The sequence below is a fragment of the Pinus tabuliformis genome, chromosome 8 (assembly GCF_031772625.1).
Source record: "Pinus tabuliformis cultivar Carrire ecotype Pingquan chromosome 8, CPIR1, whole genome shotgun sequence".
Taxonomy (NCBI): Eukaryota; Viridiplantae; Streptophyta; class Pinopsida; order Pinales; family Pinaceae; genus Pinus; species Pinus tabuliformis.
This window is the reverse complement of record NC_142294.1, coordinates 1309763184-1309835272: the sequence shown is the minus strand read 5'-3', so window position 1 is coordinate 1309835272 and position 72089 is coordinate 1309763184. Positions and strand designations below refer to the sequence as shown.

At 37.0% G+C, this 72089-nt stretch overlaps 1 protein-coding gene across 2 annotated transcripts; it reads right to left on the bottom strand.

Annotated features, from left to right (window-relative positions):
* Window positions 1-44531: 44531 nt before the first annotated feature.
* LOC149240293 (uncharacterized) lies at window positions 44532-47726 on the bottom strand. Of its 2 annotated transcripts, XM_089373674.1 has the most exons (2): window positions 47266-47723; window positions 47000-47128 (listed from the first exon to the last, which is right to left on the bottom strand). In XM_089373674.1, exons 1-2 carry the CDS (start codon window positions 47602-47604, stop codon window positions 47120-47122), a joined length of 348 nt encoding a protein of 115 aa, XP_089229800.1. In that variant the 5' UTR covers window positions 47605-47723; the 3' UTR covers window positions 47000-47119. The 2 variants fall into 2 exon arrangements, with proteins under 2 accessions (XP_089229799.1, XP_089229800.1); XM_089373673.1 differs by having other exon boundaries at window positions 44532-47726.
* Window positions 47727-72089: the final 24363 nt, after the last annotated feature.

Genomic DNA, 72089 nt, shown 5'->3' with positions numbered 1-72089 from the left:
CTGCCTGTCAAGTCCTGCAACACAAAAGTCGACGGGCCTATGACCTCTACAATTTGAAAAGGACCAAGCCATAGCTTCTGGAATTTCGTATGTTTGCCCTTTTCTTCGTGAGCCTTATCCCACTTCAAAACTAAATCTCCCATCTGAAAGTTTTTTCTGGTTATTATGTTCGAATCAAAAGAGGATTTTATCAGCGCTTGGTGGTGATCATGGGTTTTCTTGGCCTGTTCTCGTTGTTCCTCTAGCTTGATTATTTCCATTTGCCTTAGTTGTAAGGGAGAAGTAGATACTTCATCAATGTATTGTACTAAGGACAAGGAGGGAATGACTAAGTGAGTAGGAAGAACTGCTTCTCTCCCGTAAACTAAATTAAAGGGAGAAGTGTCGATAGAGGCTTTCTTTGTAATTCTGTCTGCCCATAAGGCGTTTACCAGCGCTTTGTGCCAATTCTTTTGGTTTTGGTCGACTGTCTTTTTGATAATCCTGATTAGGTTCTTGTTCGTTGATTCAGCCAACCCATTACCTTGCGGATAGTAGTTGGCAGAATACTTCAGTTTGAACCCTCTTTTGAGCGCGAACTCAGTCATGGTATTTCCAGAAAAATATGAAGCATTGTCAAATATTAAGGCCGTTGGCAATCCAAACCTAGTAATGATAAACTGATCTATGAATTCAACAATGTTTTCAAAATTAGCTATCTTGAGAGGAACTGCCTCTACCCATTTAGTAAAATAGTCAATTGCCGTGAGGATATACCTATGCTGTTTAGAGGAGTGAGGAACGATCTCACCTATTATGTCCAGGCCCCATTGGCTGAACGGCTGCTCGATGTTAACCGGCTGCAGTGGCATGGATGACTTCTTTTGTTTTCCTGCAGCAGTTTGGAAGACTTGGCATTTTCTTACATGATTGTACGAGTCTTTGAACAGCGTGGGCCAGTAGTAACCTGCACGTAAGATTTTGTGCGCGGTGGCTTCTCCAGCATAGTGTCCACCTGCTGGTCCATCGTGGAGTTCCTGCAAAACCTTTTCGGCTTCAGTTTTCTCAAGACATCTAAGAAGCACAGAATCATAATTTCTTTTAAATAGGACATCATCTACGAGCTGGTATTGTTTAGCTTTCAATCTCAGGGCTCTCTTCTTGATGTGATCCAGGTGAAATGGAGCATACCCGTTCTTCAGGAAATAAATGATGTCAGCATAAAATGATTCTGCATCGTTTAGGCTTACCTCATACGTGTGTACCTCTTCAGACGATTTTTCGGGGATTTACGATGCTCCAGCTAACATCTTGCAGAAGCCTTGGCCTCTTACGATGTGTGCCGGCTTGATCTCCAGGTCGTATTCTTGCAAGGCGGTGATCCAGTTCGCTCTCTTTTCGCCCACATATTTCTGAATCAGGAGGTTTCTTACCGCTGGGAATGGTACTATGACCTTGGTATGGGCCTTTAGCAAGAAGGGTCTGAAATATTTGATTGCTTTGAAAACGGCATATGCCTGTTTCTCTACGTCCGAATATTTCAGCTCAGCACCTTGTAAGTTTGAGCTAAAGAACGCGATTGGAGCTTCTACCTTTTCTTGATTTGCCTGAGTCAAGATTGCAGCATAAGAATTTTCTGAGGCAAATGTGTATAAGACGAAAGGCTCTGAAAAATTTGGGGTTGCTAGAGATGGAGCGTTGATGATGGCTTGTTTGATTAAGTTAAACACTTCGTGCTCGTCTAGACCCCATTTAAAGTTTGAATTCTTTTTTATCATTTTTTGTAAAGGAGAAATAATACGTGAAAAATCTGGGACAAATCTTTTCACAAAATTGATCTGTCCTAGGAAAGATTGCATGGTCTTTTTGTTATGGGGCATGGATATCTCGGAAATTTCTTTGATTCTGTCAGGTTCAATGTGAATGCCAGATTTGGACACTATGAACCCTAGCAATTTTCCTTCACTTAACGCGAAAAAAGATTTCTTTGGGTTAAGCGAGATCCCATACCTTAAACATCTTTGAAAGATTTGCTTCAAATCTTTGAGATGGTCGCTTCGGTTCTTGGAGTACACAGTTATATCATCCAGGTAAATCACTACTGATTTATTGACTAAACCTTTGAACGCAATGTCCATGGCTCTCTGAAAAGTAGCACCGGCGTTGATCAGGCCGAATGGCATCTTCCGATACGCGTAGGTACCCCATTTAGTTCGGAAGGTGGTTTTTAACTGGTCATCTGGGTGTACCAGCACTTGGTTATATCCTAAAAATCTGTCCAGGAAAGACATTAACTCTGAGCCTGCTACTGCCTGTAATATTTGCTCCATAGGTGGGAGGGGAAAATTGTCTTTCTGACAGGATTTGTTGAGATTCCGGAAGTCGATGCAGATTCTAATATCTCAGTTTTTCTTCCTAACAGGTACCATATTGGATACCCATTTGGAATGTCTGACCGGGAAGATTATTCTGGCTCTCAACAACTTATTCAGCTCAGTTTTTATCTGATTTTCCAAGTTTGGGTGGATTTTCCTGAGCTTCTGTTGGACAGGTTTCTCGTTGTCAATCATAGGGATAGTGTGCTGAATGATATAAGTGTTATAAGTTTTCAGCTCATCGTAATTCCAGGCAAAGACGTTTTTGTACTGTCGTAGAAGACGGATATATGTTGATTTTTCTTCAGGAGCTAGGCCTTGACCTAGATTAACGTTTTGCGGCTTCTCATCGGTTCCTAAGTTCACTGATTCATAGTTCAGAGTTGAACTGTAAAGTTTGGCATTAGCTGACCTTTTGAACCGACTTTTCAAGTCATATAAATCTTCTAGTTTGACCACCGATTTGGGTATAGCATTATCAGTGCTATTTTGTTGTATCTGGTGATCATGGCAGTCTTCGTCGATTATCTGGTTTGAGTAGGATCCTTCGGAGGTGAGGAAACTTACGATGTCTGGGTCGTCGTTGAATACTCTCCAGTTGGTGATGTTGTCAGGGATAGACGGTTTAAAAATTAATTCTATCGAAAACCTATCTGGACTAAAGTCTTCGGAGGGAATGAGTCTGGAGGCTACGTTAGCTAACAGGTCTGCGCTTGCATTGTGAAGTCTCGGGATTGACGAAATATTGAATGCTGTAAAATGTGCAGTGAGATCTTGTACTAAAGATTGATAGTGCTTTAAATGACTAGACAGGCAGTGTATGGTGTTACGTACCTGTTTGATGACGATCTCGGAATCTCCAAAGACTTGAAGATATTTGACGTTGCAGCCGATTGCTTTGTATAGGCCTTGCACCAAGGCTTCGTATTCCGCTGTGTTGTTCGTGCAATCGAACTCCAGTCTGCATGTGAGCATGGTCTTATTTCCGTCTGGGCTAATCAAAACGCATCCTGCTCCCGCTCCCTCGTTGGATTTAGAGCCATCAAAATACAATTTCCAAAATAAAGAAGTATTTACAGGGTTATCTAAGAAACTAACACATTTTGAATCATCAGTCTGGGAAAAGTTTTCTACTTGGGACAAAACTGAATTTTCTAAATATGGTGATATGTGAGCATTGAAATTTCCAAGGAAAGAGTCTACCGAGTAGTTGCCTATGATGCTGTTGTTGTATGCTATGGCTTCATTCTCTCCTTCCAAATCCGTCACTATGTATTTTTGGTGCAATTCTCGTTCAACCTTTATTTGATTTGGCTTCCCGTTGAAGGGTAACCACATGTGCGACCAGTCGGTTGAAAAGTATCCGTGGAGTTTCTCGGACCAGTCCCTGCTAAGAATCAGACCATAAAATTCAGGGATGTCAGCCACTAGAATGTCGATAACCTGGCATACCTTGGGGTTAGACGACAGTCTTATGTTCACTTGATTAAGTTCGCCTATCACTTCGACTTGTGATCGATCAAGTTGAACTATGCGCACTGCGGATTTTTGCGGTTGAACATTAAGTTTGGCACATATTGACTTGGGTAGAATATTGGTTGAAGCACCAGAATCAACCAAGCAGTTGTGCACATTTCTGTTAAAGATTTCATAAGTGAGGAGGAAAGGAGGAGTATGAGATCTAGATCTTCCTCCAATCAAAGCGATGTCATTTGGATCGATTTTATTGATCGTTTTGATTAGAGGTCTTCCTATATTATGGGAAGCTACAGCTGTAGGTAAAGGTGTAGTAGGTACGGCGTGTAACTCTTTCATTATGATTTTCTGCTGGTGTTTCAATTTGCTCAACTCGTACAGAGTGATATTAGCCCTAGTCTTTTTCATGTCATCGATGATGTTATACTCCACTTCATCCGACACTATTAGTGTCTTTGATGGAGGTGATTGCTCTGATTGGACTGGGCTAAATGAGGTCGTTTTAGGAGTTGTTTTCTTTGTTGCGACCTTTTCTTTTGCTGCAGGGCTTGCGCCCTTCTGTTTTGGGGTAGTCTGGGGAGGATCAAGTTGATTTCTGCTTCGTGTGCTAACTGGAAGTGCGTCTTGATCTTCCTCTCGTGGGAGGATGAAATCCCACATTCCTTGCAGTTCCACCACTTCTTCATCGTCGGTTTGCGTTTCGATGGTGCTCTCTTCTTCTTCTTCTTCAGATTCCACATTTGAGACCACGTTGGGTGGCTTCGTCTCCATAGGAGGATTTCTTTTGAAATTCCTAAAAGGCTTTCTTGGGGACGATTCTGCTACTTGCTTTCTTATGTCAATCATCTCATTAGACATGGCCTTTAATACCTTTTGTAATCCTTCCATGTCGAAAGGATCTTTCGTTTGTTTCTTCTTGGTTTCTTCTTTGAAAGAGATTTTCTTAGATTTACGCTCTTCGATTGTAGATCTCTTTTCTAGGGCTACTACGCGTCTTTCAACTGCTAATGCCTCAGCCAAATTTTCAACTAAGGTTGTCTTGCTTGCCCTATCTATGAAGATGGCCAAGTTTGAAGGTAAGGCCGTGATGTACCATTCGCATCTTACTTCCTCGCTGGGTTGGGAAGCAGTGGGGATTTTGTTGAGGATCTTGTTGAACCGTAAGTTAAAATCTTTAATGGGTTCCCTAGCCTCAGCTTTAAGATTGGATAAATCGTTGATCAGTGTCGCTGTCGATCTATCATCGCCGAATTTGGTGAGAAATTGATTTTGAAAAATGTCCCAGCTGGTGATAGATCCGGAGGGCAGCGAAAAGTACCATGAACCGACTGTCCCTTGCATTGTATAGGGAAAAAGTCGGACCACGGCATCTTCGTTGGTAACTCCGTTGAGATTAACAGAAAGCATGAAATTATTGATATGTTCTTCAGCTAGCATTCATGTTTCTGGATTGAACTTCGGTAGCCATTTCTCAGGATGGGCAGGTGATGAGCCCCAAAAATGTACAATTATTTGGGCTCATTCAACCTCCTAAGTTGGCTTAGTCCACCATTCTCATTTGTTTATTGCATGTTTTTGATTATTTTTATGTTAATAGAGTGAATTTGGTTAGTCATTATGCCAACAAGTCTAATGGGTGCTTTGTGTAGCCTATTTGGTCAACTTGGAGACAAAATTGAAGGTCTTAATGAGCACTTGGCAGCCAAATTCGTGGGAGAACAAGCTAGAGGATTTGTAGGGAGGTGTCCCCCTCATTTATGGGCCCTTACCTCGAATTCTCCACCATCAGCTCGGAGTTCAAAGGCCACCAAATCAATGAGCACAAGGGCAGCCAAGCAAGTCAAGTTGGACTGCTGTTAACTCCAAGTCTTGGGCAGCCAAGTCCCTAACTTTTAGGAGGACTGTTGGGTCCTCAAATTGTATAAATAAGAAGGCTTGGGGCCTCATTTTGGTTAGCTAGTTGGTAGTCAATTCGTTTAGCTAGTTAGTCATTTTGTTTTAGCCATTAGTTAGCCATTTTGTAATTCGATTTTTATGCAATAGGCTAGCTTTGCTTTCAGCTCATGTTCAAGCTCTCCTTGTGGACAGTTTTGATGTACTTTTCATTTCTTGATTAATAAAGATGGATCCAGCTTTGCACCAGCTCTAAATCATTCTTGGGAGGCTGTAGTTCTTGGGGTTGGGCCCATCTCAAGCGCCCAGTACCTCCCTTGTTTATCTTTATGTGTTTGCTGCGTTCTTGAAATAAAATCTGCTCTTTAGATTTAATTCGTGCTTTGTTACTTAGGTTTCTTTTGATGGTTCAAGTAGCTTCTCATGTTTATAATAGATTGGTAGGAGTTTGTATGCATTTAGATCTTTTGGCATGTTCTTTCTCATGTGATGTATATGGTTCTCTTTTCAAACAAGGCTGCTGTTTACTCATTCATTAACAGTTGGATTGAGTTAGCTAGGACTTGGTTTGTTTGCAAGAATTCATTGATCTGTTTGAATAAGCATTGTGCAGGGCATCTCTATTACCTTCATCATCTCCTCGTTCAATTGAGCCTCGTTCAAATCAGCTCCTCCATCACCAAGTCTGTTCCCTCATCTCCCATCTTCTCTTTTGCCAAGTAACCTTACCTTCTTCTCCATTGTTGCATCAACTACCTCAAAGCCAAATCAGCCTTCCACATATCATCTCATCACTCCATCCATCAGTTCCTAGGTCACTTCAGACCCCCATCCTACCTCCATAACCATCCATGCATCTTCCATCAACCATCCATCCTCAAAAATCCAATTCGTAAACATCCTGTAGAAGAATTACAGAACATCCTGTAGAAGACCTACAGGACTTTCCTGTAGAAACCCCTGCAGACTTCCTGTAGAAGTTCATAAACACGGTTGCATGTCATCCAAACTTTGTGAAACTCTCAGAGAGAATGTCAGGTATCCCTTAGACCCTCTCTGTACCATCCCAACCTTTCCCAAAGCAATTCGTCCCTTGATCCATCCCTGCACAGTGGAAAACTAGTTAGAAGCACATGCATGATAATTTCAATAACTTAAACAAAAATACAAAAAGATGTTTTCTTCAGATAGTGATAACTTAGACACATGCATTTTACCTTCCTAGAAGTAATAGCATCTCTTCTCATAGTTTGCATTCTCATTTTTGCATCAGTAGGACTAGTTGGTAGAATTAGGGTTTCCTAGGTTTACATGCTTTGATTTGCTTTCAGTTCATTTTTGTCAAGTAAAGTAGCTTCCCTTTGAGAATAGCTTTCGTCCATCAATTAGCAAGCTTCTTCTTAGAGCCTATAGAAGTTGGCTTGAGCCCTAGCGGACTTGTGCCAGCTGACCAAGTGACAGCTGCGACAAGAGCTAGTACTTGTGCATACAGCACCGTCGCTTCCAAGTTTGTACGAACTACCGGGTTGATAAAATGAGAGACAGGAAGCTCCAGGAGTTGTAGCATTATTGCTACAATACTGGAGCTCACCATCTTTTTGGCGCTGTTGCCGGGGAAGCGGCAGAGTATTGGTGATTGTTGCTATTCTTCTATTTTCTACTACAACCTTCTTCTAAGTAGTTTATTTCATTTCCATTATGCAATTTCATTTATGCAAAAGTAGATTAGCCTTTCTTGCTTTCCTAGATTAGCATTTCCTGCTTTCATAGATTAGCATTTCCTGCTTTCATAGATTAGCATTTCCTGCTTTTCTAGAATAGCCTTTCAATTCCGCATTTCAATTCTGCAAGATAAGATTAGTGTTTCAATTTCGCAAGCGTAGCCTAGCATTTCATTCTTGCAATTTGATTTGAGCAAAATAGATTAATCCTTTCCTGCTTTCATTTCAATTTCGCGAGATAGTTAGTTGCAGTTCAATCTATTTCATGCCTTGTAGGAGTAGAGATAAGTTAGAAAAATGATTGCACAACACCCCCACTGCTTCACACAGCCAACGTTCTTCTTCGATGGCTGTGGTGAAAGAACCCCTGGGTGGACATCAAGACATATCTGAAGAACCTATAGGGGAGAAGAAGAAGAAAACATTCCTCTGAAGCAAATGGCTACAAGTAGAGATGTTGGGAGCAACATCTTGTCCAAAGATGAATTTGAAAATCAGATCGAAGACTTCAAGAGTGATATGAGGCAATTTCTTGTCATGCAACTGGATACCTTGCGGATCCAAAAGAAGCAAGAGGAAGCCAAGAGGGTTTTGGTCATTTTTTGTCCTAGGTGCCTTAAAAAGCATCTTAGGAACGAATGTCCAATGCACTCCCTAGAAGTCTGTTTTGTATGTGAAGAATACCATCCTACAGATCAGTGCCCTTCCTTGCCCAGAATCAAAGCTGCATATCAAAGAGCCAAGGGAGCCACTGAATCACTCTATTATATGAACCAAAGGAAGCCCCATGGACCTAGATCTTACCAGCAGGAGCTGCAAGGGATACCCGAGACCTATTATGACCCTTATCAAGCCACTTTCATGCCTTGTTGGGATCCCCCTGCTCATCCTTTCTGGTCTACACCTCCTCCTTGGTCATATCCTCCTTGTTCCTTCACAGATCCATATTATGCCCAACCAGCTGCTCATTCATTTCACTCTTATGCTCAGCCACAGCCTCAGTGGAATGCACCTTATCAGGAGTGGAGGCCCCAGTACAACTCTCATCCCACTCATGTTCCTCCACCACCTGCTCATCCACAACCATCGCCTCCTCCTCCACCAAGGCAACCCCAAATGCCTACCCAATCACAATGCCATCCATCTCCATCTCAATTTCACACCTCCACTCATCTACCCGTACCATTTCCAAAGCCATGCAATGGAGTAGCTCAACCCCATTGCAAATCTGAGGCACAACATATCCAAACAACTCCTCTTGAGCCCAATGATCTTCACCAAAGCTCAGGAAGAGTGTTGCAAAAAAGAGATCATCTTGAAAGCATTGAAGGATCACATCCAGCAAAAGAAGATTCAAAAGAGGAGATCAAAGAACCATTGATTGCACTTGATGAAGAGAAGAGATCAGAATCAGAGACTGAGAGAGTTCCCTCATGGTTACCATCAAGTCTTCCATGTATTCAAGAGAAAGATCAGCAAAAGGAGGAAGATGAGAAAGTCATGATAGAAAGTGACATGAAGAATGATCTAGATCAGCAAAGGGACCAAGGATATCAAAGCTATATTGAGACATGGTTCCAGACAGTCACTAAGTTGCAGCAGTACTCTCTTCCTCAGCTATGTTTGATCCCTTCAAAGTCAGATCATTTGGTCTCTGAGATCTGGATACTTGTCCAAGCATGCATTTCGAGCCTTCACATCATTTTTTATCTAATCTCGATGTGCACATGGCTCCATTGGAAGTATTCTTATACTTGAGAATGATTTTGTTTTTCAAGTAGGGTAGGGTAGAAAAAAAAAAAAAAAGAGACAAAATGAAAAAAAAGAAAAATAAAAATCTAAGGTGAAAACCCCCTCGGAGGCGCCTTAGATTGGCTCATTGATTGAAAACCTCCATGAGGCGGTCAATGGGTTGGAAAGAAAAGAAAAAAAGAGAAAAAGATCTTTGGGTGAAAACCTCCCTTGGAGGCGCCCAAGGCAGGCAATTAGGGTGAAAACCTCCATGAGGCGCCCTAGTTGTTTTTCAAAAAAAAAAAAAAAAGAGAAAAAGAAAAAGAAAAATAAAGCTAATCTCCATTTCATGTTGCAGCAATGACATTTCAGGTTAAAGGAGGACGTTGCATGATAGGAGGAGCACTCAAATCAAAGACAAAGGAGTTTTTGTGCCTTCTACAGGAAGTTTCGTATCTTCTATAGGAAGCTTACAAAAAAGCCAAATTGATCTCCAAAGAGGACCTGAAGGCTTGGAATATGTCCATGAGGCCTACACTCATCTATGTTTCCACTCCTCACCCCTTTTCCATCATTATTTTCATGTCATTATGCTTCTTTCCTCAAAACTGTGTTTTCTACAGGATGCTCTGTACTTCTACAGGAAACATCCTGTAGAATCTTTGGACGAGCCAAATTCAATCTCAAAAGTGAATCTAATGGTGGGAATCTGTTGATCAGGCCTACAAGCACTTGTGTGTCCATCCCTTGCCTTTCTCCATCATTCGTCCACCTCCTTGTGCTTCTCATTATGCTTCTACAGGATCTTCCTGTAGAAATTGTGGGAAACTAGGCATGCATTTCAAAAAATGGTTTGGCGAGCATGGTAGCTTCCTCAAAGGTTCAGAAGTCCTCCTGCAATCTTCCAACTCCTCTGCCATCATCTCCATACCTGCATCACAACCAAAATTCATTTTGTCATCCCATGCAAGCACATGCAAAATGCCTTGAAGCCAAAAACACATAGAGCAGAATTTGTTTTTGCCATAACTTGAGAACCATGCATCCATTTGACAAACCTTTCTATGGGGGATTGTACAAGGTCGATGACAACATGCCTGAGCAGTTTCATGCAATTCCGGTGCACGGTTTCCAAGAAATCAACCTCCATCACCATCAGCCATTTTTGCATTTCCTCCATAACCGTGCATCCGTTTCAAAACCTGTTTCATGGGGAGATGCACGTGGGTGATAGTAGCCTACCCAAGCAGTTTCAGCCAATTCTGATGCACGGTTTCCGAGAAATCGACCTCTGAATTCTTCAGCCATTTTCCATTTTTCTCGAAATCCGTGCATCCATTGATCACGAATTTGCTATGGGAGATGCATAATGGTGATAGAAACATGCTCAGCAAGTTTCAGCTCAATCTGGGTTGCCGTTTGGGAGAAATGGCAAAAAGAAGTTCTGGTCCTATGAAAATTCAATGGCAGCAGTTTCAGGTTGTAGGTCTGAACGTGGAAATGAACTTTTGTTGCATGCATCTGGCCAGAGGACACCTGCACAAGGAAACCAGCCATGAATCAGCAACCAAGCCATCATGCAACCATAAAATCAAATTCATGCAGCAACGACAGCCCACAACAGCTCACGGCAGCCATTCGACTTCGAGGTACGTGACTGATCTCATTCTTCTATTGCATAGATTTAATTTGAAAACTGCATGAATTGATGGGATGGTGGAATTAAGCCACGAATTTAGGAAGGTTCACTTGATGTCCAGTTCTCTAGCGCTCAAGGAAAAATCACGTAGCCCACGTGTATGGTCGTTCATGGAAAATTTGAAAAACACAGTTAGTGGTATATTTGTTGAACTTCAGTGCACAGGGCATCAATTAATTAACAAATAGAAGGGTTCATGATAGCACAGCAGTTCATATGCACCAGCACACGTTTTTCCACCTCACCACAAGTCACGCAGTAATTCAAGGGACGCTCGGCTGAAACTCTCACCACTCTTTGTTCAACTGCGGTCAACTGAAGCGCATGTCCTCCATCCAGATCAGTTAAACAATGGTGCTCTACTGATTTCTGCCTTTCATTCTCAAGATCTCTTCAGTTCCTTAAACAAATTCCTGCTTGTCACACTGTTGATCGAATTTCCTTCAAGTCAAGAGGACTGAGTTGAATTTCTCCAATGCCATTCGCTCAGATCCATTTCAGATTTCTTATGCATTAAGAGGAGACTGATTTCATATATACCTGTCATCGTTTGTAGCTGAGTTTCATGCTCAGAAAAAGGATCAAGCTTCACTCATATAGAAGCCTGAAATTTCCTTTCAGAAATCAAATATGTCCTCCAGCACTTAAACCCAAGACCGAAGATTGTTCCCTTGGGTAATTTTAAGAGGTTTAAATGTCCACATTCCACAGAGGCCGGATTGATCTCTGCACTCTCATTCACTCAGCCTAAACTTCCAGGGTTCATCTCAGTTTTTGTGCATCAAAGAACATACTGATTACATGTATTGGTGGCTGTCTTTCTGATTAGAAAAAGGGTTGTTCTGTTCTGCATCTCAGACTTATTTATGTGCCAAGGACATGCTGGTTATTTGGAATGATGGCAAATTATTATTTAAATGGTGGTGACACCCGTGGTGACACCCGTGTCTACAGGAAGACAGAAAAAGCCACTACAGGACTTTCCTGTAGAAGCCAGCGAACAGTTTCTACAGGAAAGTTTGAAAAAAGGGCAGCAAAAGGAGAAATCGGCCGAGATTTTAGCTAAGGAGGCAGCACCTGTGTTGGCCACCCTCAGCACATCCATCCCCTCCATGAACACTCATTTCTTTCAAGGTTCGGGCACAATTTAGTCACGGTTCAACCTTCTACAGGAAGCTACAGGACTTTCCTGTAGAAGCCTTTTGGCAGGCCAGAATCAATTTTGGAGAGGGATTCGAAGCTTGAAGTCTGTTGAGGAGGCATGCAACCACTCTTTTCTTCCATCCTCCACTGGTTTCATCTCCTTTCGCCACCATTGCTACCATCAGATTGAATATGCTTGCACACTCATACCAAGGCTGAGAATTCACTAGGAAAAGGAGCAAGTAGTGGGAAGAAGCAAAGAAGCATGGTTTCATGACAGAGAAGAGGACATCACTTCAGAAGCTTGGCATGGCAAGGAGTCCATCAGGGCCATCAGATGAGGAGAGAGATTGGTTGCTCAGAGGATGAGCAACACTTTCAGTAGGGGGGTGATGATGAGCCCCAAAAATGTACAATTATTGGGGCTCATTCAACCTCCTAAGTTGGCTTAGTCCACCATTCTCATTTGTTTATTGCATGTTTTTGATTATTTTTATGTTAATAGAGTGAATTTGGTTAGTCATTATGCCAACAAGTCTAATGGGTGCTTTGTGTAGCCTTTTTGGTCAACTTGGAGACAAAATTGAAGGTCTTAATGAGCACTTGGCAGCCAAATTCGTGGGAGAACAAGCTAGAGGATTTGTAGGGAGGTGTCCCCCTCATTTATGGGCCCTTACCTCGAATTCTCCACCATCAGCTCGGAGTTCAAAGGCCACCAAATCAATGAGCACAAGGGCAGCCAAGCAAGTCAAGTTGGACTGCTGTTAACTCCAAGTCTTGGGCAGCCAAGTCCCTAACTTTTAGGAGGATTGTTGGGTCCTCAAATTGTATAAATAAGAAGGCTTGGGGCCTCATTTTGGTTAGCTAGTTGGTAGTCAATTCGTTTAGCTAGTTAGTCATTTTGTTTTAGCCATTAGTTAGCCATTTTGTAATTCGATTTTTATGCAATAGACTAGCTTTGCTTTCAGCTCATGTTCAAGCTCTCCTTGTGGACAGTTTTGATGTACTTTTCATTTCTTGATTAATAAAGATGGATCCAGCTTTGCACCAGCTCTAAATCGTTCTTGGGAGGCTGTAGTTCTTGGGGTTGGGCCCATCTCAAGCGCCCAGTACCTCCCTTGTTTATCTTTATGTGTTTGCTGCGTTCTTGAAATAAAATCTGCTCTTTAGATTTAATTCGTGCTTTGTTACTTAGGTTTCTTTTGATGGTTCAAGTAGCTTCTCATGTTTATAATAGATTGGTAGGAGTTTGTATGCATTTAGATCTTTTGGCATGTTCTTTCTCATGTGATGTATATGGTTCTCTTTTCAAACAAGGCTGTTGTTTACTCATTCATTAACAGTTGGATTGAGTTAGCTAGGACTTGGTTTGTTTGCAAGAATTCATTGATCTGTTTGAATAAGCATTGTGCAGGGCATCTCTATTACCTTCATCATCTCCTCGTTCAATTGAGCCTCGTTCAGATCAGCTCCTCCATCACCAAGTCTGTTCCCTCATCTCCCATCTTCTCTTTTGCCAAGTAACCTTACCTTCTTCTCCATTGTTGCCTCAACTACCTTAAAGCCAAATCAGCCTTCCACATATCATCTCATCACTCCATCCATCAGTTCCTAGGTCACTTCAGACCCCCATCCTACCTCCATAACCATCCATGCATCTTCCATCAACCATCCATCCTCAAAAATCCAATTCGTAAACATCCTGTAGAAGAATTACAGAACATCCTGTAGAAGACCTACAGGACTTTCCTGTAGAAACCCCTGCAGACTTCCTGTAGAAGTTCATAAACACGGTTGCATGTCATCCAAACTTTGTGAAACTCTCAGAGAGAATGTCAGGTATCCCTTAGACCCTCTCTGTACCATCCCAACCTTTCCCAAAGCAATTCGTCCCTTGATCCATCCCTGCACAGTGGAAAACTAGTTAGAAGCACATGCATGATAATTTCAATAACTTAAACAAAAATACAAAAAGATGTTTTCTTCAGATAGTGATAACTTAGACACATGCATTTTACCTTCCTAGAAGTAATAGCATCTCTTCTCATAGTTTGCATTCTCATTTTTGCATCAGTAGGACTAGTTGGTAGAATTAGGGTTTCCTAGGTTTACATGCTTTGATTTGCTTTCAGTTCATTTTTGTCAAGTAAAGTAGCTTCCCTTTGAGAATAGATTTCATCCATCAATTAGCAAGCTTCTTCTGAGAGCCTATAGAAGTTGGCTTGAGCCCTAGCGGACTTGTGCCAGCTGACCAAGTGACAGCTGCGACAAGAGCTAGTACTTGTGCATACAGCACCGCCGCTTCCAAGTTTGTACGAACTACCGGGTTGATAAAATGAGAGACAGGAAGCTCCAGGAGTTGTAGCATTATTGCTACAATACTGGAGCTCACCAGCGGGTATTGGACTTAGGGGTGGAGGCATTAAAACCGCCCCAGGGTTGTTCCATGGAGATTGGGCTATCGCTGAGTTGCTAGTTAACAAAAGTGCAGAAGATGATCTTTGAGGTTGAGAAGATAGAGATGTTATGATCTTCGACGATTGCGGAGGAAGGGTTGTGGAAGATGGATGAGTGATTTGAGGTGGAGATGTGGGTGGTTGACTTCGCGGAGAGGGAGTTGAAATGGACGAGGTGGATGAAAGAGTCTCTCTCTCAGACTCTAGAAGTGCTTTCCTTGCTCTTTTCCTAGTGGGGAGAGGGATTTCAGTTGGCTGGATGCCAAACTTTTCACTCTTCAATCGGGTCAGGGGATGAGCAGGGTTGTACTGCGAAGTCAAGCTGCCTTTAGATTTATCAGACTTCTGGTTAAAAATAGAGAATCCCTGGAGTTTACGGATCAAAGTTTGAACTTCAGGGGGATCGATAATAAGTTGTTCTGATGTATCGGGATGTATAGCAGCGGTGGATGTCCGAGCGACTTCTAGTTCCGAGTTTAGTCGTACCGGGGAAGTCGGGGAAGTTGGTGAGGGTGATTTGCTCTCAGAATGGTATTTGGATTTTGAATTATGCGCCATTCATAGCTCTTGCCCTCCTTCTAGCGCCAGAAATGTTGAGCGGCCCGAAGTCGGGTCAACAACAAGGGGGATACCCACCCGGTCCGGAACCTGGTTGGTGGCTCCTTGCCCGTTTGGAGTAGCGGGTCCGACTGGGGGTGATGGGACCAGTTTCCCAATGTGAAGGGTGTGCGTGTGTGTGTAGAGTTTGATGGTATTAATCTAGAGGTTTTTCTAAACTAGTCTTAATTCTAACTGCTAAACTAACTCTATACTAATGTAATCTAATGAAGAAAAATACATCTAATCTACGCTAACCCGGGGTGTTTTCTTTTGTTATGCGATCTAGAAAGATTTCTAACAATAGCTGGTAATAAAGATCATTCAACTGTTATCAGAATATAAATCAATAAAGATGAACCATTCTGCATAAGAAGTTAGGCAGAATAGTTGTGAACAGCATATCGCATAATCAGTTTTCTATATGTCAAGCATAAATAAATGACCCCACCATACAGAAGTGCGAAATGGTAATACAGACATTCATACAGTAACATATAAAGAACTCAGCTGCATATCACTTTAGGGATACTAGCAGAATTTAGTCAAGAGATAAAAGTACCATTTATGACTGACTTCACTAATAAACTTCAAGCAATAATGATTTATTTCTACTTGTTCTAATATCTGCTAAGAGTACAGAAGTGCAACATCAGTAACAGACATTAAAATGCAAACATAAATAAATCTCGATCCATCCATTCATCAAAAACCTCCTCTGAGGGTGCAGAAGTGCATGTTCTGAGGACAAGTTTTTTGACAGATTTCCGGACCCTTCTCCAAATGCCATGAGAAGGGTTAAATACTACTAACTAACTCATCTTAATTACACGAAATTAGGGAATCGGCTTCAAATGACCGCCCTTTACTAAAAGCAAATTTATTTCTAAAACTTAAATCTAATTTCTGACCGTTTTTGTATATTCTCTTTAGTGCTGTCAACAGTGCAACGTTTTCCTGGGAAGAGTCGGTTGGCCGCCTTCTTCTTTCACTTGGGAGATAAAAGTGGAAATAACAAGAGCTGGCACCTCCTTCCGGCAGACCAGAAGATATTTTCGAAAACCTTTCTCTAGCTGGGTGTATTCGCCGCGTGTATACTTAGCACAACCCAGGTTCTTCTCGAACTGATTTTGCTGTTGCTATTTTCGGTTTCCGGTCGTGCGAATGACTGAGTGAGTTAGGAGTCGTGCTGTATGGACATCCCCCTGTTTTGAGAATTGTTTCCGTTCTTTGTTCCAGGCTTTCCTGAAGCGTCTTCCTTCTCATGCGCTTCTTTCTCTGCTTTACCAAGTCTGAGCTTCAGGATCTTTTGTGAACACGCTGCTTTTGTGCGCCTTTGACTCTGAGTCTTGGATAGTCTAATTTCATCAGTGCCGGTTGGCTGATAGTCTGGAATCCGCGGTCCTGCTGCATGCGGCATCCGTTTGCGGAGGCATCTTCTCTCTGCTATCTGATTGGCGCTTTCCTCTTTCCCTCAGATGTTTCCTGCATATAGATTTATATTAGTTGCGTGTCTTGCAGTCTACGCAAAGAAGAAGGGAAATGAAAAGATTGACATGAAAGCATTAAACTCTAATGAATGCATAATCCTGACATTCATCATGACTTGACTCTTCGATAAATGCGATGCAATCATTCCTTGATACTCAAGCATGCGGTCATTAAATTCCTTTAAGGCGCGCGCTTAATCTTGGGTCTATCGTGTGATGAGTCTTTTCAGATCGCAGATCGCAGATCGCAGATTACCGATATCGCAGATCGCAGATCGCTGTCATCGCAGATCGCAGATCGCCGATATCGCAGATCGCAGATTTTGTTCAATGGTTTATGCCGCCTAGTGCGACGTTTGCGATGTGCGATATCGCATATCGGCGATCGGCGCTTCTTGAAGGTCTTCTTTTTAAAGAGCGCTTGGGATGCATGCGACGCGATGAACTTCGCGTCGCTCTTTCGCAGTTTTGCTTTTCGCGCTTGAGTAATGCTTCAGCCTTTCCTTGCGATGCGATTTAAGCCTTAGGGAGAAAAATACAAAAATTTTAACAAAATATTTTTGGGATTTTTGTTCAGGGTCCCCCCTTTGCTTGATGTTATTGCTAATATCAAGCGAAGAAGGGGGGTTGTTGGTGACCACAACAGGTTCTTAAAATTTTCCCTAGCTAATTCCTTCCTTGAGGAACAACACAAGGAATTAGGAGCTTTGAGGCCTAAAAATTTGGTTAAGTATTGGCCAAAGACACTCAGTCAGGTAGAGAATAGAAAATACTTGTGCAGGTTGAACTCAAGGTTGAGCAGAGTATATTGTATTCATCTAGATTCTTTGACTAATGCAATATAAATCTAGCAGGGGTTTTAGCCATGGATTTATCCATACAATCATTGTGTTATGTGTGATTGAGTTCTTTCTCTTATATGTTTTGTGATTTCATTGATCGTTTATTGTTTCCGCCGATGAGTAGAGTAGATTCAAGTGTTTTTTTTTAGAAAATTACATAAGCACTTTGAATCTACAAAGAATTTCTACATGGTATCAGAGCTAGATTTGTAGAAATTTCTACAGAGGATAATGGCAAGATAGAAAATACCAAATTTGAAGTTGAAATTTTTAATGGAAAAAAACAACTTTGAAATGTGGAAACCTAAAATGAGGGATTTATTAGTGCAACAAGGCTTACAAAAAGACATCATACAGAAGGAGGAAGAAACTTGCAACAATGACTGATGAAGAGTGGAAGGACATGGTTACTGGAGCCCTCAGTACAATTGAGTTATGTCTAGTTGATGATGTATTGTTTAACATCATTGGAGAAGAAACAAAAACAAGCTTGTGGGCTAAGTTAGAAGGCCTTTATATGACAAATTCATTAATGAACCGAACTTACTAGAAGAGGTAACTATGCAGTATGAAAAATGAAAGAAGGTATGAAAATTATAGATCTCTTGAATGTGTTTAATACTTTTATTTTCCAATTGGATAGTATGGATATTAAAATGAAGGTGCATATAAGGAAGTTGCATTTTTGTGTTCATTGCTTGAATCGTGGGATCATTTAATTACTTAAATTAAACTAAAACTCTTGAATTTAATTATGTTGTTGGAGCTTTGTTGTATATGAGGAGGAAATCAAGTATTGAAACCTCCACACCAAAAGCAAAGGTGGCTAGAGGCTAGTCCAAGGAAAGAGGAGAAAAGTCGAGAGTTACATCCAACCCAAAGTCCAAAAGCAGAAAGAGAAAACTCAAATCTTGGTACTATAACAAGACTATGGGTCTCAAGAAGGATTGTTGGACGAGACAGGAATGCAAGGATGACTCCAAAAAGAGGAAAATTCAATTGAATCAAACTCGAGTGTGATTGATGAAGTTTTTTCTATCAGTAATGTTCCTCAATACTATGAAGAGTGGTTGTTATGTTATGGTGGTTCTCATCGTATGTGTACACATAGAAATTGGTTTTCTTCATATGAAGAAGTTGATGGTGGAATTGTTCTTATAGGAAATAACATTTCTTGTAAGACTGATGGGGTGGGAAGTATCAAAATCAAAATGTTTGATGGTATTATAAGAACATTAAAAAGATATGAGACATGTGCCTAAACTAAAGAGGAATTTAATTTCTTTGGGAGATTTGTATTCTGGAGGTCATATGTTTACAGGTCAAGTTAGAGAGCATTGAAGGTGTCCAAGGGAGTTTTAGTAGTCTTGAAGGCTACTAAGACAATAAATGTTTACAAGTCGGGTGGAAGTACTCAGATCAATGAAGCAGCCATGGCATCTAAGGAGACAACTAAATCCATGCATTTATGGCATCAATGATTGGTTGATATGTGCGAGAAAGGACTACAGGTACTAAAGAACCACAAATTACTTCCAAATTTGAATTTCTACAAACAATGTATATTTGGAAATCATTGTAGAAATAAATTTAAAGAAGGCAATCATGTTAGTAAAGGAATTTTTTATTATATTCATTATGATGTGGGGGTCATCCCCTACTATTTTTTTGTAGGATCATCATATTTTGTAACATTTATAAATGATTTCTCTAAAAAAAGTGTGTGTTTGTGTTTTGAAAAGAAAATTTGATGTGTTTAATACATCTAAACAATCTAGAGTAATGGTAAAAAGCAAAATTGGCAAAACATTCAAATATTTAAAAATGGATAATGAAGGCACGTTCACTTCTTTTGAATTCAAAGGTATTGCAATAAGATGGGATCATAAGACACAAAACCACTACATATCCACCCTAGCAAAATGACATAGCAAAACACATGAATATGACTCTTCTAAAAAGAGCAAGAAGCATGCTCAACAATTCCAATTTGCAACAAGATTTGTGGGTAGAATCAATCATTGTTGCTTGTTATCTTGTAAATTGATCACCATCAATAGAAATAAATTATAAAATTCCTAAATAGGAATGGACAGGTCATTCTGCGATTATTCAAACTTAAAATTTGTTGGTTGTGAATTGTATGTTTTTACTCCTGAGAATCAATGTTCTAAACTAGACCTTGGATCAAAAAAATGTATATTTGTTGGTTATTATGATGTTGCTAAAGGATATAGATGATGGGATCCTCATACCCATAAAATCATCAGCATCAGAGATATGATATTTGATGAATCTCTTCTCATTAAATTAGACAGTATAGAAGATGTTTTGAAACAAGAACAAGTACACAAACAAGGACCATTAATTCAACAAATTTAGTTGGAAACCCAACCATTTACAGTCACAACGAAGTAAGAAGAAGCTTATAATGATAAATAAGCCATAGATGCTAAATATATTTAGGAAAATGTAGAAATTCCACGACCAGCACTTAGAAGATATACATGGGAGAGAAATCCTCCTAAAATTTATACCGATTTTATTTCATCTATTGCTTCAATTATTGATGACATGGATCTTTCTTATTATCAAGAAGCAATAGATGATATCAAAAATGCCAAATGGAAGGTATCAATGAAAGAAGAAATGGGTGCCTTGGAGAAGAACAAAACTTGGGACTTGTTAGGAATTCTTATAAATAGAACGGTTCTCAAATGTAAATGGGTCTACAGTTTAAAGAAAGGAGTTGATGATAATATTGAAAGGTATAAAACCATATTGGCTGCAAAAGGTTACTCTTAGATAGAAGGTATAGATTTCCATGGAATATTTTCACTATTTGTTAAGCTTGTATCTACTTGTATTATGTTGGCACTAGTTGCTTTGCTTGGTTTAGATTTAGAGCAATTAGATGTGAAAATAATATTTCTACATGGAGATTGAATGAAAAGGTATAAATGGAATAAATAAATAAAATTGTGGAACGTCACAAAATATTAGTTTGCAAGCTCAAGAAATCATTGTGTAGCCTAAAGCGGCCACCCAAGCAATGGTACAAGAAATTTGATTCCTTCATTATGAATTAAAACCATACTAGAAGTGGGTATAACCATTGTATGTAATTCAAAATTTTGAATGGTATATTCATTATCTTAGAGTTATATGTTGATGATATGCATGTTGCAAGCAAAAGAATGGACGAGATCGACAAGTTGAAGGCTCAAATGGCTAGGACATTTTATATGAAGGGTCTAAGAGCACCAAAACAAATCTTGGGCATTGAAATACACAAAGACATGAAAAATGGCAACCTTGGGTTTTCACAACAAATGTATGCTGAGAAATTACTTGTAAAATTTGGGATGAATAATGTGAAACCTATAAATATCCCTTTGTGGCTTCCCGTTTTAAGATTTCTCCAAGTTTATTTCCCATTAGTAAGGAAGTAAAATATTATATTTCTTATATATCTTATTCTAATGCAGTAGGAAGATTGATGTATGCAACATGCAGTGGGTATTATCAGCAGGTACTTGGCAAATCTAGGAAAAGAACATTGGCATGTAGTGAAATGGGTGCTTCGGTATCTTAGAGGCACTAGTGATCATGGAATCACCTTTAATGGTTGTAATGACTATATATGTGGCTATATTGATTAATATTATGCAGATGATTTAGACAAGAGGTCTAATTTGAGTTATGTTTTCACTCTTGCAGAGATATTTATCAGTGTCACCTTATTAATCACAAAGGTAGAGTACATTGTTGTCTCACATGCTTGCAAAGAGGCAATTTGGTTGAAGGGTCTTCTAAGTGAATTTGGAAGAATTCATAACAACTTAACTATATTCTATTATAGTCAAATTGTTATACATTTGGCTACAAATCCATTTATCATGGTAATACTAAGCATATTGATATAAACTACTTTCCACACTCAAGAAAATTGTGCAAACATGTTTACAAAAAACAATATTGTTAGAGAAGATATGATGGTGTTTGGTTTCTCTTGGCTTACAGAAGAGGCGATGGAAGGACTTTGGCAAGGTCAAGGTATCAAGAAATTGTTTTCAAGGTGGAGATTCTTAGAGTATGACAATAATTTAATTAAAAGAAAGTAAAAAAAATGAATTTACCTATGTAAAATTTGTTACGGCTACTCTAATGGTATTGGTTCAAAAAACAAGATGATAATTATCAAAACTATTGTAATGATGCCTACTTTATTTATGAAACCCGAGGGATTGAGGAGGTTGGTAAGCCTAATTGTAAAAATATTCTCCTAATAATTAAACCCTTGCCTTGTCTATGGAGGTTTCCTTGACAAATCGTCTAGGTTTCACCATGTAAAATATATGCATATTATTTATATCAGTCATAATTTCTCTATCATAAATACTTGTACATACTCTTAATACCAACAACTCAATCCTAGAAAACCTCCTAAACCTGTGCTAATATTTGACGTACATTGTTAGGTAGATATTTAGAAAAAATGAAAATGGAGAGAATTGTAAGAATCAACAAAACGGAAGGTAATAGATATCCAAATTGACATATTGTCAACACCAATATGTAAAATTTTTTATATCATTCTTCCACTTTCCCTCACCTCTTTATGCACTTTTCATCCACTATTACTCCATTCCTAGTGTAGGTATGACTAATCTCGTTTTTGCCACTTTTACACTTATTCTTATGCATTATATTATGAAAGTGTCATCTTTCATACTAATATTGTCATACAAGAGCAAAAGGGCAGTGGTTACAACTCCTCCACATTGTTGTAACTCTAGTTGTAACTCCAAATGGTGTTGCGACTCAACAAACCATGATAGGCAGAGTGCTACGACTCTCTTCCATCCCATTGTTGAAACTTCTCTACGACATTGCAACTCCAGCGTGATCACTGAGGGGAATGTTGCAATTCATACAGGACCAACAAAGTTGTTGCAACTCATGAATGCCTTGACTTTACATTACTGCAACTTTGTAACACTACGACAGCTTGACGGTCAATGCTCTAGCTATACAACAAACATGTGTTTCTCACAGTGGAAGGTGACAGAGGCAAGTGGGTGACCAATCATGAAGAAAAACTCAACTACCAATAATTCCCAACTAACCTAAGTCATCTTTTGCCCAAATTGTACCAAATTATAAATATATTGTTGTAACAAGATGTGTCGCCTTATTTGCTCAAGTTGGTCATATAATCTATCACTTGGTTTAGACATTAGCATATTTGTATATATAACCAACTTCCTTCGAAGCTCGGGAGAGGAGAAGAACAAAAGAAATTATTGTTGACTATTGTACGATTTTTGTTTGTTGTAGTTGAAAGATTCCTATGTTCCACTGGTTCAATATCTATCTTGTGATCATGTGATTAAAGCTTTTACAATATCTCATCTAAAGAGGTAGTGGCCCCTTCTTAGATTGGTAGAACTAGTTAGCATTAACAAGTAGATTAGTCCTTACAACTCTGGTTAAATTACAATTAGTTACATTGTTGTTAATTGATTTATGTTTCATTGTAACTTTGATTAATTTCCTTTTGTTGCAACTCATAGTTTCCTTTTGTTGCAACACAATTAATTTCCTTCTGTTACAATTCTAATATTTGTTAATGTTGTAATCACATTACTTGCTACTGCAACTCCGGGTTACGTAATTCTAGAGACTAATCATAGGATTAATGGCTAGAAGATGGATTTTCGTTTTTGTAGACAATCTAGTTGTTGTTGCAACTCATTTGTAGCTTACTTTTATTTTGTTTTTAGCAATAGCTTACAATTGAGAATTGTGTCTTGTTTGAATATTATTTCTAAGTTGTTTGTTTATCATACATTGCATCCTAGGCATACACCATTGCATCATTGTTACAACAAACCAAGAAACCATTATGTTAGAACATGTCACTCTTAGTAATTGGTGTGTTTTTTTTTTTGCAAGTGTGATTTACTTTTCGTGCAATAAACTTTCCTGCAAGTGTGGTTTGTTTTGCTAGATCATTGACCTATGAAAGAATATATATTTTGAAGTGTGACAACCATTATATTACTAGAAATTCATGATACATAACAAATTGCACTAGCATAGAATGTGCACAACAATTCAAAGTTTCCTTACAAGAGCTTTAGTATTGTTATGCTACCAACAATTTGAGAGAGAGAGAGAGAGAGTGGAGCTGAAGGATTAGAGGAGGCTTGATCCAGCCAAGATGGTTGTAAACATTCTTATTCTATCTAATAATATAGATATGTTTATGTGTTGTCTACTTGATGGTGTCGATATTGTAGTCCTTTACATGTTGATTTGATTCCATGATTAATAAGTAGCTTACATGCATGCTAGCTTATATTCTTATATATTGATGTTTTGATTATCAAGGTTTATTTGTTGTAGGATTACGATTTGTCTTGTTTATGTGCAGGTTCTACTCTAGGAGTTGGCAGAGAGGTCTTCCACTTCACCACATTGAGTTCTCCAGCAGGGCTACACTAAGGACTGAGGTAATCCTTCTCCTTTTGCTTTGTCAATCACAGATTAATATAAATATATGTGTGTTTCTTTGTACAATTGCAACTAATATTAAATAGTTTTCCTTGGGTCCCAGGAAGACCCGAGAGGGTATTTCATCCACAACCACCCGTGCATTAATCCCTATAGCAGTTACTTACTCCATTTCTAGTGAAGTTGTTAGCTATGTCTAGATTTTTATACTAATCCATGCAACTTTCTTGGTCATATATTTGGGTTCTTTCTAAATACAACATCGATAAATCTCCTACCTAAAATTGTTCAACAACTTGCATAAATTTTGGTGGGCACCAACCATGTTAAATTGGCATATTTACATTTGTTTTTTTTACTGCTACCTAAATTTACGCAAAGAATTGGATAAATAAAAGTGAGCAATAACTCTTTATAAATATGTTTATTTATGTGAATGTAAAGAATATCCCAAGTAACTCTTAAATTAATACCTATAACATTTGAAATCATTACTTTGCATAATATAACTATTAATTTGATTTTATTTTCTTATTCATTTATTCTTTGTTCATAAAATGCTTAATTAATTATAACTATAAGTTGTTCTCTTATAATAAAAATGTCTTTACAATCCAAACTTATCCATTTAAAATATTTCACTAAGATCTTACACTAATAATATATATATATATATATATGGCAATATATATATATATATATGGCAATATATATATATATATATATATATATATATATATATATATATATATATATATCGCCCCATACATACATACATATATATATATATATATATAGATATCGCCCCATACATATATATATATATATATACATGGCAAACACAAATTATGTCCTAGTTAGACCTTTGTAAATTAAAATAATTGTCAAATCAAGTTCCTCATTAATCTTGTGTCACGGTGCCAGTGTATATATTTCACATTTGAAGAAAGATCATACTTACAGAACCCACATTTGTTGAGTAAGAATTCCAAAACAGGGTATGTGTTCGCGCTTGGGTGTATAGCAAGTAAAAAATGAATAATAAGACAATTAAGTCTATTCAAAATTTGTCCAAGGAGTTTACTTTCATTCATTTTTTATGTTGCCTTGTTTATAACCCAAATCTTCATGCATGGACTGTGGTTTCTAAGCAACAATATATGGTTCTTTGTCAAAACTATGAAACTAGCTTCTTAGTCAACTATGGTGTTTTCTTTGAATATTAAGTATACACTAATTACCCTAAGATGCCAATGTATTTGAAAGCTTGCTTCCATATTTTATTGTCAAGTTGAAAAAATGTATTTGTATGGAAATGGTTATATCATATCATCCTAAGTCATTAGCTAAAACTCGTGTTAAGTGCATTTGTCCAAAGAAGACATAATTTAGTGTTATTATGAGTAAAGGTGTGTGAAGTTGGTCTTGATAATTATTCAAATGTTATGATAGGTCTTACCATATCAAAGAAAATTATTTCCTTCAAAGGGAGAACCAACAATGGTTAGAGTTATGACAATAATTTAATTAAAATAAAATGAAAGAAAAAAACAAAAATATTTTACTTGAGTAAATTTTGTCACAGTTACTCTAACAGTGTTGGTTTATGAAACCAAATGATAGCTATCAAAACTAGTGTAACCATGCATATTTCATTTATGAAACTCGAGAGATTGAGAAGGCTGATAAGCATAATTGTAAAAATTTAAAATATTCTCTTCGAACCAAATATGGCCACTGAGTTCGAGCCACAGATGTCATTAAAAGGAAAAAGAAAAAGAGGTGTCACATAGTCGAAGAGGACTCCTTGGAGCACGTAGTGGAGGCCCGCACACAGAAAGAATTCAATGCAACAACAAAACCAAGTCGCAAATCAAAACTCGTCCAATTTGGAATATGTGCAATATAAGTAAACCCTAGCCACAAATTAAAACTCATGGAGTCAATGAAACATATGGTTGTAAAGTCAAAGAGATCTTGAGCAAGTTGAAGCCAAGTCTAGTTTAAACGCTGCAAGCAATAAATTAGATGTACCTATTTTTAAAATTTTGCGGTGTTTATTTAAAGTTTTCAGTGAACTCAATAAACACTAGTGGAGAATTTTTTAGGGGGATACACACATATATGAATGAATTTTTCAATAAATTAAGCATGGACACGCAAATATGTGTGTGTTAAGTATTTAAAGAAATTGTGGGTTTTTCTATAAAATGAAGCTTCTAAAAGGATTTCAAAATAAGGTTTTGAATTCGTGAAGTAAGGTGTGTATATACATATTTTTTAATTGTGTAAAGGATAATAGCAAATGTAACAAATACTAAATTTGAAGTTGAAAATTTTAATGGATAAAAAAAACTTTTAAATGTGTGACACTTAAAATGAGGGATTTTTTAGTGCGGTAAAAGTTACAAAAGGCATTAGACAAAAGGAGGAAGAAACTTGCAATAGTAACTGATGAAGAGTAAAAAAATATGGATGTTGGAGCCCTCAGTACAATTTAGTTATGTCTAGTTGATGATATCTTCTTTAACATCATTGGAGAAGCAACAATAGCAAGCTTATGGACCAAGTTAGAAGGTATTTACATAACAAAGTCCTTGACAAATCAAATTTATATGAAGAGGCAACTATATAGTTTGAAAAATGAAAGAAGGTACACAAATTGTATATCTCTTGAATGTGTTTAATAATCTCATTTTAAAATTGTATTGTATGGATGTTAAAATCAATGGTGAAGATGAGGCAGTGACATTGTTGTGTTCATTGCCTGAATTGTGGGATAATTTAGTAACTTCAATTAAATTGAAACTCTTGAATTTGATTCTATTGTTGGATATTTTTAGTCTAAGGATATGAGGAGGAAATCAAGTATTGAAAGCTCCACACCATAAGCAATGGTGTCTAGAGGTCGATCCAAAAAATAGGAGAAAAGTCGAGAGGTACATCCAAATCAAAGTCTAAAGTCAAAAAGAGAAAACTCAAATGTTGGTACTGTAACAAGGTTGGGCATCTCAAGAAGGATTGTTGGAAGAGACAAGAATCCAAAGATGACTTCAAAAAGGAGGAAAATTCAGTTGAATCAAACTCATGTGTGAGTGATGAAATTTTGTCTATCAGTAATATTCCTCAATACTATGAAGATTGACTATTAGATTATAACAATTATCATCAAATGTGTCCACACATAAATTGGTTTTCTTCATATGAAGAAGTTGATGGTGGAGATTTTCTTACGGGTAATAACATTTCTTATAAGATTGTGGGTGGAAAGTGTCAAAATTAAAATGTTTGATGGTATTATAAGAACAGTAACATATGTTAGACATGTGCCTAAACTAAAGAAGAATATAATTTATTTGGGAGCTTTGCATTCTGGAGTTCATAAATTTATGGGTCAAGTTGAAGATGGAAGGTGTCCAAGGGCACTTTAGTGGTCATGAAAGCTACAAAGACAAGAAACATTTTCACATTGGATGGAAGTACTTAGATCAACAAAGAAGCTATATCATCTTAAGAGGTAGCTAAATTCACTTGTTTATGGCATCAACGATGGGGTCATATGAGAAAGAAAGGACTATAGGTACAAATGAACCATAAATTACTTCCAAATTTGAAACTTTTGAATTTGAATTTCTACAAACAAGGTATATTTGGAAATCAATGTAGACAAGAATTTAAAGCAAGTAGTCATGTTAGTAAAGGAATTCTTGATTATATTCGTTCTGATATTTGGGTACCATCACCTGTTATTTCTTTTGAAGAACCATCATATGTTGTAACATTTATAGATGATTCCTCCAGAAAAAGTGTGGTTTTATATTTTGAAAAGAAAAATTGTTGTTAATACATTTAAAAAAATTTCAGTAATGGTAGAAAAGAAAACTGGGAAAACATTCAAATATTTAAGAATGGATAATGAAGGAAAGTTCACTTCTTTAGAATTCAAAAGGTATTGCAAAGAAGATGGGATTGTAAGACACAAAACAACCGCAGTCCCAAAGGTTAACTCAATTGGTCGAGTTCCTGTTGCTAGAATCACCTTGCCAATGGGAGGTCACAGGGTCAATTCTCATTGGTGCTCTCAAGGTTAGGCTCTGCTAATGAATCGATGGGAAGTGATCCTTTCAGGTGGATCTGCCCGAATAATTTTCGTGGATGTAGTGGCCATCGATCTTCAGTGTACATAAACCACACATTAAAAAAAAACAAGATACAAAACTATTGCATATATTGCCTAGAAACATGGCATTGCAAAACACATGAACATGGCACTTATAGAAAGATCAAGAAGCATGCTCAACAATGCTAATTTGCAACAAGAGTAGTGGGCGAAAGTAGTCATTGTTGCTTGTTATCTTGTAAATTGATCACTGCCAATCACAATAAATTGTAAAATCCCTAAGGAGGTATGGACAAGTCATCTCTGCAATCATCCATAGTTTAAGAAAATAAATGAGGGTGGCGGATACCTAGAAAAGAGACACACAATATATGTAGAGTGAAGATACATATAAATGTTGCCTCATATTGTGTAAATAGAATATGATTCCAATGTTTGAGTTATATGTTCATTGATTTGCACATAATAGAAGGCCATCTCATGGGAGTTGATCTTTTTCTCAATTGCATCAAATGGGCTTAAGCAATATTGCATCTAGGAGGAAGGTTGATTGCTTGGGGAGGGAATATCTATCAAGTATTTATGGGAAGCATGGGTTATAATTGTGGATAGAAGAGGGTTAATTGAAGACAACTATCCACTATAATTATTAATAATGGCTACATTATAATTAATAGTACCATAAGATTTGAAAGAATAACGACAAAGGCCTCTTTTCAGTTGTTGAATGATTTTTACTTTGATAACCAATCTAGTTGGATTCACAAGATCTCTTAAACATTGGAATGAATGTACACATATAACCTTTTGTAGTTCAATTGATAAGATATCATATAGTTGCAACAAATAATTATAGAAACCACAATGAAACAAACATGAAGCATTCCAAAAATCAAGCTTGAATTATATATCATAGTGTACAAAATACCATGCTAGAATTAAAAGAAAGTAGCATGCATTAAGAACCATGCCATTCTATTTTTTGATGGGATTTGGTAAAAAAACACCTAGACTACAATATTATTGATCTCTTTTTCTTAAGACAAGGATTAACATTGAGTGAACCCTTCATGGGGAACCAAAGAGTGTTCTCCTTCATTTTTAAAGAGGTGTTACTCCACTATCTTAAATATAATTAATATTTATTAGAGGAATCAAGAATCATCAACAAGAATGATAGTGTGAGAAAAATACAAATTATAATATGATATTTAGAAACAATACCCCATCTCGCACTCACATTCAAAGTGAGAAAGGAACATAAAATCTTCAAGGATTGGAGATTAACATAATGGTTAGAAACACTTAAATTTTTTTCTCGATTTAAACTCACTTAATAATTATATTATTATCAATTCAAAAATTTATAAGATGACTCAACTGTAAAAAGAATGCCTCATGAATCCTTTAAATGACAAATAAATATCCACCCTATTTGCATCTATGGAAGAAAGAAAATAAGATGATGACAATGTTCAAAAGAAGAGATGTTAAACGTCTTCATAAATTTCTGAGAAGAGTATGAAAGGAATTCATGCTCAAGGTTACACATATCAAACATTACTATATAGTCTAAAACTATTTATCCTCTAATTAATCTCTTGAAAAGCTCCAAAATTCAAATTCCCAAAGAAAAGTACTATAAAATTAGTGACCATTGTAACAATCTAAATACAAGCTACTAAATTCATATAGGTGGCATGAAAGCCCATGTGAATTAGGTTTGCAATATTTGAGAGAACATAACTAGGGTGGTATCAACCCCAACATTGTAACCCTTAATATTGATGAAAGAGAAACAAACATGCAAAATGGTTGACTAAAAGGGGTAGAGTGATACATGAGAAATATGGATCTACCAAAAATGGTTTTCAAGGTGTTCCCCTTTTGAAGGAATGAACCCTTGTTTCATCTTTAATCCTCATCTAGATAAACTCTTAATGCTTTCAAAATTATCTTGTTGATGGTTGAAACACTATTAGAATTTGAAGTTGATATTGACACTTGGTGTATGATTCTTAAGTAGTTCCTTTGTTTAGAAAACACTTCATTTATTTGATTTCGCTTCATCGTACTTTATAGAGTATCAAACTTGGTTCTTTTGTAAGTATTTCATAGATACCTTTGATATTCATTTGAGGGTGGTCCCATTCACAATTGTCACAAATGCACTAACCTTGATAGCCATCTTTCAATATTGAAGAAGTTTTTTGGGTCAAATTCTTTTTTTTTGAAGTTGGGTGTGGGAATATGTGTCTTTAATTAGGAATACTCATGTATACATGCTACTCTTCTCAAGGACAGATGCATATAAGGTCATTCATACATTCCCTATGACAAAGGGAAGCACATCCCCACCTTTTTAAAATTAATTAAAACCTTTAATTTCTTTAGAAAATTATAAATGAATGGAATCAAATTGAAGATAAAAGCTTGAGGATTTACCTGGTCTAGGCAGTCCATGATTTCAACAATTAGTTTGTGAATATCACCAATTGAAAATCAAGGGATTCCACACCAAAATACACATGGTTTGGTAAAAAGTTTAATGAATGGTGAAAATGAGTTATTCACTATTTTGTAAAATGTTTTACTGACTTCTCTATAGTTGTTAACCCTACTTTAAATTTTTAACTAATTGACTAACTTATAACAAGTGGCTTCTAAATGATATTTTTTTATTTTTTTTTTTAGGTGTGACATAAGAATTTGTGACTTTGCAAAACTTTTTCATTACTATCATTCACATTAGATCTAATGTGGTAGGTAATGTTTCCTATATTTGGCATACAAGGTAGGGATTTTTCACCTTGCATTCGACATTAAGATGTGATTTTCATCTTTTCCATAGGATCAATTCCACTATTTTGTAATATGAACCTTTATTTCCATTTTATAAATGTTGTAAGTGGGTGGTAGATACTACATTTACATGAGTGCTCTAGTTAGTACCTTGTTATCCATTTGGTGCTCATGCTATAGTTTGATAGTAGGCTTGGGACCCCTCTTCAGTGCCACCATGATTTTTTAATGAAGTTTCATTACTTCCTTTTAAAGCTTATTATGGCCATTTTCACTTTTGAGCCTAATGTTGACTTCAACTTGTTCTCTTATGCCCTTTTTCTTATGCATTATCATTAGTTGTTAGGCTTGCATCCTTTTCTTTTGTAAATCAACACCTTTATTCTTGGAGGAAATAGTCCCCGAGTGTCCATACATTGTACGCCTCTCTTGCATTAAGCAGAGGTGTGTTCCAAGTGTTTAAACTAGTTTTCTTTCCCACAACACTCATTGTATCCACCATATATTAGCATTTTTTTTATTCATTTTCGAGGTTTTATAATATGAAAAAGTTGAAAAAATTAAAATATGAAAAAATAGGGGATCGGAAGAAGTGAGTTTTCAGTTTAATGTTGGAAGCAGTCACAAGTCATGTCACCCTTGTACAAAGCACCAAGTTATGAGTCTTTCTCTCATTAGTTTGAGTTATAGTATGACTTTAAGAGGTTGAACCTTGTTTTTTGAGTTTTTTACTCATTTGATTGGTTACTCTTCCAATCATATGGACAATCTATTGATGCCTCCTATGTCGCTAGCCTATATCATAGTCCATTCTTGAGAATATGATACTCAGGTCACCATTATGTCATGCTTATGTTCAAGGACAATTAACTCTATGTTGACCATTTTGCAATTGTCTCCTGACTCAGTTTGTCAACCTTCTCATTTGTCAAGGCACTTTCAGTGTTAACAAGTATCTTTCTTATATACTCATGTCAATGTAGAAGGTCTCCATTTACTTCTTACTGAGAGTTTTACTCTCATCGACTACAACACATTGAACGTCAAACCTAGAGTAGAAATTTGGCCCTATTTTCATTATTGATAGGTGACCTTGTGCTCAATAGTGACATTCATTATTGATCATTGATTGAATGATCTCCCTTTTGTTCGATGTCAACACATATATTCACACATTGGAAATTTTCCAACAAGGTACTTTTTCCCACTTGCACATGGAATTCAACAATGTAGTTGATATGTTGTCAAATCAAGGTCTTTCAATGAATCCGGGTTTCATCAAATTTTCAGTCTACAAGCAGGGGACGCCACATAAATTCCAATTTTTTCCTTTGGAGTTTATGAATAGATCCACTCTTTTAGTTTTTTTTTGCATCACAATACCAAGGTTTTCCAACCCACTTTTTCTGGGGGTTATAAATTTGCCTACTTCATGATGGTTATTTGTCAGACAATTAATTTTATTATGCTTTTTTGGTGAGTCTCCTAGCACCTAGGTTGGTGATTTTTTTTGGCATGAAGAAGAATTGGTTTGTGCAAGTAATATTTGTAAAGATGGATATAGTGTATTAGTGTTTAGATACCATGGGGTTAAATGTTAGAATATGCATATATGTTAATCTATATTGATGTAAACATGGTTTTTTCTTAATGAAAACACGTTTGATTTTTCTTTCCTTGAAAATATTCACACAATGGGATTTGTTCAATACATTGGGTTTCATTTGCACCATTGATGGGACTCCTCACTTCTATCAATGTCTTTCATTATTGGTTGTTTGTCATAGGGTCTTCTCTATATGTTGTTTCATTTGGTGCATGCAAGAGACACACTTGGTGGTGGTCTTAACAATTCTTCATTTTATTCCCACCAAATAATTGGCCATATAGTTTCACTCATGTGAGTTGATGGGGGATGCCTTAATACCCTCCTTCCATTACATTTTTTGCCATCAACATCAACTCATTTTATCTAGGAACAAGATCTCGAGTCTTATTTATTAACTTGAGGTTTGTTGCCATTAATGGCAAATTCAATCACTATTGATAGTGGGAATACATCATGTCCCCTGATTTATAGATGCCATAAGTGTTTGAATTCATCCCAATTTTTTGCACTTGTTAGAATGTACTTAGTACCTTGACTCCCATTATCATCAATGGTGGGATGTCTCATGTTAGTGATATACATCAATGACTAGTAAACAAATGATTACTCTTGTGTTTGAATTCAACTCATTTATTCACATGGCATAAATTTGTACCCACAATAATTGGTTTGAAGACCTCGGTTCAATCTATGAAAACATATTTTTTTGAGTGGAAACATCATCAATTTATGTTGGTAATATACTCTTTGTTAAGTTTCTATCCATTCCAGTAATATCTTTAATGATGTTGCTCGAGTTGTTGGAAAATACCACTCTTACTCACATGATTTTGGTACTTCATGGAGAATTAGTTTGGTCATTCCTTTGCTCCATATACCCTCCTAGTACTTTATATATATCGAGATGTAGATCCACTGTGTATTTCTCATGGTTGTAGTCTTTTGACATGAATCCATTGTGTATTTTTTCATGGCCATGCTTATCACTCTTTATGCATATTTAATAGATATACAAAGTACTTGATTTGGCGGCCATGATTTTCTATATCTATGCATTGGTATGCCTGCCTTAGGAAATGATTTATCTTGATTTGGTTTCTTTTTGGAGGTGGTACTTTTGTCTATTTTTTTGTGAACTCTTCTTGGGTCCACTTAACATGTCCTCCTCGATTAACCCCACTTGACAAGATTAATATTCAAGAGTAATCATACTTGAGAATTACTTATTTTGTGGTTGATTGGAGTAGACAGACTCAACAATAAACATAAATTCATATATATAAATTGACGGATGATTACAATGAATGAGGGCTCATGCTTAAATAGAGCCCAAGATCCATTTACATGAGGGGCATGATCTTTGATCATACCCCTTAGTCTAAAAATGGAGTTAATTAAGTTAGAATAATTGTATACATAACATTGCCTCCCTCTCAAAAGAATGCTTTGTCCTCAAAGCATGCATAACAATGGGTCTTGTTGATGAAATGCTTTTGTCTCCCAAGAAGCTTCTTCTTCTGGTAAGTTCTTCCACTCGATCAGGTATTCTTTAATTGCTTGGGATCGCAACTTCCTTTCCCTGGTGGTAACAATTTATTTTGGTTCTAAGATGAACTTGCCTTCATCATCTAATATCGTAAGCATTGTCTGTGCTGATTGGTGTTTACCCCCTGCCCTTTTAAGACAAGATACATGGAAAACGTTGTGAACTTGACTATTACCCGGAAGGCTTAAGTTGTATGTTACTTGGCTAATTCTTTTGTTAATATAATATGGTCCATAAAACTTTGGTGCCAATTTGTTTTTTCCTTTTTGCTTTAGGGATAATTGCTTGTAAGGTTGAAGTTTAACAAACACCCATTCTCAACCTTCAAATTCTCTCTCTGTTCTGTGCCGGTCGGCTTGCTGCTTCATGCGATTTCTTACAATACTTAGATTTTATTTTAATGTTTGAAAGACTTTTTGGGTTTCTTCTAACTGCTCCTTAACTGTTGTAACTTTTGTCTTGGAAATGGCCAAGTCCTTCCATTTAGGAGGTTCATATGTGTACACAGCTTGAAATGAAGTCATCTTTGCGGAAGTGTGATAAGTTGAATTTTACCACCATTCAGCAGGCGAGATGTAACCGCTGAGCCCACTTATTTTGTTTGCTTGTTGCATAACAACGAAGGTAAGCTTATAAACACGTATTGATAGTTTTCTTTTGACCGTCTGTTTGAGGATGATATGCATAACTCATGTTGAGGTATGTCCCAATATGTTTGTAAATATCCTTTCAAAAATTCTCTTTAAACTTGGGATCTCTATCACTAACAATGACTTTGGGAAATCCATGTAATTTGTAGACATTCTTGCAAAATATCTCAGCGATCTCTTTTGTTGAATCTGATTTCTTCATTCCTATGAAGTGTACATACTTTGTGAGTTTTCCTACTACTACATGAATTTTATCTTTCTCGTGTGACATGGGTAATCCTTCAATAAAACCCATTGATATTTCTTCCCATTTTTGGTTTGGGATATTTAAGGGGTGGAGCAGACATTGGGTCATAATGTTCTCACCTTTATTACGCAAACATTGATCACATTTTGCTACATATTTTTTAATATCATTATTCATACCCTTCCAGAAGAATGATTGATGCGCATTATAGTAGGTTTTAAAGAAACCTACATGTCTGATTGACAATGAATCATGGGTCTCTTTGAGAACCTTGACTTTAAATTTGGAATTTGGACTTAGGTAAATCCTTCCCTTGTACCACAAAATATCATTTTTCCATTCAAATTTTGAATTATGAGGATGGTTATTGATTATAGCACTTGTTTCTGGATCTTTTGCATACTCACTTCAGATTCCATTAAGCCAATTTGAATTATAAATGAGACTACAAACAAGGATGTTCCTTCATCTTTTCTAGAGAGAGCATATGCCACCACATTTTCCTTTCCCTTTTTATTGAATATCTTCATGTCAACGCAACAATTTTTTCAATCCATTTTTGTTGTTCTTCAGAGAGTGTTTTCTGTTGGAGGAGGTACTAGAGACTGTTATGGTATGTTCGTATGGAGAACTTACTTCCCAAAAGATATTGTCTCCACTTGGCTAGTTCGTGCATAATCGCAAGCATTTATTTCTTGTTTGTAGACTTAAGACATTCCCTCTTATTGAGCTTGTTGTTTTCGAAAGCTATTGAATGATAATCTTGCATCAATACTGCTCCTATACCAAAAGTTGAAGCATCACATTCCATTATAGATGGTTTTGAAAAATCAGGAGTTATTAATACATGTGCTTTAGACATAAAAAAATTAAGTCTTCGAAACACTTTTCTACTTCCTCATCCCAACAAAATGAATTTTCTTTAGAAGGTTTGTGAGAGAAGTAGTTACATGGGCATATTATTTAATAAACCTTCGATAGTATCCAGTTAACCCTAAGAAACCCCTTAACTTGGATATGTTAATTGGTTTGGGCCACTCTCTTATAGCCTTGATTTTACTAGGGTCTACTTTTACTCTTTCCTTGGATATTATATGTCTGAGATACTCTACTTCTTCTTTCCCGAAAGTGCACTTGGATTTCTTGGCATAAAATTGATGCTCTTATAATACAGTGAGAACTTGCTCTAAATGTTGTAGATGCTCCTTCCATGTTTTACTATAAATTAGAATATCATCAAAGAACACTAACACAAACTTCCTTAGATATGGATGGAATGTCTCATTCATGGTGGCTTGGAATGTTGTTGGAGCATTAGTTAGACCAAAAGGCATTACCTTAAACTCATAGTGACCTTCATGTGTACAGAACACAATTTTTTCTATGTCTTCCAACCTTATCCTTATTTGGTAGTACCTTGATCTCAAATCTAATTTTGAGAAGTATGTAGCTCTATCTAGTTCATCCAGCATTTCATCGATAAACGAAATTGGAAACTTTTTCTTAATCGTTATCTTGTTTAGCCCTCGGTAATCTACGCATAACGTAAACGATCCATCTTTTTTTCGAATTAATACAACTAGAGCAGCATATGGACTTCTACTTTTTGTGATAATGCCACATTTTAAAAGATTTTGGACTAGCCTCTCAATTTCGGTTTTTTGATGATGTGGATATCGATACGGTTTGATGTTGATGGGATTTGATCCTGATTTGACTTTGATTGTATGTTTGATTTCTCTTTTAGGAGGCAATTTCATTGGAAGGTCTTGGAACACCTTCTCGTGTTTTTTAATTAGTTCTTGAACTACAGGTGACTCTTCGCTAATCATTTTCATCATTTTCATTTCTAATTGATTCTCAGGTGGTTGGAACCCATATCACTTGTATTTCTACCCTTTCCATTTAAATTTTATAAATTGCTTTTGATGATTGGCAGAGTAAGTGCCTAGGATTTGTAGCCATTGGGTCCCTAGGACCACATCAACTCCTCCTAATGCTACAATGTAGAACAGAGATTCTAGATTATAGTCTTGACTCTGTAATTTGACTTTATGGCATTTCCCTTCTTTTTCAATGTTCTTACCATCAGCTACCATAACCTTCATGTTGGGCATAGGAAATGTGAAAATGTTGATCCTTTTCGCCATAGTTGAGTCCAAAATTTTGTGGGTGTTATCAGTGTCAATTAGAACCATTACATTGCTTTTTTTATATGACCTTTTAACTTTAATGTTTGGCACTGTGATATACATGTCAGGGTGATAATGACATTTGCAGAATGTTCTTACTATCTGGTTCTGGAGAAAATTGTGGAGAATCTTCGATTTCTTCTACATCTGATTCGTCATTGTCTAAATCATTAGCGGTTTCACACTTATATAGGTTCTTGGTTTCTTTTCCCTTAGCACATCTATGTTTAGGGTCCCATTTTTCGCCACAACGTTTACACTTACCTTCTTTCATTCTTTGAATTTCCAAGTTAGTTTTTTCTCCTTCACGGAGATGTGGTGGAACATATCTTATGTTGTCCGTGTTCGCAGTTTGGGGAAATCTTCGACTCGAATATACTCTTTCGTGCTTCTTTTCAGCAGTTTTTTCCTTTTGTCTTGCTACTTCTATAGAAGTGATGTCATGAAGCTCAAGCTCGGCCTGGAGATGGGGTTTAAGTCCCATGATGTATGACTAAATGAGACGAGTTTCTAATAGTCTAGGTACTCGTGTAGCTAAAGTTTCCCATTCTCGGGTGTATTCGTCCACATCTTTTTGTTGCACTCTAGTGAGTGTTGAAAAGAACTCATCTTGCTTGACACCTTCAAACCTCTTAAAGAATGCATTTTTGAATTTCTTCCAACTAATAGAAAGTGTCGTCTTCTTCCACAACATATACTAATTATATGCTTCTCCTTCCATTTGCATGGACACATGCCTGATCTTTTCGTCATCATTGTCAATAACGTAAATCTTGAAATATTCTTCTGCTTTATTGAACCATGAAACACTGCACTTCTCGTTACCGTCAAATTTGGAGAGCTCAAGTTTTCTTCTTCGTTGATATGTAGCAACTACTAGAGTGAAGAAGGGGTATTGATTTGTGAGTTGCATATTTGAGTATTGATTCCATAGTGGCATATTTTGAAAATTCGTGTTACTATTTTGTTGATGGGGTATGGAGGATGCTTTTAGAGACTTATGTTTCGCATGTGAGTCTGACGAGTTTGATGTATTCGGAGAATTGAGATGTTGAGTAACTTCAATATTTTGGGGTATTTGATCGGGTGTAATCTTCAACTTGTCACAAATATAGGTCAACATCACCATTACTTGATTAGGATTTAGATCCACCTTATTTGAAAGGATTGCATGATATTTTTTAAATTCGTTAGGGTTCTACTCAAGCTAACTCTCTATTGTCTTTGTTGTATCCTAGAGCTCCTCGATTTTTTCGCCATGTCCAGTCACTTTAGTCTCAAGATCTATCGATATTTTATTAAAATCATTGATCGACATTGATGAAAACATTGAGCGGGTATGAGGTGGAATACACTTATCCAACATAACATTTTTTTCTTAATTTGACCTAATTTTTTTTTTTTTAAATATAATATATATTATATATAGAGTATTTTTTTAAATATAATATATATATAGTATTTTTTTAAATAATATATATCTACATATATTAATTTATATGACTTAAAATTATACAATATAGTGTGTAACTATAAAGTTATAATTTATTTAAGTCTACCCTACAAAACGAATTTAATCACACCATGGAAAATTTAAATGTTAATATATATAATATAGCATATGACTGATAGTTATATACTTATCGAGATAAAAGGCAACAACTCGGTTTTAAATTGAAGCTCCGCGACTAATAACCTTTCAACGTTGGTTTTTGACCTGCTCTTTGAATTGAAGGCAGTTGTGAATGGGAACTGGTTGAGTGGTGTCAGGTTGACAAGATACAACAGAATGGTCGGAACAGACACGGGTTGGGGCACGGTGCAGGGTTGTGAGCAGATGAAAGTCGTGTTGGCGGAGTGGTGGCAGTAGACCGCGTAGGAGCGACAAGCAGCAGACAGGGAAGACGATGGTGTTTCAAACATGAAGGAAAGACGAAAGATGACAGGTAGGATGGTCGAAGGGACTGAGACAAACGGTGGTAATGTAAAATGCGATGGAAATGTAAGCGGCGACACAAGTGGGGGTTACAGTTTGATGGCTACGAAGAAACAAGGCGACTAAAGATTCAATGGCATCGGTGTCTGGCAGCGTTTGCAGAGAACAGTGGTGGATGGAAGGAATATGAACCAAACACAAAAGTTTGTGTGTTTACAAGCATCAACCACTCTGATAACAGATGGAGTAGACAGATTCAACAATATATATATATATATATATAAAATAAATTGAAGGATGATTACAATGAATGAGGGCTCAGGCTTAAATATAGCCCAAGAGCCATTTACATGAGGGGCATGATCATGCCCCTCAATCTAAAAAACAAAGTTAATTAAGTTAGAATAATTGTATACATAACATTGATGGCATTGTGCTAAATTTTGGTGATGTTTTACCTAATACTATGAATTTCCTTTACTCTAGTCTCAAGGAATTTGACCTTACAATTCTAGTAGATGTAGTGAAGCTAGATCAAGACATTTGCACTATTGTTAATAATTATTTCAAAGGTGAAAGCCTTCATGTTGTAATATTGTTTTTTACACAATCTACACCTATGTCACTTGAAATTCTCAATCTAGAAAAAAAATTGGTTCACTTTTCTTTATCCAAAGGCCAACCTATTAATTCCAATCAAAGAAAATGGTTTTTGGGGGAAGCGAACTTGAGTTTATCTATAGAGATAAGAAGTTTTTTAAACTTAAAATTAAGTTCCTAGAGTCAATCCATAACCAAATGAAGATCCACAATGCACCCTTGGTTCAATTTTTGGGAAATGGAATTAACATTAAAGTGACTCAAAATTCTAAGTGGGTCAATCACAATATCATCTATATTATGTTGGCATGTGGTATTCCAATATGTGTGGCTTAGTGCTAAAAGTGGTGAGAAATGTTCTCATAATCAATTGTTAGATGTGAAGTTCAATATGTTTATCTTTCTTAGAAATCTAAGGGTAAATTCAAGAACTCAACCTTTATAACACCATCCACTTTAACAATTTTATTCATGGGAGCTGATATTAAGAGACATTTACAATTTTATTCATGGGAGTTGATATTAGGAGACATTCACAATTGCATTGTGTTTATAGTTAAAATTTAGTGAAGTTGTCAAACAACATTTAAATTGGGCTTTATTGGTTCATTGCAAGTTCATGAATTTGTTCTTTTCACTTGTTTGTTGGAAGAAAGGATTAATCCAGTTGAGCTAAAATAGGATCTAAAAGAAAGTAAACTCTTTTCTAGCACATTGAAATACAAAGTAGACATCTAGGTTGTAGGGGATTGTGTGTGGATAGGTGCAAATATGGCAAATGAGAATCATTAAATGGGTTTCACACGCAAGTTGAAACCTTGCTATAGCATGATCATTGCCCTCTCTACTCTATATTAAACAAATCAACAAGTGCACTCAGAAAAAGTATTTTCTTACAAGATGAGCCTACAGAGTGAAGGCATTGAACTTGAAGTAATTGTGGAGGAAACGGTGGTAAAAATAACATTGTTGTTATCTTCAGCAATATCTTAGTTGCATTGAGGACTAAACTTTTAATTGTTGTTTCATTGGATGCATAAGTGGAAGGTAATAAGCCTTTGTCATTGTGTTCCTCTCTCACTTCCTTTAGCCAATGTTCTAGACTAATGGAAGGCCCCACTATTTCACTAGAAGTTTTTATTAAAATGGAGTTGAAACCCTATATAACTTCCATTCCAATACAAATTACATAATTTATAATAATTCTTTTGCTAACCATTGAACCCTTAGCACCACTTTATATCACAATATTTCCTCAAAAGAAGCATTGATACTATTGCTTGACACGATTATGCAATGGAAATGGAAAAATTAAAAATAAGAGAGGAGACAATAATGTCTACTAAGAAAATGCACTGTGAAGGAAAAAAACTCAAACATAATAAAAAAAAATAATATATATATATATATATATATATATATATATATATATATATATATATTGTGAAGAGAGTTCCTTATTGAGAAAGCAAGGACTAAACATGATCTAATTAATAATGCAGTTGTTGGTTGTCTTATTGGGGGAAGCTTACCTATGAAAGTCTCAACCTTTTATAGGTTATCAAATTTCTATATTCAAAGTTATCTTCAGTGATTTGGGTGTGGGGACATTACATATCCATTTTAGATCACATCTTCGCATTGAGAAGCTTTTTAGTCTTCAAAATCTTACAAAAAAACCAATCTAGATCAATGTGCCCTCTTTCTACTTCTCTGGAACATGGCTTTGACTTTGGCTGATGGGTCTAGCTATTGGATCGAATTCTAACTATACATGTCACTCTGATTTTTGGCTCGCTGGTTCATGCAATGAAAAAATTTGGTCATTGATTCTTAGTTTTGAGCAATCTCCATATTTGAACTCTACAATTAATAGCCATTCCCATCCTCTTTCAAACTTGGATATGGCCAATCTTGGTAATCAATGAAACCAAGTCAAATGTTGATCTTGTTGTTTAGCATGACCCAAACAAGCTATGCCATCAAGTAAAAATTTGATAAAAGGTCACGTGACTACTTTCTTTGCTACAACCAATTACATCTTAGCATGGAAAAAATTCTCTAGGACCATGTCAATTGAATGACAGTGTTGCATACCCCTACATGGTGCTTGTAGGTGACTTTATAACTAGTAATCTAGTTTATATATTGGTGAGTCATTCTTCAACTAGCTCGCAATAAAAGAAATGTCAACCCATCTCTGAAATCCTTCTCTGCTCTCTCATACTTCCATTAAACAACTACTTGCTTCATTAGTGAGGCTGACCTCCTTTGCTACAACTCATTGGATAGCTTCTACCCCTTGGGATGGAGATGCAAGGAATTCTTTATCATCTTTACTGCACTCTTCACACTCTCCTCTTGGTTGTGTGGTTTCTAAGGTGAAGCTTTAATGAAGTCATTAACACTTTGCTTCCCAATGACCACTCAACTTGTGGTGGAAAAAATTGTTGCCTTCTCTAGTAGAATTCTATTCATGCTTTTTGTAACTCTATTTTGATGAAATACAAACGTCATTTGCATTAATGAATTAGATGAATCCTGAGCATTGATCTCAAGTGAGGTGAGATCTAATCTCAACCGATTATCACTTTGGAAATTAAGGTTATGGATTCAGTCAACAACTCAAGCTTATAAAAGCTAGGCTAGGTAAAGGAGGAAGACACACAAGAGACATTAATAACTTGAGACACAAAGTACTATGACTTAAAGAGATCTTAGCAAGGGTGAAGAAGGACTTTCATCTAGAGAGCAGCTCAAGGGAGGAGAGTGCAAGCATATTGCAACGAAACAAGAGGAGGATAACCCAACAGCTGGACAACAGGTTTTTTACGGACAGTTTGCCCAGTTTTGCTATAGCTTGTAATTTTCTCAGCGGACACATTATTTCTCAGGTTAGGAAAGCGCTTCTAAGCTTTGATCTTATTTAATAAGAAGCTGATCTAAAGGGTAGAAATTTGTGTGCATGTGTAACATTGATGTCTACTTGCTTCTGCTGATTTGTATTTTATTAACTGTTAAAGTCGCAAATGTGCAATTTATTTAATAATCTGCCGTTTAATTTAGTTTACCGAAAGGAATTTACTATGAAATATTTTGTATGTTTGTTGGGCTTAAGAAAATTCAACAGATGTTCTCTTCATAATGTGGAGTAGAGTCATCAAATGGCAGGTGAAAATAATTATCATCCCAAAAATGACAAATGTCCATATACCAGTCAGCACAACCATCATCTAAATCCAATAAAATATGGTCATAGAGTAAACCTGGCCGGGTTTTTTCATCAACATTAGCATTGGCATTTTTTAGGTCCATTAGGTTTTGAGAACAAAAAATTTCATTGCTATAACATAGAGGATATTGATCGAAAGCACAACATATAATATACCAAATCAAACCTATGAAAATCCTCTATCCAGCGGTGTTGATCTGATGGCAATCTGAGAAACCTGTCACAAGATATCAGCTCCACGGTCTATACAGTTGTCATGAAAAAACCCTGAAATATCTGATTTCATATCAGTGATATCTTGACCTCCCTAACTCCAATTGAGATGATTCTTTTCTTTTGAAATCAGAAGTTTTTCTGAGAGGAACTCAGATATCAATTGTTTTTGCCAAATTTTACACCAAAGCTACAGAAATTGATCGAAGTGTCGCAGCCCTCTTTTCTTTTGTTCCTCTGAAAACCTGTAAAATAGAAAAAAAAATCTGCCTCGTTTGTGGCCCAAAAAAGTGCTCTGATACAAACTGCCAAGCACCTAAACATCTATTATTATTCCCTTAGGTACCTCCACTAGGTACCCCATATTATCCTCCTAGGTACACTACAAAACAAATAAAAAAGGGAAGGGCACAGTTTGAATTTATGTCATTCTAACACATATACAGGTAACGCAGACATGTTATCAATGAAAGCATTAAAGATGCAGAAAGGCAAGACGAAAATCAAAGAAGTGGAGGGGCATGCATATCTCTCTCTAAATGTTCCTTAAAAACAGATTCGAATGGAGAGCCGTGGTGGATGTAGCTGGATTATTTTCAGTTTCTTCAGATTCTATTATATGTTTTTATAGTGACAGTCTTTAGACCTGGCTGGAAGATGCTGTTAATGATGGATAATATATAGGATTAGGGAGATATGTAAGTTATAGAACTATTTTTGTCGTTTGAGAGTGTTGAACAAACACAAGCTATGTATATTTGATTTCTACTTTAAAGATCAACATTTTTTTTTATTCTTTGAAAGAATACATTGTTATTTCTCCTTAATAGGGAAAAAATAATTTACCAATGACACAAAAAGTAAAAGCGTACACATTAGAAATATATAAAAGAAGGAACACTCTTTAACTGAAAGAAGCTATAGCTAGCTGTAGGTTGTTAAAGGATTCAGTACTTACCAATGACACAGAAAACGTAAAGCAGAAACTTTACGAAACATATAAAAGAAGAAACCCTCTTTAACTGAAAGAAGCTATAGCTAGCTGCAGGTTGTTAAAGGACTCAGTACTTCCAATTTCGGTGTCACCAGAAATTATTTTACGGCTCTATTTCCATCTCCATTTGTCCATACTGGTCCTCACTAGATACTAACGTTGCAGGTGTATTCTTATAGTAAATATTAAATAGCATTAGTAGAAAAGTTTATCTAAATGCTTAGTGGGATGTTACCACCTAATGCATGGTTGTATTTAATAGTGTGGCAATGCTAGAATAAACCCCATGAAAACACTTGCTTTGGTTAACACACGTCTAAGTTTAGTGTTAAGCCATTTGTCAAGGTTAACGCTGATGCAATGCACATATTTACAATCCCATACTGTGGTCCATGCCTACTTGTATTGGGCAGTTGAGGTGAGACAACACATGAAATCTCTCTGGTTTAGTGATCTGGGTTGTTGCATCTCAGCATCATGTCTGGCATGCCTATCATCAAAGGAGACAATTTGTGCTTGATCTGCCTATGACGTCCACTTCATAGATATGGTATGGATGAGTTATCGTGCGTTATGAGTCCAACTGTTATGGACTCAAAGACGGCACTGCCATGCCTATTACTATCGCTGTAAAAGCCAAGCCCAAAACAGCTAAGTCGATCTACAGCAAACTAATATCTCTGTAACAACATGCTGATCTCTAGTACATAAAAATTTGTTCTTGAAATAACAACATTATGATAACAACAACAGATTTACCTATAACAGCTGTAGATTGAGCTATAACAACAATAGTTTTTACTATGCAAAACACAAATTTAGAGCACTGGTCTGGTTTTACGTTAACTTAAAATTATCATAACAAGCATTGCAAAAGCAATTATAGAAACTGGGAAGCGTGGTAGTGAACAAGATTACAGAAATCTTCAAAAAACATTATTGATAAAATAAACTCTTTAACTGTAGATAAGACAGTAACACTTTCCTAAGAACCTATCGTCACAGGCTCAGGCCCAAGCAGACCCCATACAAGCATTCACCCAAGATATCCCTACTCTAAAGCCTGAGCTTTTTTATAATGAAAACTCTCACTTTTGCTTCACTATCTTTCTCAGCTTGACCAATTGAAAATATCTTAAAAAAAGCCTTGGCAGCAAAGATGGCATGATTAGTGTTGGACAGGTGAAATTTTGAATTTATTAAAATGTTGAATTTCATCATTAAATTTCATACCATTTCAGAAAAACGGTCCTAAAGATCAACCAAGTGATGAGGGGCAAAAGGTAGCAAATTTGAACGCGTTATAAGAATGGTTGCTAACTCCTTACCAAGTTTTTCAAATCCGAGGCTGCTGATTCTGATCCATTTGGCTTCTAGAATGCTTCTTGCCAACATCCCAAGGGGCAAAGCAATTATGCAACAGATCCTCTTAGATGTGCACACCTTACTGTAGATGTTGCACTGAAAACTCAAAATTATATAAAGAAAACAACAAGAAAGCATTTACAAATAGTTTAAACCCTATAAAACAAACATATAAATAGTTCCCATCCCTCCTCTGTCTAGGGAGTCACCTGGTCTGCCTCTTTCCCTAGAGGTAAGGTTCCATCCAAAACAAGTGGCTATTTGGAAGGCACGTGTAACAAAATGTTGACAGACTTCCTATGAATGTAGGACGAAGGATAAGTGAGCAGCCAACCACATTGGGACGACGGAATGTGCCAATGACTTTTTGCCTAGCCAATCATGCATCAGAAGTTGTGTTTTAGAGTAGTGGCTAGGGTTCTGCTTTACAAGAGGCGTGATTGAAATGGATCGCATTCCATTATCACTAGGAATGGTCTTTGATACCACTAGCAGTAATAAAAGTCATTACCACACACTTCTTTCCCAAGCAAAGAAACAGAGACCATTAACAAAGCACAGAGAGAAAGTGTGCATACTAGTGTCCAATTTTTAGCTTGGATTTGAAATGTGTTAATTCCAGATTAGTCTCATAGATATAGCTGATCTGGAAACAATCAAATCATGGTACTGTAGAAACACATACAAATTTAAGGTCCCTACATTTGGGATTTGAATATTTCCTTTTACAAGTTAACCATGACTCAAACAGTCAGAATTTCACATCAATCCCATCACATTTTAAAGGGAGAGAGCAATGCATGATCGTTGCAAAACTACTAGCAAAAAACAAATTATCTGGTGATGAGAGTTTTTTCATCTTTCAAAAACCTGTTTACCTGATGCATTCTCTGTGATTGTATTACAACTGAGTACCCTTTAATTACAATCACAGCTGAGCATACTTCAATAGTGCATGTTGATTGTGATTGTGGTGTGACAAAAAACTGGCCAAAACAAGATCCCAGACCGGAACTGATTGTGTCGTGATTATCTTCTATATATACTAGTTCCCACTCATTACTCATGTGGGCCTCACGTCACTGGATCATAACAGACTGATGATCCCTTGGTGAAGAGCAACGCAATACAATCTAACCCTGATCAAAACAGAAACCCGAATATCTAGTCTTTTAGAGGAGGGCAGGCTTGCCATTGTAGATTTCAAGTAACTTTTCGGCATGAGGACTGCACTGGACATATTTTTCGAGGAACTTCCGCTCACTTAAACAAAGCGCGGGAAGGAGACTAGGAGGGCACTTGGAAGGTTGCATTGCACTGAGAAAACTCAACACCTTGTGGCGGGGCTTCATCCTACGCTCCAAGCTGTAACCAGACACTAACAGAGGATACGAAAAAATAAACTTTGCAGGAAACCCTGCAGTATGCATCAAAAAGTCCATGTTCTTCTGCACCTTATCCATGGAAGCTTTTAATATAAGTGGGTACCTCCTAACAAGCTCCTTGATGTCATCTTCAAGGAGGCCAAAACTTGTCAAATGCTTCAATTTCTTTTCCCAAATTTCAGGCCCGTTTCGTTTAGGTAGTAGAATAAGAGGTGCCAATCTGAAAACACTTGAGACATTAGCCTCTGATCCAAACAGGTTTTGAAGATACTGGATATTGGGACGCAGAGTTTTCTCGAGACTCCCGTTAAGCAACCTGGAATCATTAGATATGGCATTTCTCAAGTCTTGTGCAGAAAGGTCCAATGTTTTCATGAACTCAATCTTGGGTTTCAACTGCCGATCAGCATTGAGAAAAAGAATAGCTGGGTTTCTGGTAATAGTCTTCCTTACCTGGTGCTCTGTCAATCCCGAATCTCTCAGTAACTGTACCGCTTGTTGGGCCGTGTGAGCTGATCTCGTCGTAGCCAAGGATGGCCTTGCTTTAAGGATAGTTGAGAGCTCAGACTGACACAACCCACATTCGTTGAGCAAGAATTCTGAAATGGGGCATGTGTTATCGGCTTCAGGGTAGCTTGTGGACTTGTCTTTATCAGCAATAGTTGTAGAAAGTCGTGATAATTTTAACAAAATAATCAGGAGAAATGGTGAAGATGGTGCTGCAACAGCTGCCGCCAGGGAGTGACGCTGAGATCCCAAAGATGAAGCCAAGTACTGGGCGAACATGGCCATTGCTGAAAATATGAAGTTAGGGATTTCTCCAATATGATCCCATAACAAATCGCTTCAAAGAGGATTGGTGTGATTCGTATAGAGAGACACATGTTTGTTTATTATATGAAAGGGAAGGGGATTAGGGCAGGAAAGATATAAGTTACATATGAAAGGTAGGGTATTAGGAAAGAAAATGGAATTTAAGCTTCAAGCATTCGTCTCTTTCTACAATTTTTTATCATTTTAATGTTAAAGGGATGAGGATATGAATTTCAACTCTTAAGCGTGATTAATTTTTATAATTTTAATACTGGTTTTAATCATTTTAATATTAACATTAATAAAAAATGTTAATAATTTTTTTTAAAATAAAATATCATATTATATTGTATTTTGTAAACAAGATTACATAAAGAATAGCAATATAAGGATTATCTAAGTTGTAAAAGTTACTAAAGCCATAGAACATAGCAAGTTTGTGAGAGGCTATTAACCACTTCGCTCAGTACACAAGTAACAACAAAAACATCAACCACTTAGGACTAGTTAATGGCACTCTCATCGGGAGATATCCAGACAAAGAAGTTTTGTTTGCATCCACCTTATGTTTTATAAGATGAATTTCAGTATGTGTATTATTTGAAGGCTGTAATTCATTCAAATTAAAGTTCTTACACTTGCACCCCAAATTTGCTAATAAATTTTCCACCCTATTCCCTCCATGTCGAGTATGATGAGCAATAATGTAATTGAACTTTGGTGTCAAACTATTTATACTAAAAACGACATCCTCCAATCTCCAGTAATGCACTATTTTATGAACAAGTTTCTCGTTCAAAAGTTTTTGTATACATTGAATTACGACCTAAGAATCACCATCCACTTGCAATAATTGGAAACCTTCTCGGATAGCAATAATAAGGCCTCTCTCCACAACCAAAATTTCAGCTAAATTATTGTTGCAATCCCACAAGAAATCGAAAATTTTTGCAATGGCCGAGAATTTTCATCTCGGAAAATCCCTCCACAACCTGCAACTTTTGGGTTCCCTTTGGAGGCCCCATCAAAGGTCATCTTGATAAAGGAGCTCAAGGGTGGAGAATAGGAGTTAGAAATTGAAGGACAAATGCTTTTGCCGATGGAAGTGAAGAAGGGATCATTGAAGAATCCAAATTGAGGTTTTTCATGATAACTGCTTCAGAATCCTCCACCTGCCAATTATCCGTAGACCAAGGAGAGGCAAGAATGGTCTCTCGAACATTCAATATGATCAAATCCTTGAGCACCAAAGTTGATTGATTCTTTGGGCAAAAAAATTGAAAAATCCTCTCTTTTCATAAGTTCCAAAGAATAAAACCTAGTGCAAGCATCCAATCATGAGAAATAATAGGGTTCTTAAATTTTTGGCGGTACCATTGATCCAACATAATATTAATATTCTCTGAGAATGGACACTCCATGCCAAAAATATGAGGAAGGAGATCCCAAATTTCCACCGAAAAAGAGCATGAAAGAAAAATATGTTCTACTGTCTCTTCAACCTGTAAGCAAAGAAAAGATAAGGATGGATCCTCATATCCCTTTCTGTGAATACGATCCCAAGTAAGAAGCCCCGACCCCATGCAAGTAATCATAAAAGGGTATAAATTTTTGGCCACCACATTCTAGCCCATATTCGAGACCACAAGACTACGTTCTCCATTTTCAAAAAATTTGCAATAAAGGAGTAAGCCTCTTTTAGAGAAAAGGATCCTATTGGTTGTTGAACCCATCATAAAACATTATCGTTCTAAGAAATCCTAATATGTCTATCTTCTAGTGTATTTTTAAGATCCTCCCATGGTAGTGTAGTCGAAGTAGGAGGCCAATCATCTTTGTATTTCCACTGTCGCCATAATTGAGAATCCTCCAGAGGTTTCCAATAATTAGCAACCCTCACTGCACCTAATGAGTGGGTAAAAAAATTAATAGAACAAAGACTATCTTTATCATCCAAAGAAGGTAGCTGCTACCAGATATCCTCCCAAAAAAAGTTTTCTCCCCTACTTTTATATCCTAGAAAGCATGTTTTCTCACTACATCCTTACAACCCTGCACCCACTTCTAAATACCCGAACTTGGAATATTACCATCAAAGCGCAATCGATCCTCCTATTTATCCAATGAGGACATACTTACGGAGCCATATGTGCTTCCATAATTCATGACCCTCCTTAACCCAAAGCCACAAAATTTTCATACCCAAAGCTTTACTGACTAGTTCAAGGTCCCGTAACCCTAATCCACTAGCAGATTTTGGTTTGATCAATTTATCCCAACCTACAAGTGCCTAGTTTCTAGATTTAGTAGAACCTCTCTAAAGAAAATCACACCACAAGGGTTGAAGCCTATTATAGGATGTTTTCGAGATTGGCGTCACAACTAGTTGATAATTTGGTAATGGCTACAACACTGATTTAGTAAGAACCAATCTTCTTGCAAAATTGAGAGCATGAAATACCAATTTTTAACTTTCAAGGATATTCTAGATAAAAGGTATTTCCAACTGGACCCAAATATTTAGAAGGTAACTAAACCTCACAAAATCCCAATATTTAAGTCAAATCGCTCTCAATAGAATCTTGACAATTAAGATAGAAAATGTTGGTCTTGTCTTTATTAACTAGAGTTCCTGAAGCCACCATGGTGGTCTATAGGATTCACCATATTCCTTTCACTTCCTTTAGAGTAGGCAGAAAAAACAGAACAACATCATCAATGAATCGTTGATGTGTAATTGATAGATTTTCTCCAAACATTCGTAACCAAAAAATGTGACCCATTGAACATAATTTACTATAAAATCTCTAAAGCCCTTCCATGGCCAAAATGAAAAGAGAAGGTGATAGAATATCACCTTACCACAAACCTCTTGAAGATTTGAAGATATAAGACCCATATCCATTAACCAAAATAGAGAAAAAGGGAGGTGATATAAAAGAACTTACCCATGAGATCCACTGCGCTTAAAACCCAAAAGAAGATAAAACTTGTAACAAATAATCCCAATTGATTCTATCATAGACCTTAAACAAATCCATTTTAATCGTCATACCTAGTCATTTGGATGCTCTAAGGGAGTGAATGATTTCATATGCAGTAATTATACCATCTAAGATTTGTCGTCCCTCTGCAAAGCCAATTTGTTCCAAAGAAATTAACTATGGAAGTATTGGCTTCAGAAATTTCACGATTATTGTAGAGATTATTTTGTAAATTACATTACACATGGCAATAAGCCGAAAGCCACTAAGCTCCTCTGAATGTCCATATTTCAGTATAAGTGTTAAAAACGTTGCATTAAGACCTTCCCACAACCACTGTGTCTGGCACAAATCCTCCACCAATTCATGAATCTCCATACCTATAAACCCCCAACATTCTTTAAAAAAGTCTGAGGTGAAACCATCCAGAACTGGAGATTTATTGCACGACATTTCCATAACAAACATCTCCGCTTCTTGGATCGATATTGGTTAGATGAGAGCTAGGTTTTGTTCCTTAATAATAAGTCGATGGATATAGTGAAGGATTGAATTAATAGTTGATTGTCGATTATGAGAATTCTTTGACAAAATATCATGATAATAGAACCAAGTCATTTTCAATTTCTGCATGCAAAAGCTATTTGTCCCCATCATAACCAATAATGGAAAAAATCGAGTTATTATGATGATGTTGTAACATCAAGTTGTGGAAAAACTTAGAATTCCTTTCACCCTCCTTAAGCCATTGAACTCTAGATTTTTGTTTCCAAAGGATTTCTTCCTAGCGCCATCTTTTTTCCAATTTATGGAGGGTAAGACCTTCCTTTATGATTAGTTCAACAGATCAACCTTCTACAATCATGTGTTGTCCAACCCTTCGCATATGATCTTCTAATAAAGCTCGTTCTTCAAAAATGTTGCCAAAATCATGTTTATTCCATAATTTGATATGGGTTTTCAAAGCCTTGAGCTTTAATTGGAACATGTGCATTTTGTTCTTACCTCTCACAACAATTTTCAACCACCATTTTTTTAGTAGATCCACAAAACCAGACACTCACAACCAAAGGCTCTCAAATTGAAAAGGGTGATTCCATGAAGCTTCCTTCAAATCTGGTTCTAGCCTAATCGGTCAGTGATTAGACCCAAGACATGGTAATATTGTTTCTTCGACAAAAATATCCTTATGCAACACTTCTTCATAGAGGAAAAATCGATCCAACCAACTTGCAATTTGGTGTCATCCTCCTCATCTATTTTCCAAGTATAAAGACCATTTATAGTTGGAATATCTACCAATTGCAGTTTCTTAATGAATCTGTCAAAAGAGGCCAATTCTGGGTCTAATTTTTGAATTCCTCCTTTTTTCTCCTTCATATATCTTATTAGATTGAAATCCCCGCCAACAATCCACGTTGAATCTATAACATACCTCTTAGTCGCCAATTTTTTTCCAAAAAATTAAGCTTATGCCCTGCCATCAAAGGACCATACATTGCTTTTAAAGAGACGAGCTCTTTGGTTCCGAGATAATGAAACCTACTAGTTAATATTTGTGGACAGGTCATCCAAACCTAAAAAACTACTTCTAAAGAGTTCAACAAAATTGCCAAACCACCAACAGTACCCCACGCGTCGAGAGCCATTATTTGACACCCTTTCCAACATTTTTCACAAATTGGTAGTAGTGTCTCCCATAGGAGTTTAGTTTCCGAAAAGATTACAATTGTTGGTTTCTCCATCCTGACCTATCCCTGAGGCATCATTGCTTCCCTTTGCTATTTAACCCCCTCATGTTCCATGATAAAATATTCATGATAATATTTTTGTGATGGGGAAAAAACCTCTGGGATAGCATTAACTTGGCCGGAGTTTGCTAACTCCTCCCATGTATTATGTAGCGTCTCCCTTTTATATTTGTGACCTTTCTTTTTGATATATTTTGACAATTCCTTCATCAAAATATATTTCCCTTTCTCCTTCAAGCTTGAATAGAATGAACCCCTTGACCTTCTCTAGAGGACTGCCTCCTTTTGGTATTCCAATTAATAAAAATTACAACATACTGCTCCTAATTCTCCTTAGACAATTCTACTAAGTCCTGCTCTTCCCAATCATTCAAAAATCCAAACAAAGCTCGTTCTTCTCCTGAAAGTTCTTCCAAATTTTTCTTTGCCAACAAAATGACTTCCTCAATTCCAGGTAAATCAAAGTAATCATATTCTTCATAATTAATAACCACTTATGGTAATTTCCACTTTTGAGGTTGCTTTTCTTACGAGGATTCCAAAGTGTGATCAGAAATAGGAGTGTCATCCTAGATGTTAGAGTCCTCCTCCATTGTCTCCAAGGTTGAAAAGGTATTCTTATCCCCCAAGTTCAAGGTATGTGTATTTTGACCACGTTGGGTGCACCATCTTGTAATAATCCTCATAAACCCATTGTTTCCTACTGATCAACTAAGAGTTTGATCCTTCCTTTACAATGAGAAGTCCTAAAACAAATGGCCATGCACATAGCAATGTCGACACCAAAAAGGTACATGCTTGTAATCCAGTGTTTGGGTCCAAATCTCACCTTGGTAATCCAACTCTATAGATTTCGACAAAGGTTGTGAAATATTCATATATGCACATAAACGAGCGTAAGACATGTTCTTACCCCTCCTAGTCACCTCTGAAATGTTTACAAAATGCCCCAAAGCATGCCCAATACCTTCTAGAATTTCAGGAATCTAGAAATCACAGGAAGAGAATAAAGTCTTACCCATACCGGTGCCGCCAAAAATTCCTCTTTATCTGGATTAAAGCAAGCTTCCTAGTGTTTGATATATAGACCTGCATTATTATAGAAATAAGGCCCTCCCTCAAAAATCCTAGCTTTATCCTCCAAGTTCACAGAAATGACTGTAAAGAAACCCTTGGGCCACAATCGTAAGTCTACTTCACCCTTAGGTTTCCATGTTTGTTGGATCTGCCTCTCCAATTCTCTCTTAGAAGGCCAATTTCCAATAAATTTACATATGAAAGCATGATCACGCATATATTTATGGTGATCCTCCAAGCATGTAGGGGGTATTACAAATCCAGGGTTTTGAGGATCCTTCGAAATACATTTCCCGCGTAAACTCGCTTGTCATTTATCGCCAATAATAGGAGACTATTGAAACCCAAAACTTCTCCCAGTGGGTTACTTCCTTCCAGAGGGTTACTTTTATCCCCTGTTTGAATTGATTTTCCTGCCACTATATTTGGGAAAGGGGGTAGCCCTCCTACCTTGACATTCATCCCTAACTCTTTCACAACCCACAAAAGTGAATCCACCTTCAAATAATGAGTTGAAAAATAAGAACCATATCAAACCCTAAGACGAAAGAATGTTAATATTAACAGTGCCAAAGAAATAATGTTGATGAGTAAGCAAACATTTTGGTTGTATTTAATGAGACCCATCAAATTTTATCGTTCGAGTGAAAGATTGAATAAATAAATATAATCATTTTGCAATTAATTTATTAGTAATAAAAAAAAATATTTTTATGGATGTTTTTATTATTTTTATTTTATTAATTTTAAGAGTTTGCTTTACAATTTTTATTTTCTATTTTTTTTTGCTATTTTTTGAATTATAATACTATTTTATAAGTTAAAATGAATTAAGTGGAATGACATTACTAAGGAATTGGAATTAGGAGATTTGTGCAAAAGATACACAATGAGATAAGTTATGGAATTTAGTGTGGAAGTTAATTTAAATCACTATTGTAAAGCAAGTTGTATTTGATATAGAAAGCATATTTAAATTGTATATTATGTTGGTAAAATCATGTTCAAAGGGGTTGGATTCAATGGTGGAAAGCAAGGAGTTTTTCACCATTGGGTAAGATTCAATTTCAATGAGGGCTTAATCTAGGGCCATGGGGGCACCTTGAGGTATCAATTGAACGTGTGGTTGCACCCAGAGAGACCATGTCAAATAGTTTTGTGGCCGATGCACACATAAGTGGATCAACGCTCACCCCATGTCCTCATTTCTTAATAAAATCCCCCGAGGACAACTCAATTAATAATTGTTGGGATATGAAGTATTATGTAAACTATAAAATTCAAGGTTCAAATTCCCCCAATTAACCTACGTTTTGAGAATACAATTTTCTATATTATAGATCAACAAGTTATTACAAAGATATCAATTTGTTGTTGATGGACTTGATTGGTTTAGGCTTGGCTTTTTCAACGATAATAATTAGCATGTCAGTGTAGTCCTTGGGTCTATAACATTTAGACTCACAATGTATAATAACTTATCCATACTATATCTATGAAGTAGACTTCATGGGAACATCAACCACAAATGATTTCCTTTGATAATAGGGATGCCAAACGTGATGGTGGCATGCAACAACTCATATCAGTAGGGGCATATGTAGGCACCTAGAGATATAGTGGTAGTAGTAAGAATCGACCCTAGCCTACTTGTCGATTCCTCTAATAAAATAAATAAATGTTGGTAAAATCCACCCATAAGATTTGCTCAAACAATGGTTATTTGGCAACTAAAAAATGAACCATTAAATAAGTAAGACTACCCAAAACTTTTCAAAAATCCAAAGCCTCCTACATGGACCTTGGTTTTGGAGGAATACTACATGTTTCTTTGACAAAACTATGAAATTGGCTCTTTAGTCAACCATGGTGTTTTTTTTTAATATCAAGTATGGGCCAATTACCCAAAGATGACAATGTGCTTGAAAGTTTGCTTCCACAACTTATTGTTGTAGATTTTTATTGTAGATTCAACAACTTATGTGATATGCTAAAACACAAGACAAGAATCTACTCTAATCTTCTCAGCGGAAACCAAAACTAATCGATGAAAACAATAAGCAGAAAGAGGAAGAATATCAATCGCAAATAACACAATATTTCTCTAGGAAAGCAACTACTAAAAACTTCGACTATCTATATTGCATTAACCAGAAGATCTAAGAAGAAAATACAATGCTTGTTCATCCTGAACAATTCATGCACTAGTACAATCTAACTCTCTACTTCACAAGCCAACTCATGCCAACACTTAACCAATTCTACTTGCCTACCAAGCCCCTACTTACTTGCGTAATTCCTAGAGGAATCAACCCACATTTAATGGGAAATCCACTCTCCATAACTGCACAATCCAAACATAGGTCCTCAACTGATTGCATGCACCATATGTATACCTCGGAAAATTACACAACTGATAGTACACTGTCCCTGAACTCTAATCTTAACTGGGTCTTCATCTAAATTGACATGCATGAATTATTTGGGAGTGAATCTTAAGTTAACTGGCGTGGTACTAATCAGGTGCTCAAAATTATGCTAAAAAATCAAAGTGTCATAATTTTGTTAAACTTAGCTTCAGATCAAAGAGCTCATCATTCTGAATCCAATGATGTGAACGACACTAAAATCCGAGCTCGTATGCAGAAGTTAGAGCAAGTCAAAATTCAAGTTTGACTTGTCTACATGGCAGGATTGGATGATGTGGAAAGGTCTTCAATGAACGAGGATGCGCCAAGTGGTAGGCCACCATTGCCCCCCGCATATTCTAGTCGCAGGCAGAAAGTTGTTATAGAATCGGCCCTCGAGTAGAGAAGGGTTGCGATGCGATATATCACAAATCCCAGATCGGCGAAGGGAAGTACTATGGAAATCGACCCCCAATGTACCCAGATTGTAATGTGATGGATCGTAGATCGAATTTGCACTTTGAAAAAAACAAAGTCCCATTTTATGACTACCCGTTGGTTCTCCACTGATTGTGATAAGTTCCCGGATGCGATATATTTATCAATTCCATTTTATAGTGTCGTTGGGTTTGTCGATATCGCAATAACAAACCACCCGTTTTATTCACATATCATAAGCCCGCAGCACTTGTCGATTGCGATTTTTGATAAGATCGATCGACAGGTCATGGCCTGCTGCACGGTAAAATTCATGCTCAGTTAGCGGATTTTGGAGCGAAAATATGGGTTCTTATCGGTTTTGGAGCAATTTGTAGAACGAATAGTGGGAGAACTAGGAGAGGTCATAACTTCTTCAGTTCTTATCCAAATGGGTTACAAAAAAGTGTCAATTCTAGTTGTTTTGGCTATTTTGAACTCATTGAGACAGGTTTGAGAGGCATTTGAGCATTGTAAACACACTTTTGTTGTAATTTGGAGCATAATAGAGAGGCCCAAGCATTGGAAGTTGGACCAAGGAGACATAGCCCAGGAGGAGTTAACTCCTCATCAAATCTTTGTGTTATGTGTTGTATTTTGATATTCTTTGTTGTTATTTTGTTGTTGTTCAGCATATGTTTTATGTTAATTTGTTTATAACATTTACATAAGAAACTCTCATGGGAATTAGTTAATTAAGCAAAAATGGTGAATCCTTGAGCACTTGATAAGCAAATGATAATCATCTTGGGTTTTATTCTGAATGGGGAATTAGCATAGTATTACTAATTTGCTCCATTTCAGATCAAGTTGGTATCAAAGAACTGATTTTTTCTTACTAGATTTGCTTGTGCAAAGAAGGAGTATTGTTTGCTAGTTTTGTATCATGTTAACAAGGTTAAAACTCGAAAGAGGAGAAGGGAAGTTGGTTGAAAACCCTGTAGTTGGATCAAGTGGAAGAAGAGAAAGGTTGCCAAAGTCTTCTACACCAGTACATCCTCAAGTTGCATGTTGGCTTGTATGGACTTGACCCAGGTTCAGAGGTGATTTAGCCAAGCAAATCCCGGTACTACTGGCCCTTTCAGCAACAGTCCGCAGAGCGCAGACTGAGGTCTCAGCCGAAGTAGTATGGGAGGGTGCTAGAACTAGGTTTCTGCACCCTGGGGATGTCTAATGAGCTTCTGGCGGTCTGCGGTTGGACCCTACGCGCATGTCACTATGTGCACTTGTTATTCCTTCGCAACCTGTGATGTTGCTTCCGCGCAACCCTACTCGGGGCGCAACCCATATAATACTTTGATCTATTATTACTTGATTACCTAACTTATTGGTGTAAGACTAATGATTATTACAACATATTCAGCAATCACATCAGTGTGCGTGATAAATAAAACAGTATAAATGTACAGAAGGCAATGCACAAGCAGATACACAGAAATAGGAATCAATCTTCTCTTTATTATTCTTCGATCAAGATTACATACTTGACACTGCCCTGCGCACTCAGCTACAGGGCTCTGCGTACTCAGCTGCGGATTCTACTAGGCCTCTGCACACTTAGCTGTAGAGCCTCTTCCTACTAATACGGCCCAATACACTTAGACTCTTACCCTATGCTCGATCCATTCATATTCTTCTTTATTTTTCACTCCTTTTTACAACTTAGAGCCTCACTCTATTTATACAATCCCATGGTTCGCGGACCATGGGTAGGCCGACATGACTTTGCATTACATTACAATACTTTAGGGCGGACAACCCTATGACTTAACCTATACTTCGCGCTCCACACCCGCAATTCCCAGAGTCATACAATACATTTGACCAAAACTTGGGCTTTGCGCCCCAAAACATGCTGTGGGGGGATTCCATGCACAACATTGCAGAAGTTGTAGTTGAGTCTTCAAAGACCATGTCTCATGAAGGAGAACCTACCATGACCGATGATGTAAGGGAATTTAGAAAGGATTTTTTCGATATGAATGAGATGGTTAAGGTCCTTTATGAAGAGAGGAATAGAAAATTGCAAGGAGAAAGTTCCAAACCTCCCAATGGAGAAGGTTCGTCAGGAGAAGGTAATGGAAAAATAGGTAATGGAAAAGGAGGTAATGAGAATGGAGACAAACCTCCACCCTCTCCACCATCTTCTTCATCTTTGTTATGAAACCAGCTCAAGAAAAGATAGAAAAGATAGATCGACGCCTTAGAATTCAGCCTCTTCGAGGGGGCAACCTCCTTTACATTACATAAATGAACAATTCTTGGATGATACAAATGAAAAGACATCCTTTCTATATATAGGAGTCTAAGGGGTCATAACATAATCAAAGCCGACATAACAATAATAATGTAAGGGCACAATAATAACAATAGTGGGCTTCTATGGGGCACAATAGTAACAATATGGGCACTACATGGGTACATCAATATAATAAGTGGGTTGTACTAATAACAATAAGGGGTTACACTAGTAGTATAGGGGCCTAACATGCCCCTGTCCTTCAAAAAGCGTTGTCCTCAACGCTTGAGTAGTTCTTGATGCTTCTGTATAAAATTCTTGTCCTCCCATGTGGAATCTTCAGTGGGTAAGTTCTTCCACTTGATGAGATACTCTAAAATTGATCGATTTTGTAGTTGTCGAGTTCTTGTTTCTGTGACTGCTCCAGGTTCCAATATGATTTTCCTTCCTCTTCAATTTGTGGCAATATTGTTTGAATTGGGATCTTTTGCAACTTTTGAATAAGTGGCCATACTTCTTCATCCTTCTTCCATTCATCCCTTGCTTCGTTTATCCAATCTGGTTGGATAATAGAAATAGCATAAAACACTGCTTCCACATTCTCATATTTGAAGAGTCTTCCCATTTGGTAAGGTCGCCATTTTTTAAGTGCATGTAGTATTGCCAACATTTCCTTCTCATAAATAGCTTGCTTGAGATGTAGCAGTAAAAATACCCAATCGCCCACATCAAAACATTTTTCACTACAATGTTGATCTACCTATTGTTTCCTTTGATTTTGCACCGAAGTGGCGTTATCCTTTAAAAGTTGGAGAACTTGTTGTTGATGCTCGATGTGATCTTTCACTGCTTGAACATTTTTCTTCTTGATATGTCCTTCTATCTCTAGAGTTTGAGGAGTGGTAATTTCTTCCAATCCTTTACAAGATATGGTCGGATTCATTTCTTGATGCTCGATGTGATCTTTCACTTCTTGAACATTTTTCTTCTTGATATGTCCTTTTATCTTGATAGTTTGAGGAGTGGTAATTTCGACCAATGAATTACAAGATATGGTTGGATTCATTTCTTCTTTCTCGATGTGATCTTTCACTTCTTGCACCTTTTTCTTCTTGATATGTCCTTCTATCTTGAGAGTTTGAGAAGTGGTAATTCTTGCCAATGTTTTACAAGATATCGTCTGATTCATTTCTTCTTTCTCTGGGATGGGGTCCTGGCGCATATCTTCTTCTTTTGATGTTTCTTGATCCTTTTCTTCCTTCTCTTCATGTTCTATGTAAAATAATTTCTTCTCAGCACACTTATGACCTTTAATGCATTTGCTATCACAATTGTAACAAAGCCCTTTTTCTCTTTTTTCTTCCAATTGTTGTGGTGTAACCCTTGTAGGTTGTGGAAGGCTAGGAGAAACCAAACTTCCATCTTTATAGTTGTGAGGGGTATGCTTCCTAGTTTCCATAATTTTTCTTTCCACTATGTCACAAAGCCCTTTTACTCTTTCCAATTGTTGTGGTGTTGCTCTAAAGAAGGTGTTGCTCTTTGTATCCTCATAATGTGCTATCATTTCCTCCATGAAAATTGACCACGTAACAAGTGTTTTACGAGAACAAAGCCCCTCATACCATAAAAATTGATCCGGTTCTAAATATGAAGATGCAATACACACCTTTTGTAACAGTTTCACCTCATGTAGATCGAAATATTTCTCCATCTGTAGTATCCAATTTACCGGATCCTTGCCATCAAACTTCCTCATCTCGCTTTTTCTTGATTTTAGGAGCTCGATCTTGAAACGACTGTAACTCTGTACTTTCAGATCTTTAACTTCTGAAATTGTGGCCTGCAGTAGCCCTCTATGTCCTCTTTCCAATGCCACAAGTCTGACCCAATTTGGATTTTCCAAGGAAGAGTTATGCGAAATCTCCCATAGTGACTTGATTATAGACTAGTTCAGTAGAGCGAACTTGTACGACATGCCACGAGTCACTGTTTCGACATTTGGATCTAAAAAATGCATACAAGAAACTACAGTCCGTCCTCTTTTTGTACCTTTTTACAAAATTTCAATCCGATCCCCAGAGAGAAAGTTATGATGAGTTTCCCTAGGTCACCTGTTTTGAATGTAATTCATGAGTCTGCAGAAAGACCAACTTCCTCAGATCATATCCCGCAAATATCGCACGAAAAGCTCTAAAATTTGGACCCAAGGTTCAGCGAGATCTCTTCTCAAATGGGTTTTTTTTGCAACTTCTGAAACGTTGCAGAAAAAAAGTTATAGTGAAAATTCCACGAAGACCTGTTTGGAGCAGCGAAACCCTAGAATCCAAGGCTTTGATACCAAATGTTATGAAACCAGCTCAAGAAAAGATAGAAAAGATAGATCGATGCCTTAGAATTCAGCCTCTTTGAGGGGGCAACCTCCTTTACATTACATAAATGAACAATTCTTGGATGATACAAATGAAAAGACCTCCTTTCTATATATAGGAGTCTAAGGGGTCATAACATAATTAGAGCTGACATAACAATAATAATGTAAGGGTACAATAATAACAATAGTGGGCTTCTATGGGGCACAATAGTAACAATATGGGCTCTACATGGGTACATCAATATAATAAGTGGGTTGTACTAATAACAATAAGGGGTTACACTAGTAGTATAGGGGCCTAACAATCTTCTTCTTCACACTCTTCCACTAATACAACCCTTACTCATACTCATCATCATTCTTCGAAAGGAACCAATAAATCACCTTTTCTAAAACTGATATTAAATTCGAGTTGCCCATGTATAATGGTGAAGTGAATGTAGAGAAGCTTAATGATTGGATTCGTCAGTTGGAGGTCTATTGCAGGATTCAAAATATTCAAGAGGATGATATCAAAATTTAGTTGGCTTCATTGAGAATGGAGGGTGCAACACTCATTTTTTGGAAAGTAAGAACTCAAGATGAGATCAAAAACATGGTAAGATCTCTATTACTTGGTCTTATTTCATTGATGTTATAAAATGAAAATTCTAACCTTTAGCTCATATGCAAAAATCTATCATGAATTGGAAAAATTCCAGATAGTTAAAAGGTCAAAATGTGAAAGAGTATACTCTGGAGTTTAGGAGAAGAGTTATTATGCTAGAAGTATACTTGTAGTCGCAAGATAATTTGCTGAAATACATAGGAGGTTTGCATAACTATCTTCAACACACCATTCTTATGTTTAATCCCACGAATATTGATGAGGTATGTGTTCAAGCTACACACATCGAAGCAAGAGGGGAAAACGTACAAGAAGAAGGTAATAAGAAGCCATTCTAGGGTGGTGAAAAAGGAAATAAATCTAAAGGAAAGTAGAAGAAAAATGCTTCTGTTAAGAAAGAAGGGGAGAAACTCGTGTGCAAGAATTGTTCCAAAGAGGGCCATGATGAAGCACATTACTGGAAGCTTAATCCTGAATTAAGACCGAAGAAATTTAACAATAAAGGGAAACAGAAGACAAACGTTGTTGAACAACAAGACTTGGGTTCCGACTCAGGTGATGAAATAAAGATTGCAGCCACAGTCACTAAAGGAAAAGTCGTGGCAAAAACAAGCAAAGAGGAAGTTGTGGCAATCATTAGCGCAACAAAGAACTCCAACAATGGTTCAAATGAAGAAAACATAATTGAGTTGTTCCATATCAGAATTATTTCCAAACACACCAACATTGATACGTTGCTTGACAGTGGATCCCAGGAAAATTTAATTTCTACAAACTTGGTCAAGAAGTTGAATTTGGAAATTATGCCTCACCATAAACGATATCCATTGGGTTGGATAACCAAGGATGCAAATATTTAGGTCACAAGGAAATGCGTTTTTAGGTTTGAAATTACTGCCAATTTCATTGATGAAGTCGAATTAGATGTAGTCTTGCTGGATATTTCTGAACTGTGTTGGGAAGCCCATACCTATATGACTGGAAAGTCGTTTTCCATAGAATTTGAGAACAAATATCATTTGTTCAAAGATGGAGTGGAGTATATTGTGAGAGCCCATTGTAGAAAGCTTAATCTATCTTTAGCAAGCATAGGGAAAATGAAGCGATTGTTTAATTCCAGTAAAAATCTTATGCTCCTTATGATCAAGTAGAAGAATGACACGGAGCGTGAACCCTTTGCAGGTTGTGACGTGAAGCTGAAAGCTGAATTGGTTGATGTGGTCAATCAACACAGAGATGTGTGTCAAGAACCAAAGTGATTGCCACCAAGAAAGGGGAATTCAGCACGAAATTCAGCTACAACAAGATTGTCCATTGTGAAATATTGGTATGTATCGAATGCCAATTATGGAAAGTTTAGAAATTAAGGAACAAGTCCAGGAATTGTTAGATAATGGTGTAATTTGTCCCTCTACTTCGCCATGTGGTTCACCAATTGTTTTGGTACCCAAGAAAGATGGAACTTGGCGCATATGTGTAGATTATCGAGCTTTGAATAAAATTACCATAAAGAATCGATACCCATTGCCTAGAATAGATGATTTTCTAGATCAGTTGAAGCATGCAAAATATTTCACTAAATTAGAATTGAGAAGTGGATATCATCAAGTTAGAATAGATGAGAAAGATATTTGGAAGGTTACTTTTAAAACCAAATAGGGATTGTTTGAATGGCTGGTTATGCCTTTCGGTCTTTGCAATGCTCCAGCTACATTCATGAGAGTTATGAATGATGTTTTAAGATCCTTTCTTGATGAGTTTGTAATTGTCTATTTAGATTATATTTTTATATTCAACAAATCACGAGAAGAGCATGTCAAGCATGTGAGGAAAGTGTTGGATGTCTTAAAGAAAGAACAATTATTTCTAAAGATGTCTAAATGTGAATTCGGGAAAACTTCCTTAGTGTATTTGGGCCACATAGTTGGAGGAGGTGAGCTGGAGATTGACCCCTATAAAGTTTCGGTCATTGTGAATTGACCAATGCCCAAATCAGTCACAGAAGTAAGGAGTTTTCTGGGAGTAGTGTAGTACTGGTGGAAGTTCATTGCCAGTTTCTCTTCCATAGCAGCTCCACTACATGCTTTGACCAACGTGAAGGTTGTATTCTAGTGGGGAGGCAAACAAAAAAAACATTTGATGCTTTAAAACAAAAGATTAGTTTAGCCCCAATTTTAGCATTATTGGATTTGAAACAACCATTTGAAATATAAACAGATGCAAGTGACTACACCATGGGTGCAGTTCTTTTACATCATGGTAAGCCCATTTCATTTCATTATGATATTTTTAGTGGTGTTGTTATTAACTATCCTACATATGATAAAGATCTTTACGCATTGGGGCAAAGTGTGAAGAAATGGAAGCATTAGTTAATGGGAAAAGAAACCATTATTCACACCGATCATCAACCTTTGCAATATCCACAATCTCAAACAAAATTGCAATAATCAAGGAACTTTCGTTGGATGGGATTCTTACAACAATTCCACTTGGTAATCAGGTACAAAAAAGTTATTTATAACAGAGTTGCTGATATGTTTTCTAGACCGGTTGTTAACATAGCCGTTTTACTCAAGAATCATTATGTTTTTCCTGAAAGTTATGTTGAATAATATGCACATGATGCTGACTTTCAAGAGCTATATTCAAACTTGAGTCAAGGCCACCAAGTTGAGGGATTAGACTACCATGTACATGTTAATCTGTTGTATCATTTGGGAAAACTTTGTGTTCCACAAGGAGAGAGAGTAAATGTCACAATGGAATCGCACACTTCTCTTATTGCTAGACATTTCGGTGTAAGTAAAATAGTGGCAAATCTTTAGAGGTATTTTTACTGGCCTCGTATGCTTGAAAGTGTGCCACGATTTATCATAGGTTGTTCATTATGTGTAGCCAGTAAGCCTAGTAATAGGAAACTAGGATTTTACAAACCACTTCTAGTGCTTTCACGTCCATGGGAGAGTGTTTCTATGGATTTTGTAGGAGGTATTCCTTTATCAAGAAAAGGTCATGATTATTTGTATGTAGTTGTGGATAGGTTCAACAATATGCGCATCTTAATGCCTTGTAAGAAACAAATTACAACTGAACAAACAAATCAATTTTCTTTCAAAATGTATGGGTTCATTTTGGATTACCTACTTCTATTGTAAGTGATCGCGATTCTCGATTTGTGGGGAATTTTTGGTCAAATTTATGGAACTTGATGGACACCAAGTTGAAGAAAAGTACAACCTTCCATCCGCAAACCGATGGTCAAACTGAAGTCGTTAATTGGACAATTATTCATTTGCTAAGAGGATATTGCAACAAACATCCTAAGTTGTGGGATGAACAATTGCATTATATTCAACATGCTTACAACCGAGAAAAACACTCTTCTACTCTAACTTCGCCTTTTGAGGCATGTCTTGGTTATTTTCCTAAATCGCCTTTAGATTTCATCTTTGAGAAAGATGTAGTTGTAGATGGACATAGCGACATAGATAGAGCAAATAAATTCATTGAGAAAATTCAGTTGATTCACCAAACAGTTCAAGAACAACTAGAAAAGAGTCAAGGAAAGTATAAGGCAAGGCATAATAAGCATCGTGTGGATCATCAGTTTCAAGTAGGTGATGAAGTTTGGCTTTACATTAGAAAGGAAAGGCTTCAAGTGGAAGGTAAAAAGCTGAAATCAATCCATTATGGTCCATTTAAAATTCTTGAAAAGATTGGTAATAATGCTTTCAAACTTGATTTGCCTTCATATATGAAAATTTATTCCATTGTTAATGTTGAAAATTTGATATTGTATGAGCCTCCTTTGATTGAAGATCAAGGAGAAAGTGTACAGATTCCGTCAATTGAAGAATTTTCTCCAGAATTTCTTGATGAGCTTCAGCAAGACACCACACTTGACGGAAGAATGAAGTCATCAAAGAGGGGAAATGTTGATTATCTTTTAGTGGGTCTCAAAGGTACAAATCCATCAAAGGCCAAATGGATTGAAAAGGGGAAGGTGAGGTAATTGTACCCTCACCTACTAAACAATTGAAAGTGATTCTTTTGGGGTCCAAAATCTTCCTGTGGGGAGGAGTGATCAGGTGCTCAAAATTATGCTCGAAAATCTAAGTGTCATAATTTTGTTAAAATTAGCTTTAGATCAAAGAGCACATCATTTTGAATCTAATGATGCGAATGACACTCAAATCCGAGCTCATATGCAGAAGTTAGATTGACAAGTAAAAGTTCAAGTTTGACTTGTCTACATGGCAGGATTGGATGATGGGCAAGGTCTTCAGCGAATGAGGAGGTACCAAGTGGCAGGTTTCCATTGGCCCCTGCATATCCTAAATCACAGTCGCAAGCATAAAGGTGGTACAGAATTGGCCCCCGAGTAGAGAAGGGTTGCGATGTAATAAATCGCAAATCACAGATCGGTGAAGGGAAGTACTATGGAAATTGACCTCTAGCATACCCGGGTTTTGATGTGATGGATCGCACTTCGTAGAAAATAGATTCCCATTTTATGACTGCCCATCAGTTCCCCATTGATTACGATAAGTTCTGGGATGCGATATATTTATCGGTTCCATTGTATAATATGGTCGGGTCCATTGATATCGCAACCGAAAATCACCTGTTTTATTCAAAGACCATAAGCCCGCAGCACTTGTTGATTCTGATTTGTGATAATATCGGCCGACAAGTTATGGCTGGCCGCACTGGAAAATTCTTGCTTGGTTAGCAGATTTTGGAGCGAAAATATTGGTTCCTGTCGGTTTTGGAGCAATTTGTGGAACGAATAGTGGGAGAAATCGGAGAGGTCATAACTTCTTCAGTTCTTATCCAAATGGGTTGCAAAAAAGAGTCAATTCTAGCAGTTTTGGCTATTTTGAACTCATTGAGATAGGTTTCAGAGGCATTTGAGCCTTGTAAACACACTTTTGTTGTAATTTGGAGCATAATAGAGAGGCCCAAGCATTGGAAGCTAGACCAAGAGACGTAGCCCAGGAGGGGTGAACTCCTCATCAAATATTTGTGTTTTGTGTTGTATTTTGAGGTTATTTGTTGTTATTTTTCTGTTGTTCAACGTTTTATGTTAAATTATTTATAAAATTTACCTAAGAAACTCTCATGGGAATCGGTTAATTAAGCAAAAATGGTGAATCCTTAAGCACTTGATAAGCAAATGATATGCATCTTTGGTTTTATTCTGAATGGGGAATTAGCACAACATTACTAATATAATCCATTTCAGATCAAGTTGGTATTAGAGCACTGGCTTTTTCTTACTAGATTTGCTTGTGCAAAGAAGGAGTATTGTTTGCTAGTTTTGTGTCATGCTAACAAGGTTAAAACTCAAAAGAGGAGAAGGGAAGCTGGTTGAAAGCCTTGTAGTTGGCTCAAGTGGAAGAAGAGTAAGGTTTCGAAAGTCTTTACACCAGTACATCCTCAAATTGCAGAACTTGCAGTTGAGTCTTCAGAGACCATGTCTCATGAAGGAGAACCTACCATCAACGATGGTGAAAAAGCATTCAGAAGTGATTTTTTTCGATATGGATGAGATGGTTAAGGTCATTTATGAATAGAGGAATAACATATTTCAAGGAGAAAGTTCCGAACCTCCCAATGGAGAAGGTTCTTCAGGAGAAGGTAATGGAAAAGGAGGTAATGGGAATGGATGCGAACCTCCACTCTCTCCACCATCTTCTTCATCTTCTTCTTCAAAAGCATCTTCACACTCTTCCACTAATACAACCCTTACTCATACTCATCATCATTCTTCCAAAGGAACTAGTAAATCACCTTTTCTAAAATTTGATGTTAAATTCGAGTTGCCCATGTATAATGGTGAAGTGAACGTAGAGAAGCTTGATAATTAGATTTGTCAGTTGGAGGTCTATTGCAGGATTCAAAACCTTCAAGAGGATGATATAAAAATTCAGTTGGCTTCATTGAGAATGGAGGGTGCAACACTCATTTGGTGGGAAGCAAGGATTCAAGACGATATCAAAAAACATGGTAAGATCTCTATTACTTGGTCTGATTTCATTGATACTATAAGAAGACAATTCTACCCTTTAGCTCATATGCAAAAAGATATCATGAATTGGAAAAATTTCAGATAGTTAAAAGGTCAAAATGTGCAGGAGTATACTCAAGAGTTTAGGAGAATAGCTCTTGTGTTAGGAGTAGACTTGCAGTCATAAGATACTTTGTTGAAATACATAAGAGGTTTGTAGCTATCTTCGACACTCCATTCTTATGTTTAATCTCACGAATCTTGATGAGGTCTATGTTCAAGCTACACACCTCAAAGAAAGAGGGAAAAAAGTACAAGAAGAAGGTAAGAAGAAGCCATTCCAGAGTGTTAAAAAAGGAAAGAAATCTAAAGGAAAGTAGAAGAAAAATTCTTTTGTTAAGAAAGAAGGGGAGAAACTCGTGTGAAAGAATTGTTCCAAAGAGGGCCATGATGAAGCACATTGTTGGAAGCTTCATCCTGAATTAAGACCGAAGAAATTTAACAATAAAGGGAAACAGAAGACAAACATTGATGTACAACAAGTCTTGGGTTCCAACTTAGGTGATGAAACAAAGATTGCAACCACAATCACTAATTGAAAAGTCATGGAAAAAACAAGCGAAGACGAAGTCATGGCAAGCACCAGCGCAGAAATAACTCAAACAATGCTTCAAATGAAGAAAACATAATTGATTTGTTCCATGTCAGAGTTATTTTCAAGCACACCAAGATTGATACGTTGTTTGACAGTGGATCCCAGGAAAATTTAATTTCTATAGACTTGGTCAAGAAGTTGAATTTGGAAACCGTGCCTCATCATAAACTGTATTCGTTGGGTTGGATAAACAAGGATGCAAATCTCTAGGTCACAAGGAAATGCATTTTTCATGTTTGATATCACTGCCAATTTCATTGATGAAGTCGAATTAGATGTAGTGCTGCTGGATATTTTTGGAATTGTGTTGGGAAGCCTGTATCTATATGACAGTAAATTCATTTTCCATATATTTGAGAAAAAATATCATTTTTTCAAAGATGGAGTGGAGTATATTGTGAGAACCCATCTTAGAAAGCTTAATATGTCTTTAGCAAGTGTAGGGAAAATAAATTGACTGGTCAATTCCAGCAAGAATCTTGTGCTCCTTATGATCAAGTAGAAGAATGGCATGGAGTGTGAATCCTATGCACGATGTGACGTGAAGCTGAAAGACGAATTGGTTGATGTGGTCAATCAATATGGAGATGTGTTTCAAGAATCAAAGGGATTTCCACCAACAAGGGGAATTCAACACGAAATTTAACTACAACAAGATTTTCCATCCCAAATATTGTTATGTATCGAATGTCAATTCTGGAAAGTTTAGAAATTAAGAAACACGTCCAGAAATTGTTAGATAAAGGTGTAATTAGTCCCTCTACTTCGCCATGTGGTTCACCAATTGTTTTGCTACCCAAGAAATATGGAACCTGGCACATGTGTGTAGATTATCGAGCTTTGAATAAAATTACCATAAAGAATCGATACCCACTGCCCAGAATAGATGATTTGCTAGATTAGTTGAAGAATGCAAAATATTTCACTAAAGTAGACTTGAGAAGTGGATATCATCAAGTTAGAATAGCTAAGGAGGATATTTGGAAGACTTCTTTTAAAACTAAAAAGGGATTGTTTGAGTGGTTGGTTATGTCTTTCGGTCTTTGCAACGCTCCATCTACATTCATGAGAGTTATGAATGATGTTTTAAGATCCTTTCTTGATGAGTTTGTAATTATCTATTTAGATGATATTTTTATATTCAGCAAATCATGAGAAGAGCATGTCAAACATGGGAGGAAAGTGTTGGATGTCTTAAAAAAAGAATAGTTATTTCTGAAGATGTCTAAATGTGAATTCGGGAAAACTTCCTTAGTGTATTTGGGCCACATAGTTGGAGGAGGTGAGTTGAAATTGACCCCTATAAATTTTTGGTTATTGTGAATTGGCCAATATCCAAATTAGTCACATAAGTAAGGAGTTTTCTGGGAGCAGCGCAGTACTGGAGGAAGTTCATTGTCAATTTATCATCCATAGCAGCTCCACTACATGATTTGACTAGTGTGAAGGTTGTCTTCCAGTAGGGAGGCAAACATCAAAAAGCATTTGATGCTTTAAAACAAAATATCAGTTCAGCCCCAATTTTAGCATTGTCGGTTTTGAAACAACCATTTGAAATACAGATAGATGCAAGTGACTACGCCATGGGTGTGGTTCTTTTACATCATGGTAAGTCCATTTCATTTCATTCTGAAATTTTTTATGGTTCTTTTATTAACTATCCTACATATGATAAAGAGCTTTATGCATTGGTGCAAAGTGTGAAGGAATGGAAGCATTACTTAATGGGAAAAGAAACCATTATTCACACCAATCATCAACCTTTGCAATATCTGCAATCTCAAACAAAATTGTAGCAATCAAGTCACTTTTGTTGGATTGGATTCTTATAGTGATTCCACTTGGTAATTAGGTGCAAGAAAGGTATTTATAACAGACTTGTTGATATTATTTATAGATCGGTTGTTAATGTATCCATTTTACTCAAGAATCATTCTGTTTTTCCTGAAAGTTATGTTGAACAATACGTGCATGATGCTGAATTTCAAGAGGTATATTCAAACTTGAGTCAAGGTGACCAAGTTGAGGAATTAGACTACCATGTACATGATAATCCGTTGTATCATTTGGGAAAACTTGTTGTTATAGACAATTTTGTGCCTTACAGCAATAAGCATGAATTGTCAATAATCCAAGGGATCCAAAGTTCCCTAAACATGATGTTCCTACCCCTAGAGGAACAAGGTCAGCAAACCAACAGCTCTCAGATCAGTTCTCCACCTGAAAACACTCAAAAACAAGCAATCCTGAAATCAAAGCAGGTGCTCCACTGGGTTTCTGCGCTGAAACACAACTGCTCCATGGTGTACCTGCGTTGCAAAGCAGGTAGAACAAAGCCCACCTGCGTTGGGCGAGTTTGGACATGTGGCACAGTGAGTCATTGCTTTGGAATCTTCCAAAAATGACACTTGGATCAGGTATTTCGCCTTGTGATGAGTCAGAGGCTTTGTTTCTCCAAGTGGAAGCAAGGTTCACCAAGTGGACTCAAGAACTGAAGATCAACTAAAGATTAACTGAAGAGAGAGAGGACACAAGGCAGCTACACATCAGTTGCAAGCTGACTCATCCTTTCTCAATTCATCTATATATTGAGCTCTCTCCTATGAGCTCAGGGGGGCTGGAATTTTGTGCAAAGTAATGATATGCTGTTGGTTTCATTCTTGAGTTATTGGGTGATTGTTTGAGAGAGGTGAAGAAGAGCAATTCTTTCTGCTGGGAGGTGTTGCTGGGTTGGAGCCTGCAATGGTTGTAATCCTCTCAGAACCTTTATTTCTTCATTAATAAAAGCTATTGAGGTTCTTCTATGTGCTCTTGTTTCAATTGTATATTGTGATGATTGCATATTTGGTTTACACTAATCCATGAACCAGTTATGATTGCATGCCTCTTGTAGTTTCCTTCTTTGTTGTTTTGCAGGATCTCATTGTAGCTGGGCGAGCAGAAGGACAAAGAGCTAGGAGCAAGCGGCCAAAGAGGAGAGTTTGGATTCGACATTAAGCGCAAGGAAACGGTTAGTGCTTTCTCCATTCTCTTTTGCTTTCATAAAGAAGAAAACCTTCAGTAGTTTGCTTTATAGTTGTTGCTAAGGAACTGTCACCCTTAGAGTGGGTTAGGGTCATCCGAGTCGGATACTTTTCCCTACAACAAACTGGCGACTCCGCTGGGGATCGTATCCGTTTGATTGTGTTTGTAGTATCTTTTCTATTCATTTCCTGAAGAAAAGAGTACCAAATCGAAAAGCTTTTGACTATATCAAAAGCGAAGTAGAGGGGCTGCTACTCTTGCTCATTTTCTGAGCAGATTCATGATTTGAAGAGCTGATCTACAAAGATCCTTGTAAGCTCTTAGTGATAGCTTTGCACCTTCTAAATCATCCCTTTAAGTATGCTTGACTGAATGCTTCTGATTTGAGCAAAAACCGTGCATTTTTGAGAAAATTATGACCCGGAAACTGTGAAAACGCAACTCTCGTTTTCCAAAGCAGGTAGTACACAGGCTACCTGCTTTGCAACGCAGGTCCCGAACTGGCCACCTGCGCTGAGAGCCAGTTTGACTGTGCAGAGCCTGCGTTGACCCAAATTTGCTTAGTGCATTTGGGGTTTCCTCCTTTCTCTTGCCTGTTTTCACTTAGTTTTGCTGCTAGGTGTCAGTCTTGTGCCTGTTTTGAAACCAATATTACTTGCCATCATTCAGCCTCTGTTATATAACGAAATTGTACTTGTTCTTTGTATTTCTTATTCATTTACAATTTCCCATAACGAAAAGTAAACTAGTCATGCTTTTGGCCTCTTAGATCTGAACCTGTGTTAGGCGTTTTGCTGGTCTAAAGAGTTAGCTTGTTTGCTGTCCATAGCTGGTTAGTCATTTTACTTTCGTTCGTAT

What these genes read in the sequence shown, in the direction of transcription:
- LOC149240293 (XM_089373673.1), bottom strand. Translation starts at nt 47,604, where the DNA reads ATGGCCATGTTCGCCCAGTACTTGGCTTCATCTTTGGGATCTCAGCGT.